At 50.1% G+C, this 70,745-nt stretch overlaps 2 protein-coding genes across 3 annotated transcripts; both read right to left on the bottom strand.

Moving 5' to 3' along the window:
* Positions 1-15,686: 15,686 nt before the first annotated feature.
* On the bottom strand, positions 15,687-39,648 carry ISG20 (interferon stimulated exonuclease gene 20). Of its 2 annotated transcripts, none has more exons than XM_054043063.1 (4): positions 39,607-39,648; positions 27,122-27,359; positions 25,091-25,291; positions 15,687-17,141 (listed from the first exon to the last, which is right to left on the bottom strand). In XM_054043063.1, exons 2-4 carry the CDS (start codon positions 27,350-27,352, stop codon positions 17,049-17,051), a joined length of 525 nt encoding a protein of 174 aa, XP_053899038.1. In that variant the 5' UTR covers positions 27,353-27,359; positions 39,607-39,648; the 3' UTR covers positions 15,687-17,048. The 2 variants fall into 2 exon arrangements, with proteins under 2 accessions (XP_053899038.1, XP_053899037.1); XM_054043062.1 differs by lacking the exon at positions 39,607-39,648 and adding an exon at positions 28,951-29,257.
* AEN (apoptosis enhancing nuclease) lies at positions 33,177-39,668 on the bottom strand. The gene is made up of 4 exons (XM_054043061.1): positions 39,607-39,668; positions 38,160-38,946; positions 37,023-37,223; positions 33,177-36,397 (listed from the first exon to the last, which is right to left on the bottom strand). The coding sequence occupies exons 1-4, from the start codon at positions 39,666-39,668 to the stop codon at positions 36,194-36,196; spliced, it is 1,254 nt and encodes a 417-aa protein (XP_053899036.1). The 3' UTR covers positions 33,177-36,193.
* Positions 39,669-70,745: the final 31,077 nt, after the last annotated feature.

Genomic DNA, 70,745 nt, shown 5'->3' with positions numbered 1-70,745 from the left:
CTGACCAGGTCACCTGTAATGTTCAGACAATGGTTGCACCTCAGTGTTTTAGATTAGTACAGAGCAATTCCACGACTGTCACAACATCACAGAGATGTCATATTTGGGGAGGGATTTCAATGGGGCCAGGAGCTTGACAAACCAGGGCAGGGAGCTCATACCATGCATAGGAAGCAGCATGGAGGTGGCAGCAGGAAAAGGAGAGAAAGATGCACTGAGGCTGGCATTGCTGGCAGAGTGGAGCGGGCTGGAGAGACACACTAAAAGTGCAGGGCCAAGATGTAGGCTGAGATGGAGGTGGGCAGAGCCTTGTAGGGGAGGACAAGAGATGTAACCTTGATTGGGTAGGGAAGGGGAGCCCACAGAAGGATGTGGGGGATGGGGAGAGGCATGGTCAGAGCCTTGAATGAGGATGATAATATTAGCAGCTACATTTTGGACAAACTGGAGAGGCAATGAGGGCTCAAGAGGACTGGAGAGGAGGTCACTGCAGTAACAGAGAGAAGATGATCAGGGTCCAGACAAACTTAGCCAAGGTGTTACTAGCAGCAGCCCTTCTGATCTGGGACTCCCACAAAGCTCTGCTAAAGCATCTCCATCCTAATCTGCAGCCCATCCCTGCCCCAGCAGTCCCAGTCCTGGGCTCTCACACAGCTCTGATAGTGCCCCTCAGCCCTGATTTGCAGCACCTCCTGCTTTTCCAGTCCTGGGCCCTTATTCAGCTCTGCACCCTCAAGCTTTCTGCCACATCCCATGCCCACCAATGAAGGGGTGAATTACCAAATGTCTCTGCTGCTGCTGCTGCTGTAGTCTCTTTGGGTGCTGTTAACTGTACCAAGGGTTGACCAGAAACACTGCTGAACAAGCCCTTCCCATTAAAATAGAAACCCCACCTGTGTGTGACTTTCAGCTCGAAGCAGACCTTGGCCAGACAAGCCTTCCTGTTGGCTATCCAGAGCATAGGTGTGTGGCAGCAGGCACGTAGGGTTGATGGCCAGAAGTGACGCATTTTCCTGTAAAATTGTTCAATCACTTTACATTCCAGGTATTTCATGGTGTAATAAAAGTCCCTGTGTCCTGGATGCCAGTGAGGCCTGGAGGGAGGGGCGGGGGACTGGGGAAAGTGAATTAAATGGGCCTTTTACATGCATAGAGAAGAACTTCTCTTTCAAGCTATTTAAGGCAAATGTTGCTAGACTTCTACCCATCATGGTGTCCTGCTCAGCCCTGTATGCACTGTCCTTTGCAAACACCGTGTAGTCCCAGAAGTGGGGCTGGTGCACATTGTTGGCAGAAAAGTTGAAAAGAAAAGGAAGATGGCTATTTGTTTTAGACACTGAGCAGAGGTGATTAGCGTGTTTGTGTGAAATGAATACAGGGCTTGTGTCTCTCCTCCCCTCCCACATTCTGCCAGCACTATCAGAGTCAGGTGGGAGTGGACAGACACCCAGGAGCTGCATGCACCTGGTTTCTGGGATGCAAATGCTGACAGAGGGCCTTTTTTTTTAGGTTTGATCTCAAAGGAGAAATAAATCAAACAGCTTGGAAGCTCCTGAGACATGTTCACTCTGTTGCCTGATAAAATCAACTCTAAGGCAGCTCCAGCATTTCTCACATAGGAAGAGTGAGGAGGAGGAGGGGTGATTTGCACACAAATAGCTACTCTGCAAATCAGAATCCAAGAGGCCTCATGTGCATGAAGCTATAGCAGAACCAGCCTGGAAGAGACAGAGACCTGCATAACTGTGGCAAGAACCAGATCCGCAAGGAATGGTCAGGACTCAAAGTGTAAATTAACAGAGGATTTATACACAGGGACCTGCTTCTATGAAGAAATGGATGGAATTTTGCCACTGGGAGTATGTTTAAGCCCAGTATGTGTTATCCTCCCAAACAGGGGCAAACTTATGGCTAATCAATCCCTTCTTTCTAGTTTGGAACAACCAACTAGACATTCCTTGATTTGTCTTTTGAAAATATTTGGTAAATGTTGAAACAAAAGTCTGGGGTAGAGGCAAGTTTTCCTGCTCCCCAGCTCTGTCAATGATGGTCACTCACTCATGGTCTGCGGACCCAGAGCCTTCCCGGCTATTCCAGTCCTGGGTTCCTCCCCATAGCTGAACCAGTACCCACACATCCTAATGTATATTACTCCTGTTATTCTAGTCCTTGATCTTTCTGCTTGTGATCTACACCAGATTTGAACTCAGGCCTCTGAGATCTCCAGGTGTAGCATTAACCAGCCACATCACCTAAACCCTATCAAGCTTTTCAGGGGGAAAATAGCGATCAGAAGTGAGTGTATGAGAGTTAAAACCTTTTCAATAAGGCAGTCTTTGTTGCCTTTGATTTCTTTTAAGTAATAGATGTTATGCTGCTGACAGTACTTATGGTCACCTAATGTACAGCACCCTCAGTGAAGCTGCTGCTCTTGGTAGACTTATCTCCTATATATATGTCTGCTCCCAATCAGCCTCAGGTATCAGTCACACCTGTTGGGCAAGAGAACGCCCCCATCTCACTGGAACATCAGTGCATGTGCAGCTGCATGGTATAGTCTGACCACATCTGTCAAACAGCCACAGCCACTTAGGAGCTCTTCCTTTCATTATAAATATTTAGGCAGTTTTGGAACCCACGCAAGTGAAGAAAGAATAGCACCAGCTAGGTCTAAGCTAGTGTAGGCCTCTCACATGGTCTGCCAAAACACCTCAACCCTGACCTGCAATACTCCCTGCACTGCCTGCCTTAAACCCAATGCAGCTCTCCTAAGGCACCTCAGTCCTGACTTGCCCTCCCCCATCTTGCATCTTTTTGAGCAGATGGGTCCCATATCTAGCACTGAGTGTTTATAATCCTGTCTCCCTCTTGGTACTGCCATTACAGCACCCAGTTGAGCTCATCTTCTGCTCCTGCTGCAGCACCAGCATTTGCGTCTCCTAATGCCAATCACAGAGGGAGGGCTTAGCTCAAGAATCTCTCCCTGCCTTTGACCTCCAGCCAATCTACCACCTTGCCTAAAATTTCATTTTTGGTAAAGAAAATGTGCCTACAACTAGCTGTCCCTCTTCCCCCCGCCCCTATGATTGGCAGCAGAGAAAAGAGAAAGCCAAAAGGAGCCGTACTTCGGTCAGAGGATCCAGCAAACATTATTGCTGCAGCAGGGAAGGGGTTAAAGAGGCAGCACCAAGAAAATGAAGACTTGAAGTGTGACCTCGCCTGACTACTACTGAAAAGCTGTTCACAACAGGAAGGTAACAGGATCGGAGAGCCTGGGGTAAGATTTAGCCAATATGGACTCTAGGGCAGTAGGGTCTGATTCTGACTTTCCTAGGCCAATCCCAGTTCTAATTAGATGAGTTTAGTGCACACCAGGCTCTGCAGGGAATGAAACAGCCCTTCCTGCTGTTTTTAATGTGGTACTATGCTGAGGTGGAGTCCTGGGTAGAGAAGAAGTTTGGTTGCTGATTTACTGACAATGGCCCCTACATTTAGCTCAGATAAGAGAGGAACCCCCAAAACTCAAACAAGGCTGCTAATCTGAGAACAGTGAACATGCCTCCCTTTAGGGGGAGGGGTGGTGCGGCTATTGATTTATATAGGAGAACAAATAGGGCGGGGCTGGAGAATCACCCACCCAGAACAAAGCTGAGCCCGTCTGTTCCTGGGGCAGAGGTATAAAAGGCCAGTTCAATAAGCCTAGCTTTTCCTTTTGCTATGGGGGCTGGAGTATAGGGGGATGGCTGTTGTAATACTGATAAGGCTGCTGTAGGGAAATGAGCTAGTGATATTTATGAAGCCTAGAACAAATTATACTTAGGTACTATGGAGATGGGTATATTAGAAATGGTTGAGAGAAACCTACCCACCATAATGGTTTAAAGGGAGGCTGGCTCTTAAGGGTAGGCCTACACAGGGATAAAAAACTCAGGTCAGCTGACTTTAGCACTGGCGCTTCAAAATGACTGTGTAGATATATGGGCTTCATCCTAGCTAGCTTTACTTCACGAGCCCCACAGCCTGAGTCCTGCAAGCTTATGTCAGCTGATCTTGGCTAGCTGTAGCTGTGCTGTGCATCTTTTATCTTTGTGTGGATGTACCTTAACTGTCTTGTGGTGTTGGTAACCGGGGTTCAGTAATGCTTCCCTTTTGAGGCTATTCAAGTGCTTTTTAAACATTAACTGAGTCTCCTGTGGTCACCCCTATCTCCAGGACTCCTGTCCCATTGGAAAAAATCAGGGCATCAAACATATTTTTAAATGCATAATAATAGGGTGGCTGCTTACTGCCACTATTAATCCCTTTGCTCTTTCCCTTCTTCCTCTCTTTATGTATGATGTCTCTCAAAGCTTGGTAGCCCTGGGGAGGTAGGGACCATGTCTTTGTATCTGTGTATAAAGTGCCAAGCAGGGCCAGCTCCAGGTTTTTCGCCACCTCAAGTGGCAAAGGAAAAAAAAATAAGAAAAACCTGATTGAGCTGCCGCCGAAGAGGAAGAGACAGAGTGAAGGACTTGCTGCTGAAGACTGAAGCGGAGCGCTTGAGCTGCTGCCGAAGACCCGGACATGCCGCCCCAGGCACCTGCTTCCTTTGCTGGTGCCTGGAGCCGGCCCTGGTGCCAAGTACACTGATGCTGTACAAATAAGTAATAGCAGGGCTCACACTAACCCGTGCTTGGGGGTAGGTAACTATTTTCTCCACTTACAGACAAGTGAAGTGAATTGTCTACCGTTAGAGTGAATTGGTGAGACCTGTGACTAGAACTGCCATTGCCTAACTTTGCTGTGTGTATGGAGCACGCTCCCTTCCTGGGATCTCTGGTTTATAAATGTTAATGATGGAGTTAGAACTCTCCTGTATCTAGCAAAACACATGCAGTGGATGGGCCCCAGGCATGGTCCTACACAAACACAACGCAGTGCTCCCTCTCCTAGCTTTGCAAGAGCCACTGAAAGTACAGCACTGACACTTATTAACACAGCTAGCACATGAACAAGAAAAGGACCATGCTACCTTCCAGCTCTGCTATAAACAGACTGGAGGCAACAAAGGCTACAATGAGAGGGAAATGGATTTAATTCTCAAGGGCCATGGGTTAATGGAGGAAACGGACATGAAAAATATATCTAAAGTGTACAGATAAAAGTACAGTGCTTGGATTGTCTCAGGAGCTTGGTGGAGTCTGAGGGCTGAGACAGAGTTCTGTCTTCTTTCCCCTTGACAGCATGTTCATTAATCCCACCTTCCACCCCTCCCAACATGCAGGAGCAGAGTCTGAGGGCACAATCAGCTGTGCATGCTCTCAAAGTGAGAAGGTGAGAATAACCAGGTCATAGATGATCCCATACAGGCAACCTGGTCACTTCCACTCACTGGTCACCCCTTGTTTCCTGGACCTAAACTGTATTCACACTTATTCTTCCTTGGGATGCCCCATATGATCTAAGCATAATTTCGTCCACCCGCTGCGTGGCTTTTACAATGTCTCCTAGAATGGTGTTTGCTTTTTTAATTCCCCTTCCCGATTGTGCCATTTTTAAATAAAGGCACCCACTGTTCCCTTTGGAAAGACAGTTTTTCCTGCCTCTGTTTGCTATTAAAAATTTGCTCTTCCAGTCATTTACCAGCTATAAAAACAATATGTGCTTTCTTCTTGGCATTTTTGTTTCTGTGAGAGGTTGATTTTCATATGCTAATATTTTAGCATATGAAACTGCGGGAGGCGGCGCAGGCCGAGGGACGTACTGGCCGCTGCTTCCCGCAGCTCCCGTTGGCCTGGAGCAGCGAACCGCGGCCAGTGGGAGCTGCGATCGGCTGGACCTGTGGACGCTGCAGGTAAACAAACTGGCCCAGCCCGCCAGGGCCTTTCCCTATACAAGCGTCATGCCAAGTTTGGGAAACACTGCATTAGGGCATCATCCTCAGTGGCCGGAGCCCCAGGCCCTTTAAATCTCTGCCCGAGCCCCGCTGCCAGAGCCCCTGGGGTAATGGCAGTGGCCCAGGGCTCCAGCGGTGATTTAAAGGGCCAGGGGCTCCCAGCCACAGCGGAGCCCTGGGCTCTTTAAATCGCTGATGGAGCCCTAGGGGCTCCCGGCTGCTGCCGCTCCTCGGGGCTCTGGTGGAGATTTAAAGGGCCCGGGGCAGTAGTGGCAGTCGGAGCCCCAGGCCCTTGAAATCACCGCTGGAGCCCTGGGCTGCCACCACTATCCTGGGGCTCTGGCAACGGGGCTCCAGTGGCTATTTAAAGGGTCCAGGGCTCCCCGCAGCGGCCGGAGTCCCAGGCCCTTTAAATCGCCGCCCAAGCCTCGCTGCTGGAGCCCCCGGGGTTGCGGCGGCAGCCGGGGGCTCCGGCGGTGATTTAAAGGGCCCTTTAAATCACTGCCTGAGCCGCTTCCGCCACCCAGGGGCTCTGGCAACAGGACTCTGGGTGGCAATTTAAAGGGCCCGGGGCTCCAGCCGCTGCCGGGAGCCCCAGGCCCTTTAAATCGCCAGCCTGGGGAGGCTGGTCCGGTCTGGCACGGCGTACTGGCTCTTGCGGTAGGCCGTACCGGACCATACCACCTTACTTTCACCTCTGGCCATATTAAAACACGTATTGCTTGCACAAAGCTTACCAAGCGATTCACTGATGTATCCTCTCCATTATTTACCACTCCCCCAAGTTGTGTCATCTGCAAACTTTATCAGTGAGGATTTTGTTTTCTTCCCGGTAATTGATAAAAATGCTAACTAGCATAGGGCCAAGACCCAATCCCAGCAGGACCCCACTAGAAACACACCTGCTCAATAATGATTCCCCATTTACAGATACATTTTGAGACCTATCAGCTAGTCAGTTTTCAGTCCATTTTATGTGTTCCATGTTAATTTTATATTCTAGTTTTTTAATCAAAATACAATACCAAGTCAAACACCTTACAGAAGTTCAGATATATTACATCAGTGCTATTACCTTTATCAACCACACTTGTAATCTCATCAAAACAGGATCTATTTTCCATAAACATATTTTAATTTACATTAACTATATTACCATTCTGTAATTCTTCATTAATTGAGTCCTGTATCAGCCGCTTCATTATCTTGCCCAGGATCAACCCGAAACTGATAGGCCTATGATTACCTGGGCCATTCCATTTACCCTTTTTAAACACTGGTACAATGTTAGCTTTCTTCCATCAGGAACTTCCCCAGTGTTCCAAGCCCTATTGAAAATCAACATTAATGGTCCAGCGAGCTCCTCAACTTGCATCAAAGAATTTTAAGAGAGCTGGCTATCTGAATCTGCTGATTTTAAAATTTCTAATTTTAGTAGCTGCTGTTCAATATCTTCCCAAAATACTAGTGGGATGGAAAGAGTGTTCTCATCATCATATGATATGATTACATCATCTTCCCCGCCTCACAAATATAGAACAAAAATATTTATTGAATACTTGTTTTTTCTGCATTGTTATTGATAATTCTACCATGTCCCTCTAGTAATGGACCAATACCTTTGTTAGGATTCTTTTTGTTACTAATATACATTAAAAAAATCCTCCTTATTGTCCTTAACTCTGCTGGCCATAGATTTCTCCTTGTGTCCCTCTGCTTCGCTTATCACTTTTCTACAGTTCCTCGCTTCTGATTTATATTCATTACTACCGACTTCCCTATAAGGTCCCTGCCTCATTGATTCCATTCCTAGCCACGTATTTGATTGTACATTTATTCTTCTTCCTCGTTGGAAACTCTGATCCCTCACCCCAGCCTTTTCTCCTCAGCTCTGTCTACCCTACCTAATGTTTACATGGTGTCCATCACCATAGTATCTAATGATTAAATTATCACCTTTCTATCTCACCTAACATCACTGCTTTCTGATACCTGCCTCTTTATTTGTCTTCCTCTCTTACTACCTGTGTTCTCCCTCCATTAGCTGCCTTTTCCCTTATAGAAAAACTTTTAGAACTTTGGATTTCAGTGCATTACAAACCTCTCCTATGAAGTAACTATTAATCTCTCTATTTTAAAGATTGGGAAACTGAGGCCCAGAGGTGAAGTGATCTTGTACAGGTGACAGACCAAGCCAATGTGGGGAATGTGCACCCAAGATTCCAGAATCCCTGTCCTGCCCACAAGACCCTCCTTCCTCCCATCTGCTTCATTTTCAGTGCCGTCCAACAGATCTCCCAATGCAGAAGAGGCTGTCCCTGGCACAACTGATATCACATTCAGGCAGAGTGGTGCCAACCCACCAGACACAGGCATCATTCAGGGTAGAGAGGTGGCTTAAAAAAGAGTTAGCCAGAGGGAGTTGGCAACTCATAACGAGAAGCAGGAGAGAAAAGGCTCTTTTCCAAAAGAGAAATTAAATAAAAATTAATAACTAAATCTAAAAAAGCAGACTCAGAGTGAAGCTGCTCGATTTTTCCGAGAAGGCTCCCCAGATGCACAATGGGAACATCTGTGCTGTGGCTCGCTCCTTGGAAGGGCCTCAGGCCGCAGAGCAATGCTGGCGTCAGCTGGTTACAGTGATGGCCTTGATGAGGTCCTCTCCCTGCTTCCCACAGGGCCGGGGCTGCTCAGAAAAACCTGCTTGAGTGCAGCTATGCCTGCTGCTGGGCTTGAATCGCAGCCCAGGGCTGGATCTCAGCAGCCGTAAATTCCTCTTTTCACTTTGTCTTGTTCTCTCCAGGCTCCATATATTTCAAACAGACAAGTGTCCCACATGGGGAGGTCGAAGGGGCCCAGAAACAACCATCCTTCTGTGAGGCCCATGAAAAGCGTTTTCATAAGGCCCTTGCTCAAAACGTTCTGTTATCAGGCACCCAGAAGCAGGTCGATACATGCCCTGCTCCTGGGAACAAGATGAAACTCTAAATAACACACACATACCCTCAGTGGCCACTTGCACAGACAGGCCTGGCCCATACTCAACGCGGCTGTCACATATAAACAAACAGCCTTTTCTGAATTGTTGCCAGCAGCACCTAAGAGCGAAAGGTTTGTTCCTATGTTCTTCCCACATAAGGTGAAGACATACATGCCATAAGGATGGAAATTCACAGATCAGGATTAAACCTTCCCGCACATATTTGCAAAAGGTGAATACAGAAGTGGTGCTCTGAATTGGTATAAATAACAATACCCTGCCTTTGTGTAGCATCTTTCATCTGACCCCTGCCTGGTAGGTATTCCGATGAGCTGGCTAGCATGCATGTGTCCTTTGCTGGATAGGGTTGGAACTGTTCAACCATGTGTCACAGTCCCTGCACTGCTATCCACTAATGAAGATTTCCTTCTAGTTCAGGTGCTAGCAGCCTTTGATATGGAAGCAGGAGGCTCTGAGTTCTAGTCCTTCTGTCACGTTCACTTTCCAGGTAACTCCTGTGTGCAGCACTGTTGTAAGGGGACTGTTGCCCCTTACTAACATTCAGTGGGGGTGTTTTGGTTGGCTAGCTCCCAGCACTAAAAGGGGAGGGATCGATGGGAAATCAGGACCCTGAGACTGACAGTCCCCGGGAACAATGGGGAGAGGCCAATGCTCCAGGTCAGCCTGATTGACAGGGCGGGCAGGCTAATCAGCATGACAGGAGGCCAGGGTGGGTCCCGTCCTCCATGTGAGTTGGATTTGCCTGTGTCAGACTGAGTGGGGCTGAGCTAAGGAGAAAGCAGGGGCCCAAGCTGAGCTGGAGAGCAGAACCGTGCCAGATCCAGAGGGGCCAGAGGTGCAGCCAGAGACGCAGCCCAGGGAGAGCAGATCCTGTGCTGGGAGTAGAGCTGCAGCCACAGAGCCAGGTGTGGTGAGCAAGTGGGGCCAGCCAAGGGGGGACCTTGGGCAAAGGGCCCAGCACAGAAAAGACACCCCTAGCCAAGGGCCCTTGCAGGTCCGACTGGGAGGGGGACCGTAACCTGACGGGGGGCTGACGCTGGGAAGAAGGGTCCCACCACTCAAAGCCCGGAGGTGTGTGGCCACCACCATTGCAAGTGTCCAACCTGCAGCATCCCTGCAGCACAGCCAGGGCCTGAGAAGGAAATCTGGGACCTACAAGGAACAGACTGCGAAGTGCCCTGATATCCAGAGACACTGTTTGTGATGTTCCCTGCCACAGAGTGGGGTGATGTGTTTTCCTTTAACCTTTCTAATTTTTCCTTATTCTTTTCTTTAGATTAATTGTTAATTAAACAACTTGTATTTGCTTTAAATTGTATGGAATAATCAGTGGGTCAGGGAGGTGCCCAGTGCAGAGAGGGTACCCCGGAATGGGGACACCCTACCCCCTGTCCTAGGTGACCACAGCAGGGTTGGGATTTGAGCCCCCCAGGAATCCTGGGCCCAGCCTTGTTGGGGTTACGAGGACTCTGCCAGACAGGAGAGTGGAAGGGGAGCCCTCAAGGGCAGGGAGGCCTCTGGGTAAAGGGAGTGGGAGCGAGGACTCAGATCCTTTCGCTAGCCCACTTCACCGGGGTAGTGCAGAAGCCAGGAAAGTTCCCCACAATAGCGGGACCATTCCCCGGCTTATACTGTGAAAGCCAGGACCTCCTAGAGAACCGCTGACTTTTACACTATAATTACCCCATTTTGGAGGTGGTGAAATGGAAGCACATGGAAGTGAAGTGACTTGCCCAAAGAAACACAACAAATCAATGGGAGTGGAACCCCATTTGGGAAGGAAGGAGTTTGTGGGGGGCAGTGGGAGCTTTAGGCAGCTGAGGGGGGGCAGGCAGGGTTGGTTGGGGTGGCAGTGGAGTTTGAGGGGGGGGAGGGAGCAGTGGAAGCCTAAAGCAGCCTGAGGGGATTGTGGCAGGAGGATGGGGTGCGTAGTAGCAGTTCAGGCATGATTCATACAATTCAGACACATACTTCCTAGGAGGGAGTCTTTGTGCCTTGATTTAATTCCCAGGAACTGGGGACACACCAATTGTGTGCTAATGTATCTTCTCGAGAACAATCCTCCAGTCTCTCATGTTGTGGGAGTAGGGTGATCAGATGTCCCGATTTTATAGGGACAGCCCTGATTTTTGGGTCTTTTTCTTATATAGGGTCATATTGCCCCCCATCTCCTGTTCCGATTTTTCACATTTGCTGTCTGGTCACCCTGTGTGGGAGAATCCAGCTCTTCCACTCAATGTGTGTTGATTGGGATAAGTGGGGGGCGAGGAGCTTTCTTTGAGCTTACAAAGCCCTTCAAATCTTTCATAAACATTTCCATGAGGGAATATATATTTTCCAAGGAGTATATGGTGCTCTGTGGAATGTTTTGCACATTTACAAAACCCATCTAAATACACAACACTGGTCAGTTTTCCTGACATTCAAAATATGAGGCCATCTTTAAAATGGTTTCACCATATAAAGATGCAAAATTCCCCTGTTTTAATAAAATTCCGCATAGGTTTTATGCCCTGATATATATTTAAAATGTATTGTGTTATCACAAGTATTTTAAATATTAGGAAGCAGCCAACTTTGGAATAATTTAAACTATGTTCCATGTATATTACTAAATACATGGCCAATATATTTTATAAATTGCGTCACCATCATACAGAAAACACATTGATACTAAATGCAGTACATACTGGAAAAGGTTTGATTGCATTTTTTATAAAGGTAAAAGAAATTATATGTTAGATGCTTCCAAATAGCCAAGCTACACGAAAATATACAATTGGGTATTTGAGGTACAATAGCATATGACCTGGCTGCAAGATTATCTATTAACCTGCACTTGTGGGATAAAAATGAGGTTCTCTGAGCCATTTTAATGCAGAAAGTTATTTGTAGGCCTCTTTGCGCTATGGAACAGTTCTGCCTTATATTCTGAGATGAATATGCTTTCAAGTGGGAGCGTCAGGGGGACAGAATGTACCCACTAGGAGACACAGGACTGGCGTGTATCTTTCCAAAGCTGGAGAATAATTTTAAGAGGTGTCTGAAATTTTATTTTGTAGTTTGGTTAATCGTATCTCTAATAGTGGTCGATTTAAAGGTTAACAAAGAGCCCCAGTGGCAATTGTCATTTTCTGTTTTTCACATGTAATTTACTATCTTGTCCTCAACATGACAAACTACATGGACAGTGGGAAGGGCAGAGACGAGTCCCAGAATCACTAAATTGAGCAGCAGGAGCCTCGGCTGGCTGGTACTTTCAGTGTGAGAAAATCTGCCTTGTGCATGACCCTACGTAAACTTTGTTCCCCTTCGGGGGCTGTAACTGACACCTGGCCTTTTTTGCATCTCTTTATTAGGGACAATGGTTTGATATGCCAAAGCTCATGGGTTTGGGTCCCACTGGGTTAGTAACATTTTATTTCCTTCAGGTTGTGAGGACTTCAGAAAGTGCCTAGTATGTTCTGGCTGCTACCAGAAACAAACGATTCATAAGTCAACCTCTGTGATTTCCAGCTTGAATTTGCCCACTGTACAAGTCAAAACAAGAACGCTAACAGCCAGCATGATCTAGTAAATGAAACTCATGCCGAGTTCTTTCTAATTCATACATCACACATCAAGAGGAATTGAGATTTTAGGATGGGGTGTAAGTCAGGACAACATATGGCTTTTCCATATCTCTATTGGGTGTACGGGGCCCAAAGTAGCTAAACCTCGTTTCTGTCAGCAGTTATGACTCAGAAATTGCTTCGAGGGGCAGATATATTCAGCAACATGGTGCCATTTTTAGAGTGACTTTTCTGACCATAACCACATATTAATGTCATCCTAAAAAGGTAACAAATGTTGCTCTATGTGGTGCTGGCTTTGATCTTTTCCACTTTTCTGTTATTTTAAGAGACACAAGGACCAAGTGGCACACTAACATGCCCTGATATGTCACAACAGAGCAACCTTGTATGACTCTCAGTGGAATTTGCCACTCAGTTTACTGTGGCTTTCCCTTTAAAAATGTGGAGAAGTTGGCTCTAGTAAAAATGAAAGGCTCTCAGTACTGGTTAGCTGGAGAGTGAATGGAAACAGTAACCATCCAAGCTTCTCCATACAGGATTGCAAACATACCCTACCTCTGACCTGCAACACTCCTTGCTGTTCTAGCCCTGGATCCCAACACAGCTCAGCTGATGTCCCACAACCCTGACTTGCATCATCCCTTGCTATTCCAATCCACAGCCCCTCCCTCACAGAGACTGGCAATCTTACCCTATTGTCAGGGCCGGTGCAACTCATTAGGCAACCTAGGTGGTCGCCTAGGGCACTACAATTTGCGGGGTGGCGACCTCGGCGGTATTTTGGCGGCAGGACCTTCTGCCACCTCTGTGGGGGGTGGCATTTCGGGGCGGGACCTTCCGCCACCTAGGGTGGCAGAAAAGCTGGCGGCGCTCCTGCCTATTGTTCATTAGATTTTTTAAGTGAACAATTATCGTCTTGGGCCAAGGCTAAAATTGCCACTTAGCTAGGGGTTTTTAACCTCCTGCGACAGTCCTCCCAAAGTTCAGCAATGTGGCGCCTGGGTTTTTAAAGTGATGGCGGTGGATGGCGTTTGCTTTTTGAGGTTGAGAATCCCGCTCCTTGTGTTCAGGACATCGTGTCTGCACCCTCACCCATGGGGCAATCCTGCTTCTTCTGCTCTGAGCAACTCAATGTCTGTCTGCATGAGCCAAATGGAGGCAAAGGTGCAGAATTCAAATGCTGAGACATTTGCAACATCAGGTGATGGTGCTGAAAGCACCTGCTGTCCTACCTGACTACTGGGGAAATGCAGGAAGAGTCACAGAAGTTACAAGATGGAAACCTCTGCTGAGCCCTATTTGCTCTATGAGATCCTCACCAGTCCAGTCTTTCACCAGTCAATGCAAGATTGTTCCCTCTTAACCTAGTTTTACAAGTCCCAAGTGATGCATCCCCAAGCTTCTCCCCTGGGAAACTGTCTGAGGGAGGGGTCAGGAGCTACTGAGCCAGGAGACAAGCAGGGGAATGAAGACTCTGGGACTCCAAGAGTGAAGCTTCCAAAACTGAAGTCACGTGCAGAGGACAGAGCCATGGACACTCTGCAGCATAAGGAATGGGTCTGGGATAGTGTCAGAAATCCGGGCAGGAGCTATAGAGGAGAGAGAGAGAGAGAGGAAGGCAGCTGGGAGGTCAGCATGGGAAGACACTGGAGAAGAACCAGCGCAGCAGGAAGCGGGAGAACCAACCTCCATGTGAAGACAGTGAGGAGCCCATCACCACTAGGAACTGACACAGGAGATCCCAGCTTAGAAAGATGGGGAAACACTTGCACCTTCACAGTGCGATTCCCTTCCGGGCTTTCCCTGCTGCCTTAGGCTCCTTTGGTTCCCCAGCATAAACTCTGATTTATTTTAATCTTGAATAAATGCAAAGAATTGGAAGAGAACAGGTTTGTGGTTTTAATTGGGCAGCAATCAAGTTTTGCGCTCTGTGTTGTGACACCCCTTTCGCTCTGGCTTCTAGGAAAGCCAATGTAAAAACTAAACTATGTCCCTCAGGAATAAACCAGAACGCGCTGCTAGTTTGCATAGGAGGGATGGACAAGTCTATACCTCAAAGCCAACCTCCCTCCCCCCATTGCCTCTGCATTTGTGCTTTGTGCCTCTCTTTGCAAATTATCCCCTGGGAATGAACAGTCCCCTGCCAGATGAGTATTTGTCCCCCTCCTGGTTGCATCTCATGCTAAATTAGGCATAATATTGCTGCTTCAGCATCTTCCAGCTGTGATCCCAGCACTGTTGTTACTTCCGTTCTAGTGTTATCACGGTTTTTAAACGAAGTGCTTGTGGCCAACATGTATGGAGTAGTTTGATTAGCCCAGTTGTAGGTACAAAAAGCATGGTTTGTAGCTGTGCTGGGGTGTGGCTTGGTGGTTGGGTCGTGCTCCCAAATTCCACTGGGCCCAGCTGAATGGGGCCAGCCTTGGACTAGGCTAAGAATGACCAAGTTTCATTTTGTTTGTGACCCAAGTCACGTGCAAATCTGGGTCTTCATAAAAGTGAAAGGCTGGTACCTTAACCCACTTCCCCTCCCCCCCGTGAACCACTGCCGCTCGCTTAGTTTCTCTCTCTGCTCAGACACATTTGTACCATCCTAAACATTCCCCGGCCAACTCAATCGCTGCCTGCCAGAGGTGTGTACGATATACCCATCTGTTAGCTGGGAGATAGGATATAGACAAAAATAAGCAGCCTAAGGGCACCACCTAGTGAACAACTCTACAAACATGACCCTAAATCCCTAAACTGGTAGAAATAAAACCGAAGACTGGGTAACTAAGGGCTGGGTATTCAGCAATGCACGTGGTGTAATAGTCACCTATTGCAGCTGCTCTTATCAGTAATCTATCATCATTAGTTATTTGTATTGCAGCGATGTTTAGCGGCCCCACCAGAAATCAAAGGTGCCTGGTGCTAGGCACTGTACAAACAGATGCTAAGAGACAGTCCCTGTCCCCATGAGTTTACAATCTAAATATATAAAAGACAGACAAAAGATGGGAGAAAGAAAGTAGTAATTTATGGGTCAGACCCTCCCCTGGTGCAAAACTGTCATCGTTCCATGGACTACAATGAAATTATGATCATTTGCACCTTTGGAGGCTCTGTCCCTATCCCTATGAACAATATACCAGATAATATCTATCAGTCTGGGTTCTTATACAGGGCCTGTCTGTACGCCCCTGCATCAATAAGGTCAAGAGGGGGACCAGTCAAAGGAGCAGAGAGGTTAAGATTTTGATTTTCACAGCATCTTTTATTTTTATTCAAAACATTGTGTTGCAATGCAAAGACCATGCGCTTCATTTATAGCAATAATCAGACTTCTATAGCACTTTGTGTCCAGAGACCTGAAAGCGCTTCACGAAGCTGGGCAAGCGGCATTATCACTCCCTACCTCCCCTTTTACAGATGGAGAAGCTCTCGCAGGTATTATTTGGGCCAACATGGAACACTGTTTCAGTGGCAGAGCTGGGGATGAGAACTCAGTCACCTGACTCCCAGCCTCAGACCACAGCTGCCCTGTTCTCAGGAGACATTTTTATACTTCTTTCAAAATACTCGCAAGACTCTTTAGCACTACATACTAGTCCCTATACCAGCCATTAAGGATCTCTAGCTTTTATTCCACATGGAGCCTAAGTTATGCATGTGGCCATATCAGAAGCTCTGGGGACCCATGGGATGGTTGCCTCAAGCCTAATGCGATGGGTTCATTATCCATACCGAGCTTGTATTTCTACATGTATATCCAAGATGAGAGGCCACCAGGGGGTGATCAAAACCCCTCTGATTCTTGAGCATTATTGTGGTTGTTTTATATTGCAGAAAAAGGGTCATATCCCTGCAAAAGGGCAGCCCTCCCACTCTCGGCTCTACTCCCAGCTGTAGAAACAGCTGACCCAAGGCAGGCTTTCATGGCCTCTGCTACAGGCCCGGCTGCAGTGTTGACAATTGTTGAATGGTTTCTCATTTTTAAAAATCATTTAGTAAATGAAATGCAGATCCCTTTTATGAGTGCCACCTAGCCTATGTTAAAGTGACCCCATGTGTAGGGTGACCATATGTTCTGTATTGGCCAGGACAGTCTCTTTTTTAAGCCATCCTGACTTTTTGGTTAAAGTGGGTATTTCTTCCATTTGCTCTTGCCAACTTGATCAGTTGGCAAGAGCAAATGGAACAAATGCCCACTTTTGTCAAAAAAGCGGAGTGTGGCAGAGAGGAACCTGCAGGGGGGAAGGGGAGAGATGGGGACGTGCACCAACGCTAGCTCGTGCGGCAGGGGAGCAGGCAGGGCTCAAGCGAGCAGCGACAGCCTCGTGTGGCAGACAGAGCTCAAATGAGCAGCAACCCCAGCCTTGAATGGGGACAGGGGCTCAAGCGACCACCTAGGGCCAGCCCCATAGGAGAGGGAGGCCCTTGGGCCAGCCCCGCGTGGTGTCCTGTTTTCCCCTTGGGAAATATGGTCACCCTACCCACATGGGACATTCGCTCGGCCCATAAGATCATCACTGGACACTTTACTAGGAGCCCGTCCCATAACCTTCAGCGCAGCTGCACGTGTGAACCGACGAGACCGAGAGAAGCAAGAAGTCCCTTAAATGGATCCATCCCCTTTTGACCTGGCAAACTGGAAGAGCTCCATGGCCGACCTGGCGTCTTCCACAGAGGAGTGGCCCTCTCTGTCAGTCTGTAAAACAAAAGAAGGGCCCCAAGAGTGATGTAGTGCAAGCAAAACCAGCCTGGAAAGATCAAGGTCTCCAGATGGCCATTCCAGGCTTTACTGAGACAACGCTGCTGACAATGAGGTGCCCCTCAGCTGTGTGTCGTCTTTGGCTGAGGGATCACCGTGGCATCCAGGCACATACACAACCCAAGGGCAGTATTATATTGGATTGGGAGGGATCCTCCTATCCTCTCTTCCCTTTGCACCAGGTACCTGCCCCCTGAATGGGAATTACACACATGCATCAAAGGGAGAGTAGAACTCATGGTGTCTAGCCGCTCCCCAAAGAGTGGAAAAATCCTGATATTCAGGACTGGGAGGGTGCTCGTTCTGATCACGAGGTGGGATAAAGGAAAGGGGCCTTCGATGCTGCAACATTCCCTGCAAGAACCCCGCACCCGTCTGAAACACCAACAGACCAGAGTGATTTTACTAAAGGAAAATACAGGGCGGGTGGAGGTAATAGCCAGAAAGTCTCCCAGTAGGAGTCTGTGTGCCCTTTAGTATGCAGAGTGTGGCCTTCTCGCCTGCTGGTCCCAGGCCCTCCCATCTGCTCGCCTTGGAGCCATCAGCTCCACACTTCTATTTTCCATGCTGGTTTCCAGGGAGGTTAATGCTGCCTGCACTGTATCATTTCTATAATGATACAATTCCAGGCAGAACCATTTCCAGGCAGAGATGCCTGAAGAGAAGGTGCCAGGCTGGGATTGCAAAATGGGGCTGGCTCTCAGCAAGCTCACGCCGGAGCTCAGCGCTCCAGCGTCTCCGCCACAATCTGTAGCGAGCACAGAAATGAGCTCCGTGATTAGCGCGTCAGCCCCATAATAACTCCTCTGCAGTCCCCAGAATGCATCACTCATTCGACAGCCAGGCCGAGTGACACTGTGATTATTTTATTACTGTGTTTAGAAAGGTGCCAGTCAGTGCAGAGTTGGCTGTTGTTTCTGCCAAGAGCAGACATCCTGATGAGGCAGGGCAGGATTCCCCCCAGCTGTCCCCACAATAGCTTGATGCTACCCATGGCACAGTAGACACTTGCCTAAGAGTTGTGATTCCTGGGCCTAATTCCAGGGCCCAGCCCGACGGTTCTCCCAGATGTTCATAAACTCCATGGAGCTCCTCCCCAATATTTAATGCTCTTCTTCAAAGCGGTGGTGCCAAAACATGAACGAGGGGTTCTTTCCACAGCGTTCCTCTGCCCTCAGTGAGATGTGAACAAAACATTCTCCTCCTTCCCAGCACCATCAGTCCCTGCCCTACGCTCTCCAGCCCTGCACCTCTTCCCCCGCCATGCTTCCCCTCCCTGCTACATCTAGGTGGCTGCCAACGTCCGTTTTCACAGTGACAGCAGGGGCAGGTGCATTGTCCTGCAGTCTCTGGCAGCGGGGCAGCTGGTGGGGAGTCAGGGGGACTGAGTCTCCCCCCACTCTGTACAGCAGCAGCTTGGCCCCTCTCCTCTCCTGCTCCTGAGTTGCATCCATGGTGCAGGACTACATGGGTCCCTCAGGACACAGGAGGGGAGTTCCCCTGGCAGCACTCAGGGAGCTGAACATCGTAATGAGCAGAGCTGGCCGAGGCATTTTGGGGCTGGTCAGAAACAATTTGTGATTGGCTGCCTCCGAACAGAACCAGTTTCTGCCTGTGACAATCACAGGCCAGTGCCCGGAGCCGGGCTGAGGACTGGGGGCGGTGTTTTGCAGGCAAAGGATTGTTAGATCCTTCTCCGGCTTAATGCTGCAGCGTGGAGCCGGCGTGTCTATTCCTTTCATTTGTAGTCATTGGTTTGCATCAGTTTAACATCAGTTGCATTTTCAAACCTCTGCACAAGGAAAAGGACTAGAAATTGTCGGTTTTAAGTTAAAACCGAGATTCTCCTGCACAGGGCCCAAAGGCAGCTCTATTAGCAAGGGTCGCCTGCCCCAGCTCATCCATGCGATTACTTCTCAGGAAGAGCGTCCCATACGATCACTTCCAGGGCCTGGGGACAGGAATGCCAAGCAATCATTTGCTTATCCAAAAGGTGGCCATGACCTCCAGTGCAACCCCCAGACTGTTGCTGGGTGTTCTAATATTTGGTCCAGTTCCCACGTACTCCCAGCTTGATTCCACAACCACCAAGGGCTGTGTCTTGGACATGCCCTGAGCTCCTACACCACCAAGGGCTGTGTCTTGGACATGCCCTGAGCTCCTACAGGCCTGTGAACTCTCTCTTTCTCTGGGCATTTTCTGCCATCACAGTGTCATGTGGGCCTCAGCCCCATCCATCAGGCTGCATGTGTTCTGATCGAGAGTGGGCCTTTGGCTCAGAGAGATGCGTTTCTCCCACAGGGCCACGCAAGTTTCAGTGTTGTACCAAGACAGCTGCCAACCAGCTTTTGCTTCTTTTCTACACTGCCTGGAGATTTCTTCCTGTGCTGAGAAGGATGCAGTGGTTCTGCCTTAGGGTTACCATATTCTGTGCCTCCAAATGGAGGACACTCCACGGCCCCCGGCCCCGCCCCCAACCCCGCCCATACCCCCGCCCCCTCCCCAAAGTCTCCGCCCCCTCCCCTGCTTCCCGCGAACATTTAATTCGCGGGAAGCCTGAAGCAGGTAAGGGGGATGTGAGGGGGAGGAGGCGCGGCCCAGGCTGGCCCCCCGGCGGCTCCAGCCTGGGTCGGCTCGGGTCCTGGGGTGCCGGCCCCGGCCCCCGGCCGACCACCCCCGGCCCGCCCAGCACTGCCGGCCCCCGGCGGCCCGGCGCACCCCCCAGCTCCCCGGCGGCCCGGCTCCCCGCGGGCTCGGCTCCCCGGCTGACCGGGCTCCCCGCGGGCCCGGCTCCCCGCCGGCCCGGCTGACCGGCTCCCCGGCCCCGCCGGCCCGGCTGACCGGCTCCCCGCGGGCTCGGCTGACCGGCTCCCTGGCCCCGCCGGCCCGGCTGACCGGCTCCCCGCGGGCCCGGCTGGCCCGGCTCCCCGCCGGCCCGGCTGACCGGGCTCCCCGCGGGCCCGGCTCCCCGCCGGCCCGGCTGACCGGCTCCCCGCCGGCCCGGCTCCCCGCGGGCCCGGCTGACCGGCTCCCCGGCCCCGCCGGCCCGGCTGACCGGCTCCCCGCGGGCTCGGCTCCCCGCGGGCCCGGCTGACCGGCTCCCCGGCCCCGCGGGCCCGGCTGACCGGCTCCCCGGCCCCGCGGGCCCGGCTGACCGGCTCCCCGCCGGCTCGGCTCCCCGCGGGCCCGGCTGACTGGCTCCCCGGCCCCGCGGGCCCGGCTGACCGGCTCCCCGCCGGCTCGGCTCCCCGCGGGCCCGGCTGACCGGCTCCCCGGCCCCGCGGGCCCGGCTGACCGGCTCCCCGCGGGCCCGGCTGACCGGCTCCCCGGCCCCGCGGGCCCGGCTGACCGGCTCCCCGCGGGCCCGGCTGACCGGCTCCCTGGCCCCGCCGGCCCGGCTGACCGGCTCCCCGCGGGCCCGGCTGGCCCGGCTCCCCGCCGGCCCGGCTCCCCGCCGGCCCGGCTGGCCCGGCTCCCCGCCGGCCCGGCTCCCCGCCGGCCCGGCTGACCGGGCTCCCCGCCGGCCCGGCTCCCCGCCGGCCCGGCTGACCGGCTCCCCGCCGGCCCGGCTGACCGGCTCCCCGCCGGCTCGGCTCCCCGCAGGCCCGGCTGACCGGCTCCCCAGCGCACCCCCCAGCTCCCCGGCTGACCGGCTCCCCGCGGGCTCGGCTCCCCGGCTGACCGGGCTCCCCGCCGGCCCGGCTCCCCGCCGGCCCGGCTGACCGGGCTCCCCGCGGGCCCGGCTCCCCGCCGGCCCGGCTGACCGGGCTCCCCGCCGGCCCGGCTGACCGGGCTCCCAGCCGGCCCGGCTGACCGGCTCCCTGCCGGCCCGGCTGACCGGCTCCCCGCCGGCTCGGCTCCCCGCGGGCCCGGCTGACCGGCTCCCCGGCCCCGCCGGCCCGGCTGACCGGCTCCCCGCGGGCTCGGCTCCCCGCGGGCCCGGCTGACCGGCTCCCCGGCCCCGCGGGCCCGGCTGACCGGCTCCCCGCGGGCTCGGCTGACCGGCTCCCTGGCCCCGCCGGCCCGGCTGACCGGCTCCCCGCCGGCCCGGCTCCCCGCCGGCCCGGCTGACCGGGCTCCCCGCGGGCCCGGCTCCCCGCCGGCCCGGCTGACCGGCTCCCCGCCGGCTCGGCTCCCCGCCGGCCCGGCTGACCGGCTCCCCGGCCCCGCCGGCCCGGCTGACCGGCTCCCCGGCCCCGCCGGCCCGGCTGACCGGCTCCCCGCGGGCTCGGCTCCCCGCGGGCCCGGCTGACCGGCTCCCCGGCCCCGCGGGCCCGGCTGACCGGCTCCCCGGCCCCGCGGGCCCGGCTGACCGGCTCCCTGCGGGCTCAGCTGACCGGCTCCCTGGCCCCGCCGGCCCGGCTCCCCGCCGGCCCGGCTGACCGGGCTCCCCGCCGGCCCGGCTGACCGGCTCCCCGCGGGCTCGGCTCCCCGCGGGCCCGGCTGACCGGCTCCCCGGCCCCGCCGGCCCGGCTGACCGGCTCCCTGCGGGCACGGCTCCCCGCGGGCCCGGCTGACCGGCTCCCTGGCCCCGCCGGCCCGGCTGACCGGGCTCCCCGCGGGCCGGGCTCCCCGCCGGCCCGGCTGACCGGGCTCCCCGCCGGCCCGGCTCCCCGCCAGCCCGGCTGACCGGGCTCCCCGCCGGCCCGGCTGACCGGCTCCCGGCCCGGCACCGCGCCCCCGGCTCTCCCTCCGGCCCCGCGCCCGGCTCTCCCTCCGGCCCCGCGCCCGGCCCGGCACTGTGACCCTGGTTCCCGGCCCGGCACCATGCCCCCGGACCCGCACCGCCGGCCCGGCCGAGCACCACCGAGCCCTCCCGATTTTCCCGGACATGCCCGGCTTTTGGGGATTTCCCCCCGGACGGGGATTTGAGCCCCCAAAAGCCGGACATGTCCGGGAAAATCCGGACGTATGGTAACCCTATTCTGCCTCCATTATCCTGCATCTGTGAAGTCCCAAGTGCTCCCATCGACTTCAGTTCCTGACGTCCAAGGGAGCTGAGGGCACTCACTGCCTCCCAGGATTGGGCACTTTCTGAGGGGATCTTGCCATTTTCTCTTATCTGCAGACAGTCACGATGTTTAAGTGGCTTGTTTTCATTAGGGAAAGGCTGTTGCTAGGCCACACCAATCCCTCTCGTTGGTGAAAATGGTTCCTCGCAACCAATCAGTGGGTCTTTGCTGGAGTTCACACACACCGGCAGCTGAAGCGCGAAGCAAGTGGCAGATGTGCCTATTCATTTTTAGCTCACACCTATTGCTCCTGCTGGCCAAGCAGGTTATTAAGGCCCCTGTGAGTTTAATTTTTAACTGACTGTAGGTTTGCAAATTTGCAATCCCAAGAGAAACAAGAAGGCGGCCGTTCACGTGGCAAAGGCAAAGGGATGAAACGCAGGACGCCTGGGTTCTAGCTCTGACTCTGCCACAGACTCCCTTTGTGGCCTTGGCCAAGCCACTTATTCTGTGCCTCTGTTCCCCATCTAGAAAGTGGGATTACAATCCTTTCTTCCTCGGTCTTATCTAAATAGACAGTAAACTCTTCAGGGAAGGAACTGTCCTTCACTATGTGTTTGTACCTATCACAATGGAGCCTCTTGAGCAGGGGTGGGCAAACTACGGCCCGCAGGCTGGATCTGGCCTGCAAGCCATTTTAAGATGGCCCTCAAGCTCCTGCTGGGGAGTGGAGTCTGGGGCTTGCCCTGCTCCAGCCGGGGAGCAGAGTCGAGGGCCGCTCCACGCGGCTCCCAAAAGCAGTGGCATGGCCCCGCTCCAGCTCCTATATGTAGGGGCAGTCAGGGGGCTCTGCTCTGCATGCTGCCCCTGCCCTAAGCGCCGCCTCCGCAGCTCCCATTGGCCAGGCCGCAGTTCTGTGTAGGAGCTGGAGTGGGGACATGGCCACTGCTTCCAGGAGCTGCTTGAGGTAAGCGCCGCACGGAGCCTGCACCCCTGAGCCTCTCCCTGCACCCCAACCCCAACCCCCTGCCCCACCCCTGATCCCCTCCCGCCCTCCGAACCCCTCGATCCCAGCCCAGAGCACCCTCCTGCACCCCAAACCCCTTGATCCCAGCCCTGAGCACCCTCCTGCACCCCAAACCCCTCATCCCCAGCCCCACCCCAGAGCCCACACCCCCAGCCGGAGACCTTAACTCCCCCCTCCCCCCGCACCCTGAACTCCTCATTTCTGGCCCCACCCTGGAGCCCACACCCCCTCCTGCACCCCAGCCCCAATTTTGTGAGCATTCGTGGCCCGCCACACAATTTCTATTCCCAGATGTGGCCATCAGGCCAAAAAGTTTGCCCACCCCTGCTCTAGGGGCTATTGTAATAGAAATAGCTCCCATTTCTAGTCTCGGGAATCTGGGGTTACCGCAAGGAGAGGTTTTCTTTGTCCAGCCTTTTAAAGTTAGAACTGTGATAAAAAGAAAATCATATTGCGCATTGTGAAATACTCCAGATTTTCTCCTCACCATCTCCTACTGGAGGCCCCATACAAATAAAACTTTAACAGCTCCACAAGAGCTAGCGTTTACTTGGGTGCATCAGGAAATCCATAGCCCAGCACTTCCATCAGAGGACCAGGAGAGCCAGGGAATCAGAAGCAACAGGTGACTAGTGACAAATCCCGTGAGATGGGTTTTCCAGCTCAGAGTCAGCACTTGTCTCCCTCAGCTGCTGCTGATGTTTCAGCGCCCCAAAGAATGATCTAGACACCTTGCAAAACAAGCAGAGACCTTGTCCCTGCCCCAGACAGGGTGCAGTCAGACATGCACAATGAGCGAAAGATGCAAACAGACAGAGGAGGTAAAAGGGAAAGGAAGCACAAGGGGAACAATAAAATCATGCAGTTACTCAGCAAGGCTCTGATCCTGCAGTGAGCTCTGCACAGACAGACCCCTGCACCAACCTGCAGCCTCACTGACTCTAATAATGGGCAAGTCCATAGACACAAGAGTGTGCAGGTGTAATAATGGAGCACCGCATAGGAGCGGAGGTGATTGCAGGATGGGGACGGAGGCACATGCATATCTTGATGGTTCCATTAACTTCCCCCACATCCAAGCGCCTGTGGGAGAGGGAAGGCTGCCAGGAATGTACATAAGGTCAGGGGGACAATCCATTATAGGATTCAAATTGCAAAGTGCCCCTCTATGAAAAATGGCTTTTAACAGAATTAAAGGGAAAAAAGCTTAATAAGAAAGATGTGAAAGCAGAGCTCAGCTGGAATTGTCACATGTGGCTCCGGGAATGGCTGTTGCTACACAGAAGTAAATGTCTTTGTGCCACCTCACCTTCTCTCGTTGGTTAAAATTCACTCCAATGACAGGCTTGTCAGTTACCTGCTACTGCCGCTGATTGAAAAGCTAATTTGACAAAAAAAAATTTATAAGAGCCTTGAGTTCACATTGCTAGGATTCCTGGGCTCCTATTAGTCATTATTCAGGAGTATTTGGATGAAAGCCACTTATTTGCAAACCTTAAAAGTGACATGAAATTTAGCATAATGGATATTGGTCCAGACATTCACTACCTGTCATCCTCTTGCTTAAAAGTGTTCAGTCATCCAGTCAGGGAGCAGAAACACCACCATGTGACTTAGGTGATAGAACGATGCAGATAATAGCTAGTTGACGCAAACAGCGATTCACTGAAACTTAGGTGAATGTTCACGAACATTCTGAGAAACTCCACACTAGCTCTTGAATGATTTGCTAAGCAGCAAAAGGGGCTACATTTGTAATGCTGTTCATAGCAAATACTCCAGCCTGCCATTCTGCTCCATCAGCCAGACTGGGTCCTCGGGAAACCACACCCCTTTCACCAGCTACAGCAGGGTCATCAGTAACAGCCCTCTCGACCCACTAGCCCTGGCATGATTTTCCTCCTTACCTGAATGCTTTTCTTGAGCAGCTTTTCACAAAGGACCTTGAGGGAGACCCGCCTGGAGTTTCCCAGCCCGCTTTCCTTTCTCAGCAGCCGGTCATTGCACGTGTCATAGACTCGGTAGCGCCACATGTTTTCTTTCAGTGCTTCAAAGTCATGACGTAAATCGTGGCCAACCACCAGCTTGCGTCTCAAGATCTGTAAAATCTGGAAAAGGCGGCAGAGAAGCAACACTCACACCACGCAAAAGCCCCAAAGGCCAAGAGAAGCGTTGACAGTTGAGCCTTAGCTGTGTCATTATAGTCAAGATTTTCCCAAAGTCCAGGGACTGTTCAGAACCGGGGCTTTGGGCTTGTTAGAGACGAGGATAGGTGCAGCATGCACCCATCTCAAAGACTCGTGCTTGCCAAAGGCTTCTGACATTTTCTGTTTGCCTCACACAGAAACACATGCATTTAAGTGATATTTTCAGAAGCTCTCATCACCCACAATTGGGCCCCGATTACCAAAAAGTGCTCAGCATTCGACAGCAACGAATGAGCGAAAACCCGGGCCCAGTTGTGGGTGCTGGGCCCTTTGGAAAATCTGTGCCTTCTAGTAGACATGATACTCAAGACAATTGTAAATCTGAACATCACCTACGCTGAGGTATTTTAATGTGCAGCACTTTAGAAATGTTCTTTCAATTCCATTTCTTTAGCGTGTGGTATTTTATCATTATTTCTGCATTACTTATTTTGCTTAATGTTTTCCCTTTCTTGTTGGCATCTTATTTAAATGCAGCATCAGTCAGAGGATCTGTAAGTGCTCATATCCATAAGACTCTTTGTAGCTTCCTCTATTCTCAACTTTGGCTTCCACACTATTGGGTGAAAATAATTTCCATGACCAGCGTGGGTCTAGAGTAGTGGTTTTCAACGTGGGGTCTGCAGACTATGTCTGAGATTTCCAAAGGGGTTGCAACTTCATTCAAATTTTTTTTTAAGAGATCCACAATGAAAAAAGGTTGAAAATCACTGGTCTAGAGTCTTACTTCAATGTCAACCAGCATTAGGAACTGTCTTTTTGTTCTCTGTTTGTACAGAGCCTAGCACACACTTCATCCATGACTAGGGCTCCTAGGTGCTACTAGAATACAAATTTATAATCGTCATCATCAACAGGTAGGATAAGGATAACCAATCGGATCACGGGTTTACTCTGTGAGGGAGGAGCTCTAATTTTGATAAAAATACCTTGTATGCATTAAACATTGAAAATCAAAATCTTTCCATGAAAAATATCAATGCCTTAGTGATGGAAAGTCATTACGGGCTGATGGCAGTTTGGTAACCCACATGCAATGAGTCTGGTGGTGTATGACTTGCGGTCTCTGTTCCAGGGTGAGCCAAGACTGGAATGTAGGGAGAGGATTGGCAATTGAGGAAGGCTGGTTGCCTAGCCTGGAGTTCTACAGAGTGTTATCAGTCCCTCATCCACAAAGACAGCACATTCACCTACCTTCGTTTACTGGGAGCATTTTCTTTCACGTGCTCTCTGTTCCTTTGCTCCATTTATCTATTTTTAATCTCTTTTGGATCAGGATCCCATTTTAACTGAACTAATGGAAACACAAGCCACCTTGCTGGCAGCTTTGGCCGTGACCCTAGACAAGTAAATAACCCACAAGTCACTGCCACCACGATTATTCTCTCATTAGCTTTTCTACAGCAGCGACAAGAGAGTATGTGGCAGCCAGCATCAGATCCCATTGACATAGTTACTGTACAAACTGGATAAACATGCGCTCAAACTGGTCGGTCTGCCTCACCACCCCACCAGCTAGGCCCAACCTTTTAGTTTTCTAGCTGAAATCTATATCTCTGGGGGGTGGGGGGGGTGTGCTCAGTGACGCATTGACACATGCACCGGTCGATGAATCTAGAGCCAGGCCGTGGTGCCAGTTCAGGGGCAGAACTCAGAGAGGAAGGCCACTCTCTGCCCAACAAAAAGGCCAAGTGTTTAATTTGGACAAGGCTGGATTGTGATTCCTCTTACCTGTTCCCGGGCTATCCTGAATGGTGTGGCTCCTTCCATGTCCACTGGGCGAACTCCACTCACAGAGGTCCTGAAAGCGGTTATAACACCCTCTGGTCGGATGAATTGGTCATAGACCACGTTGCCATAGTAATCTACAATGCTGCAACGGGCCAATCCATTTTCCGTTCCGAATGGTCCCATGCCCACCATCTCACAGTCCAGGGCCACGATGTCAGAAGGCTCCACCATCTTCAGCCTGGTTTAAAGATTACACAAAACAGCAAGTGCAATAAATGTAAGCAGACTGGGTGTGGATGTGTGTGTGTGTTACAGTGAGTGTGAGAGACTGTGAATGTGCTTCAATCCCTTAGACAACACCCAAGGCATTGCAGGAGCTCTTTGTAAAACCACAGTGATGGTTCCACACCCCTCTAGAATGACGTGCAGCAAAAATCATCATTTCACTCTGCCAGAAAGACCCTGTCTCTCCCCCAGGTCGGAAACACCAGCACTTTTCAGACAAGACACTCCCCGCTATATAACCCTTTTTCAGCAGCAAGGTAACTGTCTGAGGGAGAATCTTTTTCTATGGGGTCACCCCAAATGAACACTGTCCCCACCACCCACACAGTTGCAGCACATTCCCTGACCCCCATGCAGATCATTTATATCAGTGGTCCCCAAACTGTGAGGGATGCCCCCCAAAGGGGTGCAGAGGAATGTTTGGGGGGGGGAGGGCACACGGCAGGACCCGGGCCAGCACCATAAGGGGCAGGGAGGAAGTGCCACCCAGCCCTGCTCCGCCCACAGCTCCCCTCTGCCCAAAGCCCAGCTCTGCTCCCAGCCCTGCCTTCATTCCCTCTCCGTGCTCAGGCCAGCTCTGCTTCTTGTCCCAGTTCCTCCCCCATCCCCAGTTCGGCCCCCTCTCTCACCACCAGCGGTTGGTCCAATAAAAAACGGTTACTCACCTTTGTAACTGTTGTTCTTCGAGATGTGTTGCTCATATCCATTCCAATTAGGTGTGCGCACGCCGCATGCACGATCGTCGGTGATCGTGCACGCGGCGCGCGCACACCTAATAGGAATCGATATGAGCAAGCACTCGAAGAAGAACAGACATTACCTCACCCACCTTGTTTCTAACATCCTGGGACTGACACAGCTACACCGGCACTGCCAATGCACTAATCCCAGTTTGTAACCCTGCCTCAGCCCATCCCAGCCTGTGGAGGGTGCCTGAGCTTTGCGGGGGAGCGGAGACTCCTTTGCTAGAGGGCCCTTGGCAGAGGAGGGTGGAGGCTGAGTGAGGGAAAGAATGGCACGCTAAAGGCAGCCCGCTGCCATCGGGAGTGAGGACCTTTGGCACGGTGGGAATGCTGCGGGGTTTCAGCGGGAGGCTGCATGGTACCATCGCCCGCCTGGCAGGCCTTGTGCCCCCAACAGGTTGCTCACACTGCCCACTCCTCCACTATATCACACTGTGACATCCCTCCACCGCTTTCTCTTATGGACAGACCTTAAACAGCCTCCTTCCCTCCTAAATTAGTTGTATTATAGTAGCACCGAGGAGCCCTAGTCATGAGGACCCCATTGTGCTAGGCTCTGTACACAGAACAAAAAGACAGTCCCTAATGCTGATTGACCTTGAAATCCTGTCCACATGAAAAATGGCCCTGCTGTCCCGGAGTTGAGCAAAGTGTCCCATGGTCTCTCAGAGCAGCTGGGAGTCTAGGCACAGCTTAGTTCTAACCAATGCATGTTTAGCATTTTTAGGGTAAGCAAAGTTTCTGCTTAAAAAGAGTTAAATATATGCAAACTGGATAGGAACAAATGCAAAAAGGCCCCACCTGTGAGAGTCGGTGCAGCCAGTCTCCCAGGAAACAAAGGTTTCAATCAGCTAAAGTGTCAGACACACTTGTTTCTAGTTGACTCCTTCCCACTCCACTACTCTGCTGCACTGCAGACACTGGTTGCTTGGGGATTTTTACAAGAGCAAAGATCGTACAGGTTAGAAATGGGAACACCCTGTTAGCTGATCTTATCTATACCCAAGCAGGGGCCAGGGCAGAATTATTTGCCACAGGCGGTTCCCCCGGGTGTTATTCAGTTCAGACAACAACCTTGTGAGTGGAGCATTCAAAAGACCAGCAGATTGTTTATTGAACCTTGTACAAACAGAGGGAGACACACTGCCTGCCCCAAGGAGTTTATAACCTACATAGGGCCAGCCTTATCTATGCTACTTTAAGCATTGTTGCCAGCTCTCTCAATTATTGGTACTTAAAGCTCCCGCTCCTGGAAGCAAGTGAGTATGTGAAAATCTCAGCTTTCACTACAAAAAGTTATTAGCTTTCCTGGTTGTGGAGAAGGGTCTCCTTTTGAAGCCGAAGCACGCCCCGAAGGCTCAAAACCACAAGGCAAACAAAAATTACCCCCATTTCAAAAAATTGTAACATTTTTAAAGCTAGTTCCATGATCTGGGGGGGCCTGACTCCTGGTTTTTGAATTTGGGGAGCTGGCAGTGCCACCGATGAGTTAATACTCTCTAGCTCGGGCCAGCCCAGAGGCTCGTTATCTCAAGGTGAAGCACGTCATGCTGGCACTTTTTATCTGTGTGCTGTGCCTCTTTATTGAAAGAGGGAGGCACAGCTGCAAGCCTCACTGTAGAGCTCCATGGGGTGCTGGCCATGACTTAAATCTCCCCCAATTGAAACTCTGCTATCTGTTGCCAGATGAATTAGAGACCCTGTAATTTCCCAGAGAATCTCTCTCTTCCAGCCCTGGTCTAATTATGCCCAGGTGGAGCCAAGAGCAAGTTGCTAGGGAGACTATGTGCTCGCCAACTTGTTACCTGGCTACCTGCCTGCACTCTCTCCTGCAGCAGCTACTCTCTGCCTGCAATCTCTCTCTCACGCACACAGCGATCCTGTAATCCGCATAAGCAAACAGTTTGGGTGAGACCCTGGCCATAGTGAAGTTCATGGCAAGACTCCCATTGACTTCAATGGGGCCAGGACTTCACGGGTAGTCACTTTCTTCAGAAGATGGGACTCTTTTCTGCTTTACTCACAAGATAACGCAATTTCCAATCAGCCTACTCTGCCCACCGCATCTGTTGTACCCTCCATTCCCCCTCCCCAACCTCATTTATTGTGAATTTGCACTTGAGGAGGTGAAATCAGAACAGGTTTAAAGATAAATCCTCTCCACAGTTCCTCTTGGAAAAGAACACAAATATAAGTGATGAGCAAATCACCGAGTTTGAAACTAGCTGCATCTCTCCTGCATGCACCTGGTTGATAACATGGCACCTTTTAGTGCATCAACAGGACAGCCTGTTGGTTGAGGCTCTTAACACCCTTGGAGCCCTGCGGTTAATGGTCATTGATTTAACTGACACACTAAACTTCCACGTCAAACCAAAGGCAGACACCTACTCAGTGTATTAACTTTGGCAACAGTGGTTACCTTAGCATGCCAAAAACATTGAAACTGAAGTTTGAGTTAACAAATTTTAAAGGAAAACCGCAATGGAGCATTAACTATTTTCCATCCCCATGATGCAATGTAAAATATAGTTAAATCACTAGGATGTCTTTAAAACATCCGAGCTGTTTATTAAAAAGTGAAATAATGGAGGTAGCAGCACCAGCTCAAGGCTGGTGACCTGTACTAAGAAAGGAACTCAAGAACCACAGCCAGAGCAGCAGATCTTCACAGCTCTTTTTAGACAAATTCTGTAAGATTTTCGAGGGTTTTCTGAGTCTCCAGGCTCCCTCTGAATCTTCTGTAGCCAGAGAAGAAAAGTTGGAGGTCGGTGCAGGGTGCATGGCACTGCAGCTCAGATCTTTCTGTCTTGAGAGATCCGTGTTGTAGGGATTTTTAAGGCATCTAACACCATGTGCCAGGTAAAGTACTCCAAAAAATGTCTGAAAGTAGCCCTCTTTTTCCTGATGCTGAGTTGTCTGCAAACAGTTTGGTAAATGTATACATGCTAGTCTGTCATGTTACAGACGATTTCAGTTTGTGAATAACCTGCTGCAGGCTATTTCTTTCAACTATCTCCGATTAGTCACAATTAGTGATGGGTAACTGGTCACCTCAATCATATGGCAGTGTTTGCACTCTCTGATTGGAGCAAGCACTTCTGGCTTGAACAGTGAATTCTTGTATTGACATACACATCCCTTTGTTGATGTGCAAACACAGGTATTTGCACAAAGACAGCTGTTTCCCTCCCGTTTCTGTGAACAAAAATCTATTTGCACAAGTGTTTGTGGCAAAGTGAACAAAACCCCCATAACCTGTCACTCCACACCACTGTTCAGAGAGTCACAAATCCTGTTTTGCAACATTACCCCCCCCCCCTGCTCTCATTTTTGTGTTTTTCATAGTGGAATTATCATTTTGATAGCATCCTCCAGGACTCATAATGGTTCCCAATTCATATAAATAGAGATCTTGAAATATTTGCAGGTATTTATAGCTGAAGCACTGAGCCTGCCTCGTTCACCTTCCATATTCTGATTTAAGTTCAGTTTTCTGCACTAATCTAATGCTGTCATCAAAATGACTTCAGTTTTCCTTTAAGCAAAGCATTTTTCTGGTAGATGGGAAGGGCAGGCAAAGATGCAGCTTCATTCAGAACACCAACCATAGTGTATTTTAAGTAAAATTATCCTACCAAATATGTATGACTCACATAATGATTAGCTTCGGGGAAATAAGGCTGAGCAAGCCTCCTGCCCCTTGCAAAACTCACTTCATTCTTATGACATGCAATCAAGGCAGTTTGTTTTGTTTTATGAGCATCAATGGCAGTGATTCTGGCAAGATGCTCCTTCTCTTTAAAGCACAAGTGTGATTTGTGAAAGCCAGCTTCAGTCTGCAAGGTGAAGAAGGCCAGGCTAGGGTGTGGGAAGCACTTCCTCCCAGAATAGGTGTGGATGGAGTCTCTTTAAACACCTTTTATTGGTTTGTCCTGTCCTTGAGGTAGAACAGCTGAAAATACTTAGCACTTCTTGGGCCCTTCTCATCTTCAGAACATGCAATAGCTCGGAAACCGGAGGCCACCAGACATTGCAAAGGCTGGGATATTTCTACTATAGATGCTCCCCGGGTTACGCAAACCTGACTTATGGAAATCCGCAAAAAGGGTTAGGGTTTTGTTTGGTTTTTTTGCATAATTGACATTCCCAACTTACGCAAGGTGTTCCGGAATGGAACGCTTGCGTAAGTCAGGGAGTGTCTGTATACACGCACGCTCCTGTAGCTCGGGGGTGAGGGTGTCACACCGCACCAAGGAGTGGAAAGCCATAGTAAACACAGGAATGTGCGACTGTAAAACCAAGTGTAGGATCTGAACCTAAATTGATTCATTTGTTCTGACCCGACTCGATGTCAAGGTGCTGGTGTTCCTTTAACAAGCGGAAGCACCAAGCTTTAGATGTCACCATCTTTAACTAACAGGAGTCACCACTGCTGCTTCTCAGTAATTGAGAAGTACCAGATATAGGGCAACTTTCCCTATTGTGGCCCAATCAGAAGATCCTTCAACAGCTGATACTACTGCTCATGGTCTCTCTCTCCCTCCCCCTTATAATGTCTGAGGCAGAGGAATATACCAGGAACTACTTGTATTGCATCTTTTATGGCTGTGGCCAAGAAACTGGTGGACAATGGGATCCTCCCCCAAGAAAGCTTTAGAAAATACATTTATTTGGTGTATTCTTACCTTCTAAAAGGGGGGAAATCCATTGTAAAGTTGTCTTGAGGATAGTCAGGTCCTAGGTGTTTGGGGCATACACCAAGCAGCACTCAGAGCAGATGAGCTCAGAGGCAGGGAATTCCCTCCCCCGAGGCCCCCCTTTGAATAGCATTTTAAATTAAGGTTTCTATTGATTTGGTCCCTACATAGAAAGTGATGTGTTTTAAGAGAACTGTTTGCAGTCAGTTTTTACATTCTATGCACATCAGACAGTGCCTGGATTGGTGACTGTCAAATGCTCTGAAATCTCACTCCTTACCCCAGCCTGGCCCAATCAAGACAAAACACAGGTTTTCACCAGTAAGTTTCAGTTTGACAAATATATTATATAAATATTTCATTTTAAACCTCTAGCATTAAACTACACACTTTACGCTCTTTCTAGAGAGAGATACAGAGTTGAGACTCTGGGTTTTGTTTGTTCACCACAACCCTGGTGCCGGGAGCTCCTCACTCAAGGGGCTATGAAGTTGGGTTCTGAATTTCTCCCAGTTTTATTGTTTCAGTGGGACCACTTTAAACCACCATGGTGTGAAGTGAATGAGGGAAACCTCACACGGTCTCAGCCTGTGAGACTGCACATCAGGAAGACCATAGTGCAGCACTTTCATTAGGAGCATCCTCAAAGCCAAGGCTAGAATCTTTTTTCCTACTGGTCAGCGTAGACTGTGGGGACAAGCATGAAACTGGCAGGAAGACCCCACAGCTGGACCATCTGTTTTCTCCTTGGCCTGTTACTACAGAAAGTATATACAGGCACGCTTCTCTTCAAACACAGCATCGCTGAGCAGAAAGGAGTGTGAGCCGAGGCAAGGTGGCTGGTTCCCACCCTATATATTCACACTGCCCCAGAAGGAGACAAAACCAGTGACAGAAGAACAAAGGAAGCCATCAGCCACAGAGCAATATACCACAGCTGAATGGTTAAAAGTAAGATCTATGGTCATCGTGGTACCCCTTCCTCTTCCCACAAATTCTATCTCCCCCGAAACAATTAAACATTTAGGGGGAGGAGAACAAAAGTCAAGTTCTCTTAGCATAGCGCAGTCTCAACACCATGGCTGTCACTGGCCCCCACAGGTTATGGTATGAACTGGCCTTAGGCTATTGCATATAGACAGAGCTTTCTGACTGGCAATGGCTCACTAAAAGCCAATTAACTACACAACGCTGGCTTATTTCTATGCGTGAGTTTCATCTGTAACAGTCATAGAGCACCAGGCAGAGCAGTTCCATAATCATTGCACTTGGAGATAGTTAAAAGTTACTCAGCCTTGTGCATAACACAACCACCTGAGGCAGGTTAGAATGGAGGTAAATGCATTGCCTGGGATTTCCTGGTGGTTAATTCGGAGTCCTCACCAGGGAGACTCTAGTTCGGCCAGAAAAACAGTTAGCCTTTTAAACCGTACAGCTGATTGCGATCACAGAAATCAGATTTGAAGCATTTCCCACTCCTTTGATCCTTTCACTCAACCCATGAAGAGGCAGTGATGCAGGCTCAAAGCTCAGTGGTATGCATACAAAGGTCATATAAAACTTAAAAACCTAGGCACATGAAGGAAGGTTGGGGCAGAGGGGAGTGCATGTCACAATTCTATATAGCAGCATGGCATTAACCTTTGTTAGAACCTACTGGGTGGATATCCCACTGCATCATTTCAAAGCGCAGTTGTCCATTAACTCAGAATCAAAATTGATTAGCAGGCAGGGTCAGCCCTGCCCTGCATGGTCCCAGCTCTGCATGATGTACGTATTCTGCAAGGAGTGGAACATTTCCCCCTGGAAAAGGGAGTTTGCAGCTTTCCCCCTCTGTGGGAGGACATAAGGAGAGCTTCCCCTCTCCCAGCTCCAAATCTATTAGATGCCCCCTAGCCAAGGAAGATCCCAAATACAGACCCCAGGAGCAACACACACAGACTGTGGTGGAGCCCCATAATTGCTCTGAATTTAAAGTCCCAGAGTTTCAAACAGAGCAGAAGGATGGGACAAGACAACATTGCAATCACACATCCATCCTGTTAAAGTGCAGTGGGACATAAGGGACAGCCTAGAGAAATTATCCTTATATCTGTCCAGGTGATTTACATCTGATATAACCAGCACAGGACCATGGGTGGCAAGTACTGAAAGGAGCCAGGCATGTCACAGATTTTAATCCAGGAGCCCCAAGCTGTGCAAAGAGGGGCCAAGTCTTGCTTTCTGTCAAGTCAAACCCGCTGCCTAAAAAGCAGGACATTGCATTTCATCTCAACTTGGATCTCCAGGCCCCATTATTTGTTGCTTTACAGCCCTGGGTAGCCCGTGTAAATGACAGCAGCCCTGTGCGCTAATCGAGAGTCAGGCAGCCCATGCCGTCCCAGGAGTCTGGGGAGCATAAAAATGGTTTAGAGCCACCTTCGTCTCCTTCCAGTCTTGCACTCGGGACTGAAATGGAACAACTGGGAAAAAGGGCCTAAAGGTCATGGGCCCAAACCCAAACAGCTGCACTGACATTTTCTAGTCCCCTGGGCCTGAGTAGACTAACACAGGCCAGCCACATGGGTTTTATTGCAGTGTAGAAACACCTCGTGTCATCTCTGTTGCAGAACTGGGAGCTCCCACAGCCCAGCGTCAGCCACATTTTGACCCGGACGTTGAGAAACAAGTGTAATCACATTTCCTTTGCCTTAGGTGTAAGGGCCTTTTGGCAGGGCTCTAAAGAGAAACAGCTGCCTGCAACCTTCCAGACAAATTAATCTGTGGTGGGAAGTAGGGAGCAAAGTCCCACAACTTCTCTTTAGTTAACAGCACTCCATGCCATTGGAGGGTCTGCACCTGCTGCTCTCCTACCCCTCCCTCTTTCTGTATCTACTACACAACCAAGACTCCCCAGGTCATGCTCTGCAGTGTAACTGATGGCCACCAGGGCACCAATGCAGGCTCCATAGCAGCCAAAGAAAGGCACATTTCATCTTAGTTCTCTCTAGTGTTCAAACAAGGGAAGGGTATCATAGGGAACTGGCAAGTGAGAATGTGGGGGTGGTGGGGGGAAGGGAGGTTAATTTCCCTCTCTTACGAACACTCAAGTTAATGAAACTGAAAGTCTTATTTTCTCATCCTACATTTGCTTTTTGTGCAGCTTGGGCCACGCAGTTGGATTGACCAGTGTCGTTGTCAGGCTCTCATGCACCACCACCAAGCTGCAATGTTGGGGGAGCAAACCCTGAGGGGGAAAAAGATTAAATAGGAACGAACAGCTGATCTCAGTTTAAAAGCTGAAGGCGTGAAAATGTCTCTATTGGGAGGGGAAACCCTCAAAGAGAAGATGGAGACTGAGCATTTCATTTGCAGTCTATATTCAGGTCCTTAGGCCAGTACTGGTCCTCCATGTAGTGGTCACTGTCTGTGCAGCTGTCCGTAGGAGTGCGAGGGGGACTGGAGGGGTGGCTGCTGGCAAGCTCCTGCTCCCACTGGACCTCCACCAGTCTGTAAAGCTCCATGGAAGTCCGAGCATCCTCCACCGACGAGTGTCCCTTCTGGCCAACCTGAGGGCAAAGAGAAAAGGCCACGCTAGAGCGGAGGGCTAGTGAAGGCCCCAGAGCCAAGCTCCCAACAAAACTTGCTGTTGCTCCAGTGGATAAACGGTGTTGGAATCAGTTCCTGTTGGGCTTCGAACACACCAAGGCTTCCATCTTGCAATCAGATCCGCACATCGGTCTGTTTGAAGTAATTTCTGGGCCCCCCATCACCGCAGTATCTGTGGCCCAGAGGTATTGAAGTCAAGGGGAGCTAGATGCCTAAATACCTCTGAGCATTTGGGCCTGAACACCTCAAAATCTTTAATGGATTTACCCTCCCACCACAGTGGTGCAGGGCAGTGCTATCACCCCCTTTGTACAGATGGGGAACAGAGGTTCTCAGAGACTAAATGACTTGCCCAAGGTCACATAAGAAGTCTGTGATGAAGCAGTGAGAGACCTGGGTTCAAGTCACTTCCCAGCTTGTACCCTAACCACTAGACCATCCTGCCTCTCACATGCAGACTCTTATGCCCACATGGTCTCCCATCGGGTCTGCCCACACAGATCCAATTGCAGCCTTAGCCATCTCAGCAGTGAAGGCGTTAAGAACTCCCCAGATCCTGTTTTCCATTCCCAGGAGGCCCCTTACCTGAATCCTTTTGTGGAGCAACTGCCTTGCCAGGCTCTTGAGAGAGGCACTGACTTTCACAGGGAGTCCTGCCTTCCGGTTCAGCAAAGGGATTCGACTGGTGTCTCGAGTCCGGCTTCTGGGGTGAAAATATTTCAGGGCTCGGAAGTCATTGTGGATGGCATGTCCCACCACAATCTTGTCTTTCAAGATCTTCAGGATCTGGAAGTGTCAGAGGTGGTTAGTTGGGCATCACAGCAGGAGTAAAAGAGGGATTTAGAAGTCCTTCCTTGCACCGATTTTGGTTTCTCCCGCTCTATCTAACCCCACAACTAGTCATACCTCTCTGATGTCACAGATCCCAGCTGCCCAGTGAGAGCTATCTAATCACAATCAAGGAAGAAGCAGGGCTACATTTCCCAGAGAAGGCCAGTTCCAAAGCATCCTCTGGTTTCAGGGCACGCTGGAAATTTGGGGAAGGGGGAGAAAAGTTGGGGGGAAAGATGCACAGAATCGCTCACCTCAAAGCTGACACACAGCAAGCCAGCTTCAGAGCAAGGATTAGAAACAAGGAGTTCCTGGCTCCTAGTCCTACATTCATGTCTATAGACCAGGGGTCGGCAACCTTTGGCACGCGGCTCGCCAGGGTAAGCACCCTGGCAGGCCGGGCCAGTGTGTTTACCTGCCACGTCCGCAGGTTCAGCCGATCGTGGCTCCCACTGGACGCGGTTCGCCGCTCCAGGCCAATGGGGGCATCGGGAAGTGGCGCAGGCCGAGGGATGTGCTGGCCATGCTTCCTGCAGCCCCCATTGGCCTGGGACGGCGAATCGTGGCCAGTTGGAGCCGCGATCGGCCAAACCTACGGACGCGGCAGGTAAACAAACCAGCCCAGCCCGCCAGGGTGCTTACCCTGGTGAGCCGCGTGCCAAAGGTTGCCGACCCCTGCTCTTAGACCATGCTGCTTTTCTAATATCTCCTGGGAAAGCCTGGAAGGAAGGGGGGGGGGGGGGGGGCAGCTGACAGACTCTGGTTGTTCTAAGACCCACTGGCTGTTCTAACAGCGACAGCAGAGCAGTGCATAGACAGCTGCCCAAAGAGGGGATAAAATCTAGCCCTTGTTCAGACTGTACAGATACACACACCACACCTCTTGTTTACCTCTCTCTGTGCAGCACTGAACGGGGTAGCGTTCTGCATGTGTTGCCTGGTGATCCCACTCCAGCGAGTCCTGTAGTCCACGATGGGAAGCTCTGGCCGGATATATTTGTCATAGATTACATCTCCGTTGTAGTTCACCACCGTGCATCGCGCCAGCTCACTCAGCTTCCCGCCAGGGCCTGTGCCCACCATCTCACAGTCAATGGCCACGCATTTCCCAGGTCTCTGCAGTGAGCGGGACAAGGAAGCTCTGCCTGAGTTGGAACTGCCAGGCAAAGGTAACCTGCTCTCTGAGTCTTGGGAAAGTGAAAAGGAGCATTGCCCAGCTGTGTCCTCCGGAGAGACTGGCAGAGCCTGCAACAGAGCCCGCTTGAGCTTTACATGGACTTTCCCCACAGACTGATTATTCATGAGAGATACATCCTCACTGGCTGGCTGGCCACATCTGCTGGCTTCTCTGTTTAACAGGCCCTCTTTGGATGGCGTGAATGCCATTGGCTCAGTCCTGTGTCCCAATTTGGGTCTCAACAGCCCCCTTTGCTCCAGCAGAGCCCTGCGCTCCATAAACCGCTGGTGCTTCCGGCTTTTCTTTTTATTCTGGCTCTGCAGAAAGCCACGATCTTCCACATCTGCTCTGCGAGCCAGGTGGGCTTTGGGGCGAGGACAGCACAGATCCCATCTGGTGTTGGAGTACCCGAGAAACCGGCCATCGGCCCCCTTCTGCCTCACCTCACAGGCCTTCACTGTGCTCACAACACCTGGCGTTAGACCCTGGCCAGAAGGCATCCTGCCAAAGATACCCACAACGCAGGGTTAGTCAGTGCCTGGTAAGTAGAGATGCTCCTCGCCTGGATTCGAGAGGGCTTATCCCATTCCCACAGGTGAGTGGAGACAGCACATGATGTGCCCACCTGGGGTTTATCACATGCAGCCCTGTTGTAGCCATGTCAGTCCCAGGGTATCAGAGAGACAAGGTAGGTGAGGTAATATCTTTTACTGTACCAACCTCTGTGGGTGACAGAGATAAGCTTACGAGCTACGCAGAGTTCTCCTTCGGGTCACAGGGTTTACCATAGCTGGTCACTCAGTCAGGCCTTGTTAGGACAGGGCGGGTCCCGTGATTCAGAGCCTGCAGCAGTCATAAAGCGGGCCGGGGGGCGGGGGGAGCGCCAGCACCACCCCAGGCATAGTGGAGTGATACGGACACAAGACGGTAAGGGGGGGAAAGAAGTTAGCACGACCATGGCTGACGCTTATCCTAAGCCCACTAGCTTGGCTCTGCGGTGCCAGCTCTACCTTGGGCAGGGGCCTGGGACGGAAGGACTAAAACAGGAATAGCAGGAGAGATCATTTGCTTACAAGCCCCTCGGCCCCCTCCTTCTGCCCAGTCCTCCCGACTGGGGCGCCCCCCGCTCCCTGTCCCCGGCCGGACCCCCGCGTCTCTTACCCAGCGAGCCGGCTCCCCACACGTGGCTTTCCCGGAAGCAGCTGCTGCAATGGCTCCCACATGCCCGGGCAAGTCCTGCCGCCACGCTCCGCCCCCCCGCCGCCTATTGGCTCAGCGGGCACGGGGCAGGATGCGATTTGCATGAAGGGGCGGGGCCGGCCTATTTGCGCCTTCCCAAGTTGTTTCCCAGTGCGTGGACAGGTTCCCCGAGCGCCTTTCCCCGGGGTTCCGGGCGCCTGTTTCGGGCAAGGGCTCCAGTTGGATCGGAGCGTTCGGGACCCTGCAGAGGCGGCAGCCCCTTGGGCCTGGGGTCCCTGCCCACCTGCAGGCAAGGTCCTGGCCGGGAGAGGGGGTGGCCGGCCGGGTTATATTGCCCCATACACACTGCTGCACCTCCGGTAGGGTGACCAGACAGCAAGTGTGAAAAATCAGGACAGGGCGTGGGGGGTAATAGGATCTTATATAAGAAAAAGACCCAAAAATCGGGACTGTCCCTATAAAATCGGGACATCGGGTCACCCTAACCTCCGGGAATAGGAGAGACCTCGATTCTCCTGCAAATTCTCCCGCACGCAGCAGCCTGGGCTCACTTGGGGCGCACTGATTTTAGGGCTCTCATTGATCCTTGTGGCATAGTGAAGCTGTGGGGAGAGCAGAAAGCAGATGTTTTAGCCCAGCAGAGGCATGATGCTCAGGGTGTATTGTATTACTGTACTATTCCCGAGTGTGGCCGTAACACCCAGAACCACGGCTGCTGTATTCTAGGTAGGGTGCTGCACCACCTCTGAGGTACAAAAAACTGGGCCCCCCGGGGTTAATCGGGAGCCCATACAGCTGGCAGCAAGTACTGAGTACCCTCACAGAATTCCCAGGACAGCCACCTCTAAAAATGGATGATCCTGGGAAACCCTGGACAGGTGGCAATCCTAGTGCTTCCTGCACAAACACAGAATAAAATGTGGGACCCTGGCCCAACGAGCTTGCACTTTTGTCTCTACATGAGGTATAAAATTAATGTGGATTTAAACTGATGTCGTTCTACTGGTGTAACACACACATGCAAACTCTTAGTCCAGTAATCCAGCACATTTTTCAAACTGTTTTTTTGTCACTTGGGCAGGAGTTTAAGTTGAACTAAAAAAGCCACTCTTATACTGGAATAAGAGTATAACATATAAGGATATAATCATAAGAATAACAGGGAGGTTATACTGGTATAACTATACCATTTTAACTACACCAGTATAATTATACCAGTGTAACTGGTCAAACTTCCTTGTGTAGACAAGCCCATTCTGCTCTATTTTGTTTTTATACTGTGCCCATCACCATGGGATTTGGGTTCCTGGTAGCATCTCCTTCAGAAAGAGACCTAGAGATCACCTAAAATGAATGCAGACCTTAGTCTCCCCTGTGTGTACTGGACCAAACCTTGTTCTAGCAGCTGCCCCAAGGTAGTCACATTCTTAGAGTATATGGGGCCTTAGTCCTTCCATCCTGCCCTGCATGCCGAGCGCTGCTCAGGACTGTCAGATTAGTCCAGGGGTCGGCAACCTTTGGCACGCAGCTCGCCAGGGTAAGCACCCTGGCAGGCCGGGCCGGTTTGTTTACCTGCCGTGTCCGCAGGTTCGGCCGATCGCGGCTCCCACTGGCTGCGGTTCGCTGCTCTGGGCCAATGGGGGCAGTGGGAAGCGGCGTGGGCCAAGGGATGTGCACTGGCCACCGCTTCCCGCCACCCCTATTGGCCTGGGACGGCCAGTGGGAGCTGCGATCAGCCGAACCTGTGGACGCGGCAGGTAAACAAACCGGCCTGGCCCGCCAGGGTGCTTAGCCTGGTGAGCTGCATGCAAAAGGTTGCCAACCCCTGGATTAGTCCAAAACAGACCTGGGCAAAGTTGAGCCCGGCTCGTAGTCTGATCCCACGTTGTTTGGAGCACAGAGCTTTCGGAGCAGGCTAGCATTCTCCTGAAACACAAAACCTGCTTGCTCCAAAGGAACAGGCCCCAGTGTACCATGTGGACAGTGAACTTCACTCTCATATTTGTCAATAAGGCTGGTATCTGTTCTAACACGTAGGCCCGTGGGAGTCACAGACAGGTCCAAGCCAGTAGCTTGCATCATTTATTTTGTAATACAATTGAAGACAATGCTCATTTACTGGTACAACAAGCCATAACAAGTGTCACCAATTGTTACAGGGACAGAAACATCTATGGGTCACTGAGACTGTGAGTGCTTTCTCCACCTTGTCACCATGTGGGTGGATTTCACGGATACCCCAGGGTCATTAGAGAAACAATGATTTCATTTCACATCCAGCTTTTCTGATTGTTTTATCATTTCCCCCCTCATTCATTTGGCCTTTTATGTACTTATGCAGTGATCTTTCATGCCCAGGAGAGGGCGCTTCATCAAACTCCTCTCCTTCATCAGTTTCTTCCTCTGCTGTCTCATTTCTGTCCCCAGGAAAGGTCGGCTCCGAGTCACAAGCAGGTTCTTGTCTTTGCAGGGATTCTGCTTTTCACTCCCACTTTACGGTGGCTGAGCTGGATTTACCCCAGTGGTAACAAAGAACTGAACTTTCACCACAGGGAAGGACTTTAGGCATCAAAGGACTATAATGAAACCACCCACCAAGCACAGAGAATGGGTCACGCTAATCGTATTAGCCTTTGGCTGCTAGCCATGAGGGTGGGGGTGTCAGATGCTCATTGGTATGCACCTCAACAGGCCACCCAAATCCCACTGTTGCATTAGACACGGTACACAGGTAATTTAGAACGCCTTCAACTAGGCCCAGATGTTTTCTCCTGCCCTCACCTGACTGACTGCCTTAGGCCACATGAGGGGATTCGACAGGCTGTTGAATTGGGCCCACAATATTGCTGGATTGGTTTGTCAGGATTGAAATAGTGGGGAAACTGTGGGTTGGGGTTGAGGGGCAGTGGTGGAGGAGAGGGTGGCGATGGGAATAGCAGGGGGTGCTGCAGGTCAGGACTGGGCTGCATCAGCAGAGCTGTGTGGCATCTTCCCCTGTGGACAGGCAGTGGTTCAGGTAAGAAATAATAAAATGCCCCACAGCCCCAAAGGCCTTTAGCCAACACACCTTTAGACATACCCAGACCTTTGCCATTGGCTTGTTCTTTGCTAACTGATGGCCTGAAAGTAGAGCCAGCTTAGTGAGTTAACAGAGCCCCCAGTGCTGAAGGCAGGCTTACTTGATGTGCATCTGAGGCCAGCCCTGGGGTACTCCTGTTCTGAAGATAGGTCTACCAGCTGGAAAAGAACCCTGGGTAGGAGCTGTCACTGCCACAAGCCCTCTTTGCATGCTTTGCAGCACACCAAAATCTTAGCCACGCCCAAAAGGGCAGGAGTGACCCTTTAACAGGAAGTGTGTGGATTTAGAAAAGGACTTGGTGCTTCACTCAGACGCCAAGGACCAGGGTCTGGGCCAGCTGTGCTCTCAACATGCTGTCTCGCCACCAGGAGGACTTTCATTAACAGCTCTGCCTGTTTCTGATTAATTGGAAATCGGCTTGCATTGTGTGTTAATCCCCCTCCTCACTCCCTGTCTTCCATGCACAGGGCAGAGGGCAGCTCTGTGCCCTGGCCATGTATGGTGAGTTTGCATTAGAGTCTACACACATCTTGTGTAGCAGGTGTGAGGGACACGAAGAGAGACAGCACAGGTGCTTGCAAAGGTCAGATAGGAAATCCTGAGTGGGAATTGCTGGGAACCCTTCAACTGAAGAACCCTGAACAGCTCCTCCACACACTTTCAGCTAACCACCCTGAACCCGCTGAGGCTGCGTCTTTCTCTGCTGCAGTATCTGTTTCTTCTAGCCGCACTGCAGTATCTGTCCATCTACAGTATCTGTCAAACAGCAGCATCTCCCACTCGATCGCTGCCTTATGAATCAAGACAAAAGGGAGCGAGCCCAGCATCATGCGACAGCCTGTTGCATTGCTTATGTTGTTCCTGCGCTGTTGGGGCTCTCAGACGCTGCTTCGGAGTGCTCGAAAGGCCACAGCTCCTGCCTTAGCTACATCAGACAGTTACTGTATTCCTTTATTTGCCACCCCTACCATTTGGGCTCCCTACCTCCCCGCCCGCTCACCCCTTATTAACAATGGCAGCTTCTGCTCTCAGCCTCTCCCCGCATTGCAATCCATGTCTAAGAGAGAGACCGTAATTTGCACTCTCCTCCGGTGCAAATAAGATTTCTAATAGGGACAGATGCCTGCTGGGGGCTCTCAGAAAGGAACAGCTATTGAAATGGAATTGTTTGCTGTGGGATGCCAGGTCTTGGTGTGAGGCAGACAGGCCCAGGGGCCGGAGGGGGGGTGGGCAGGGCTGTGTACACATACTGGTGAATTTGGGGCTATTTTTGGTGGGGGTTGGGGTTGCCAGTTATTTAACTATAGAATCTGGAGGAGCCGGCAGGGCTAGTAGAACAAGGACTCCAAATAGCCACCTCTTCCCACAAGTGTAAAGAACAAGGGTGACGGCCAGGAAAGCAGGCAAGGAAAGGCACCTGAATTCAGTGCAGCTGGCTGGAAATTGCTCCATTCTTGCCGTGAAACATTCTGAACCAAACGAGAAAAATGGGTGTTTTGTTCTGAAATACTTTGTGGAATTTTTCTGACTAATTGAAAACAAAAATCAACCGGGCCCCCTCCCCCTCCACCCACATGCCTGTTTCTTTCCTTTTTCCCCCACTGGAAAAGGTGTGTGGGAAGGGACCAAAAATAATTGGGGGTTTTGACTACAAAAAGTTTTCAGTGAAAATGTTCATTGCAGGCAAACAAACACCACGACCATTTTTTGGTTGGGAAAAAGGTTTAGCCAGAAAACGCTAATCAGCTCTGCCACGGACCCCAGAGTGTTTGTGTGTTTCCTTGATCCCACCTGGCCTCCTGCCACTTCTTTATTCCCTTCTCTACTCCTTCCACCCCCTGCTTGTTCTCTCCCTCCCAGCTAATGCTCCCTTTCTGTCTCCTCCCCATTCTTCTCTGGAAAGTAACATCCCTTTTCCTCTCCTTCCTCCGTGCCCCCTTGTCAGTGTCTTCCCCCCCCCGCTCCCCCGCTCCCCCCCCCCCCCCGGCTGACCTAGCTCTGGTTTCCTTGCTCCCCTCTGTTTTCACTGCTCTCTGTTAACTTTTCCCCCACTCCTCCCATATTCTCCCTCTCACCTTGGTCTTTCCCTCCATTTTCCCCAAAGAAACAAAGGGGCAGCCCCATCCTATTACAGTAAAGGGCAGCATTTTGCCCATGACTCAGACTGTGAGCTCCTTGGGGCAAGGATCATGCTTCTGTGTTGGGAAAGTGTAGGGTACATTGGGGGTGCTACCAGTAATAAACAGAGTAGTAATACCACCTCCACGCCCCGCACACACACACACACACACACTGTGATCAGCACCGAGCTGTGGCTGGGGAAGCATCTGTTCCATGTTTAGCCTAACAAAACAAAAGCTGCAGGGAGATATGGATTGTTCTCTATAAATACACCAGAGGGATAAACACCAGGGTGTGAGCGGAATTAAGGCCAATGTTGGCACAAGAACAAATGGCTATAAAGTGGCCATAATAAGTTTAGACTTGAAATTAGGTGAAGGTTTCTAACCAGCAGAGGAGTGAAGTTCTGGAACAGCCTTCCCGGGGCAGTAATGGGAGCAAAAAACCTAACCTGTTCATAGGTGCTGGAGGCTTCATGTGGTTTCCATTCTATACAGGGTTTACAGTTTTATTCAGTGGCTCTCAGCACCCCCACTATAAAAAGTAATCCAGCACCCCTGAACCTGTTTTAAGACCGAGCGTGATACTTTTATGTAGGGGATGGTACAATGAGATTGCTGACAATGGCATATGGCTCATCCATGACTGCTATTAGCAAATCTCTCCAACTGTTGGGAGACAGGACACTAGATGCAGAGAGCTCTGAGTTACTACAGAGAATTCTTTCCCAGGTGTCTGCCTGGTGGGTCTTGCCCACATGCTCAGGATCTAACTCGGGTCAGCAACCTTTGGCACGCGGCTCGCCAGGGTAAGCACCCCGGCAGGCCGGGCCAGTTTATTTACCCGCTGACGCGGCAGGTTCGGCTGATCGCAGTCCCCACTGGCCGCAGTTCACCGTCCCGGGCCAATGGGGGCGGCGGGAAGCCGCGGCCAGCACATCGCTCGCCCGCGCCGCTTCTCGCCGCCCCCATTGGCCCGGGACGGCAAACCACAGCCAGTGGGGGCCGCGATCGGCCAAACCTGCCGCATCAGCAGGTAAATAAACTGGCCCGTCCCGTCAGTGTGCTTATCCTGGCAAGCCGCGTGCCAAAGGTTGCCGACCCCTGGTCTAACAGATCACCAGATTTGGGGTCAGGAAGGAATTTTTACCCCAGACAGATTGGCAGAGACCCTGGGTGATTTTCACCTTCCTGTGCAGCATGGAGTACAGGCATGTTGCTGGTTTGAACTAGAGTAAATGGTGGAACCCTGTAACTTGAAGTCTTCGGATCAAGATTCGAGGACTTCAGTAACTCAGGCAGAAGTTACGGGCCTATTACAGGAGTGGGTGGGTGAGGTTCTGTGGCCTGCAATGTGCAGGATAGACTAGATGCTCATGATGGTCCCTTCTGGTCTTAGAGTCTATGAGTCTATGTTCATACACAGAAGTGCTGCAATTCAATGAGCTGGGTCAGAAGCCACCTGGCCACAGATCTTTCAGCAGGGCCAATTTGCCATTGGTTAGCATGTTGGTAGACGAACCTGTCTGCCTCTCTTGTCCTGGGAGCAGCGTGGCGGAGGGAGCGGGGGACCTTTCTTTCCCCTATTTCTAAGTCATAAAGGCTTTGTCTCACCTAGAGGAGGATGGTAGATTCTCCATCGCTTAAAGCCTTTACAGACTGGATGTCTTTCAAAAAGCTCACCCAGAAGCGATGGGCTTGATGCAGGGATCACTGATGAGGAGTTATGGCCTGTATGGTGCAGGAGATCAGACTAGACGATCTAAAGGTCCATTGTGGCTTTAAAATCTACTAATACAACCCTCTCTGTGGGCACGTGGATCATTGTAACCAATTCCAAGGTAGTGGTGCCTATTCAGGAGGCAATGGCATGCCTATGTCCTGCTCCACTGATTGGCTGCCCAAGCAATGCCTGGCCCCGTGGCCCTGACGTGCTTTTGAAAATGGAAAAAGAGACAAAACATGGACGTTTAAGATGAAAACAATGTACAAGGGAGTGAAACCAGGCTCCTGAAAAGCCAAGAGATGCTGAGTCCTCCAATAGCTAGTGAGCAGAGGGCATCAGCTCACCACATACCTGCTGTGTTGACCGGTGACAGAGCACTGACGAACTCGGGTTGCTTTTCTGCCTCCCTCTGCATGTCATTGCAGCCGTGGTTATTCACGCCATTACTGCAATGTTTGTGATTCAACTACCCTGCCTAGCTATAGCAAATGTACATGATCCATTTATGTCACCATACAGTACCTTGTATCTCTGATGCACATGGAAGTCCCAAAGCATCTCTCTCTCTGTGTGTGTGTGTGTGTGTGTGTGTGTGTGTGTGTGTGTGTGTGTGTGTGTGAGTGAGAGCGAGAGAGTGAGAGCGAGGTGGTTCCAAAAACTATGGTAACTGCAAAACTGCAGGTTCTGCCTTTGATAAAAGTAGGAGCTAAGTGAATAGCGGGTGTGGCTCATTAGAGGGTCTGTGTGGGGTTGGAGAAGTGGATTGGTTACGTTCATTTGCTTCTCCTTGGAGACACTTGAAGTGCATCACAAGGGATTCTGAAGCCACTCGAACATTGTGAGTCTGAGCGTTGGTAGTAGAACTCCACTGAACTTTTTTGAGGTTTGAGTTCTGGAGAAGAACAGCTTCTTTAAGGCTTGCTGCAGGGCGAAAGTGTGAATGGCATTTCCTTCAGCCCCCTGCACTTAACCAATCAAATCACATAGGGGAATAGAGCAGGAGGTGAATGAAAAGCAGAGCATCAGTGAAAGGCAGGAGTGGAGTGAGAGTAGGATGGGGAGCAGCAGACAGGAGAGCGGATGAGTGAGCAAGTGCACAGAGCTCCACATGCAAGCCTGGGGAGACGCAGACAGACTGTCCAGATACTCAGAGCTGGAGATGTGCACAATCCCGGGAAGCTGCCTGATCTCTCTCTGACACGCAATGCTGGGAAGCTCTCTCTCTCACACATACACACACAAACCCTCAAGGACGCACATACACAGACCCCACTATGAGACAGTCTGAAGGTCTGCTCAGAATCACTGAAGCCCAGAACTCCAGGTTCTCTCCCTCCGACCTGGGCTGAGGCCCAGGTACTAACTAACCTTGATCGGACTCCTGGAAGGAGTGCAGGTTCCGTGGGATGACCGTGCTGGGATGCTGGATGCTGCTTGCTCTGGCAGATGTAAGTATGGGTTTCAGACCCACCCTCTCATTGCTTTCTCTTGAGATCCTCACAAAAGCAACAACTGAGGTGATCAGAAACGGAGAGGTGGCATCTGGTTGCCCCAGGGTATCCATGCATCGCACCCTTAATGCACTCTATTCACCTTGCTGTAGCCCAGAGAGAGCACAACGGTGGGGAGCTGGAGGGAACGCAGACAGTGTTCAACAGCTTCAGGAAGTGCGGGGCACGGTGTCGACGAGGAGGCCATGCACCATAAGGCAGACTGTGACTTGTTGTCGTGAGATGAGCTATAGAACAACAAAATCACTAGTCTTCCATAAGGGACGGGGCCAGTGAGCTCAGCAACCAATCCACGCCTCGCCCACCCAATGTCCATCCCCCAGGGGCTGGGCGAGGGAGCCCAGGCAGGCCCAGAGCACCCATTCCACATCTCGCCCAGCCATGTCAGTCCCTAAGGGGTTGGAGAGTGCCCCCTTGGCATACTGCAACAGAGAGGGCAATTTTCTACAATGTCCTGGACAAACCTTATTGAATTAAATGTATGTAGCGTTGTGAGCCAGGGATTGTATGTTATTCCATGGGGGAGGGTAACCACGGCTCCTCCAGGTACTAAAACCAGTGGGGGATTATTAGGCAAATTCACTCTGGCTGCCTGTTCTGAGTGAGATCTGTTAGGGCCTTGTGACCACAGAAGAACCCCTGTGTGGGGCTTGCCGAACTGTTCACCAGCCAGAGCCTGGCTGGAGTTGGGGTGATCTCTGGTAAACTTATTAGCACGTGTGGGGGTTCTTTTGTTGCTTTAATCTGTTTTCTCTGTACTGCATTCACCTTAAGAATAAACGTGCTTGCTTAGAAAGAGCTGTGTAGCAGCTTAACCGTGGCAATCACACTCAGTGCCGTCTTTGAAGTGGTGTGGGGATATCACAGGATAGTTGGGGAACTGGGCAGCCTGGAAATACCCTGGTGAGGAGGGAGAGAGTAGCATGTCTCCACCCAAGAGAGGTGATGGCTGAGGAACCTGGAGCCTACAGTGGATGCCCTTACTGGACCATGAGAGGGAAATACAGGTGCAGTTACCCTGACCTCTGACATGTCATGTACAGTGAAGTCTGCCCCTCATGCCCACCTCCAGTGGATGAAGTGTGTATCTGATATGCCTATTACACATGCTGGAAGCCTGGCAATCAGCAAGCAGGCTCTCACGCCCAGGTTGTCAAGAGGGCCAGATAGATTACTGGAGTTAGGACTCCTTTGAGCTGTTTCTGTCTCCGGGCGGGAGCATGCTGGTCAGAGCAGGGAACGTGGAGTCACACTCCTGGTTCTTTGGCCAGCTGCACCATCGACTGACCACATGATCTTGGCTAAGTCACTCCCCCTCTGTGCCTGAGTTTCCCCATCTGCCCTCTGGGACTGGTGCCCTTTCTCTGCTCAGCCAGGAGGCTGTGAGAGTGACTGGATCAATGCAGTGAAGCTCTCTGAAGACGGGAGCAGATGGGAGTGTCTAATGTTGTTATTGAATATGACATTCCAATGGGCTTATATTGATAACAGCCCAGCCATAAACTGGGAAAGTTATTGCCCGTGGCAGTGCTCAGAGCAGTTAGCGTCCATGGAGATCCCAGCTGAGACCTTTGTCGTAGCAGTAAAATTATCCATAGATCACGGTGCTTTCAAGTGCATGTCACCTGATCGTCTCTGGTACTGACTGGGCACTGTCAGACATCCTGCTCATTTCAACTTTAGTTCTCTGTAGAGAGTGAACCTGGAAAGTTGACCTAGGCCCAAGGAGAACCAGCTCTGTTGTGAGACAATTCGCCTCCTCTGGCTGGCCATCATGGCCCTGCATGCACTCACCTACCATGGGAAACTCAAAAGCCTTCTTCTTAGCCCATCCCCCCTCCCGGCAGAGAAGGAACAGAAACCAGCAAAGCAGACGAGCTGGAATTCCACTCCCCTCGCTCCTTCATAATTCAGTGTCCTGCCCCCCCAGCGTGGAAGCTGGCAGCAGAAATCCAGACCCTTCTCATTTCTTTGTTTAAAGAAGGTGGCTTGCGTTGTCTGGGCCTGATTCTCCTCTCTCTGACCCCAGGGGCACTCCATTGAGGTCAGTGGCGGGACTCCAGAGGTAACCGCGCGTGGGGGAGAATGAGAACCAATATCTTTTGGGAGATGATGCTGTGGCTCTGTAGCACGTCTCCCTTTGCAGCCTCATTGCTGTAGCCATTTGTTTCCCCGTCTTTGCCCTAAGCTTGTCGGCTGAGCAATTCGATGTTGCTTTCCCCCTTTCACCACCCGAGGGCTTGTTCTGTCTTTTCAGAAATTAAAAGGTTTAAATTGACTTCAGACTGTAATTTAATTTTTATGTTCCTCTCCCCTTATGTATTTCTGCTAGTTATTAAACCTCTTCCCTAAATCTGCAGCCGTCTATTTCAAACATTTCCCCCCCTCCCTGCTGCTAAGCTAATTAATTCCCCCCTAATGACAGTCCCACAATAACTTCCTAGGAGGGCCCTGGAAGGTCATTTGGTTTTGTAGCCATTTCTAATCTTGTTTATTATATTCTGTAAGACCATGGGATACTACTGCTGTAGGTAATTCTTAATTTTCTATTCTTTAGGAATTGCTGGCCCTGCTTTATCCTGCCAAGTCATTGTTAGTGGGGAGCAATCAGAGCATAACACGATGCCCATAGCCGTTGAAACAAAAGTGAACTTGCACGCAGAGATACAAAAACCATAATCAGTGCAGGTATACACACGCCAAGTACTTGAGTAGGAGGTGTTAGCACAGGCTAATGGAGACAGCCTTCTCCGTGCGTCAAAGGATTAGTTCTGTGAGGGTTTTTTTTTTATTACCTGAACTGCAGTTGCTATTTTGCTTAGCTTCACTAGCTTTTTCCATAGTCAATTATGCAATTAAAATCCCCTCTTGTTATTTCCTTTCCTACTGCAAAAGTCCTCAGGACCTAAAACACGCTGGGGAGCCGGCTGCACAGGAACCCCAATATGGTGGTATTTAGATAATCTGGGATAAGCGAGAATCTCTAATTGTTTTTCGGTGGAGTTACTCATGGTTTGCACCACTGTAAATCAGAGCAGAATTCGGTCCTTGATTTTCAAATCAAGCCCCCTTTGTGGTCACTTTCCATGACCATGACCATGAATGCAGCTGACTTTTCCTGGTGCAGGCGTTCGTGGAAAGCATGCACAGACCTTTCCAGAAACTGATTTCTTCATTTACCACTCGCGGAATTGCAAAGGAAGTGCTTTCGGGCTCACCCTATCAGAGGAGAGAAACAAGCCCGAGATCATGTGACTTACCTGGCCAATCATAGCTAGCCCTCACCACCTGAATAGTGCATACTGAACCCTCACAGGGGACTGTTGCAGACCAATCTGTATGGGGAAATAAATTTGAAAAAAGTCGAGGTATTTAGAAGAATGACTCCATTTGGGAAACCTCATCAGGGCACGGATATTATATGAGCAGAAGAACTGACCACATTTATTCTATAAATAATATTGTGGCAAATACAGGCTCAGTTCGTTTTTCCAGGGCAGAGCTATTTACAGGGCTGAGATCATGTGAGAACTATTGCTCTGGGTCTCTTTCTCCCTCCACCACCTCCTTTTGTTCCAGCTCAGAAGCAGCCAGCAGGTTGGTAGCATTTTGTGACCTTTACATAATGCCGCCATGTCTTCCTCAGTGGCCTGGAAAGTGCAGTTAATGTACCTGAGAGGATTCTTTCCGCAGGAGACAGCAGCCTCGTCCTTCAACACTCCGCCTGCAGAAATACCAGGTGCACCAAGACAGTTGAGAAAAATTGCACGGGGTTACCAGCAGCTGCCATTGGAAATGAGATGGGTAGAAAGTACGGCAGGAAGAAATTACATGTACACAGCAGCTAGCAGAAACGGGCTGTTGTTCCTTGGTTCCCACACACAGCTGGGAGGTTTGTAAATGGGAGGTGCAGAGTGATATGTATCCTGGCTTCTCCAAGCAGCAAAGCTGTGCAAACTCTTGGAAATGTTCAAAGCTAGACAGCCAGCTTACCTGCACTGTAATCGCACCTTCATTTGGGGTATAGACATACCCTAATTTAATGATCCCCGAATCCGTCCAGGATAGGTAACTGCTGGTAACTTGGTGCAAACTCTTGTTAAGATCAAGTTGATGTTAACGAGCATATTGGCATTCTCTGCATTATACGCAGCACATTCACAGTGTTGCCTGACTAAGAAATTAGGCTCAATCCCATGGTAAATCAGTAGTTCACACAGCGTGAAATCCTGGCCTTATTGAAGTCAATGGCAAACCCATAGACTCTGAGACTCCCTCTTTCTATGGCTCTAGTGCAGGGGTGGCCAACCTGAGCCTGAGAAGGAGCCAGAATTTACCAATGTACATTGCCAAAGAGCCACAGTAACACGGCAGCAGTCCCCCATCAGCTCCCCACTGCCCCTAGCACCTCCCACCCACCGGCAGCCCCGCCAATCAGCACTTCCCCCTCCCTCCCCGTACCTCCCGATCAGCTGTTTCATGGCATGCAGGAGGCTCTGGGGGGATGGTGAAGGAGTGTGGGCACAGCAGGCTCAGGGGAGGGCACAGGAAGGAGTGGAGTGGGGGCAGGGCCTGTGGCAGAGCCAGGGGTTGAACAGTGAGCATCCCCCGGCACATTGGAAAGTTGGTGCCTGTAGCTCCAGCCCCGGAGTCGGTACCTATACAAGGAGCCGCATGTTCACTTCTGAAGAGCCGCATGTGGCTCCGGAGCCACAGGTTGGCCTCCCCTGCTCTAGTGAGTGTCTCTCTCCTCTGTAAGAGGTCGCCTCTTCACTCAGGGGAAGCGGCACGGGCTGAGGGTTGTGCTGGCCACCCCTTCCCGCAGCCCCCATTGGCCTGGCACGGCGAACTGCGGCCAGTGGGAGCTGCAATCGGCCGAACCGGCAGACGCTGCAGATAAACGAACTGTCCCGGCCCACCAGCGGCTTTCCCTGGCAGGCTATGTACCAAAGGTTGCCGATCCCTGGCTTACAAGCTGCTATAATCTTTGACTGGGTTGGGGCCAGTGTAGAACTAACCCCAGGATCAGGCAGCCATAACCAACTTTCTCAGCTGCACCCAGTCATAGAGGTTTTCCTAAAAATGTAACCCAAAGTTTCCCTACTGCAGTTTAAGCCCATCACTGTTGTTCTGTGCTGATCGACTAACAAGACTAATGGATTCTTCTCCTCTAACACATCCCTTTCTGAATTTATAAGACCTTATCAGTCAGCGTTTGCAAGATCAAACACATCCATTTCTCTTCATCTTTGCTCAGAGGTCTTGTTTTGCAAACCCTATATATTAAAAGGGCATGCAATTTTCCCAAGTTCATGCAAAGTTATAACACTTCCTTTTAATTGCAAAGAACCCCATGCACAAGCAGTTGTGAAAACAGCCTTTTGCAGTTTTACAAGCCTGTTATCTATTGCTTAGATTGAGGGAACATGGAGGTCAGAGGCCCCCCAAACAATCTGCAGCCCAGCTGTCCACTTGCTCACAGGCATGGAAACAGACAAGTCAAAATATAGTGGATTCAGTTATTTGACTAACCACAATTTTTATTCTGCATTTCCTGTATTATGTCATTATTAACAAGAGCTCGGAGCTCATTTGAAGCTGCAGTCGCTCACTGAGCAGATCTTCCCTGGTTTTATGTTTCAGAAAGGATACAGGAAAGCAGTTGCACAGCTGTCACTTCGCATCCACCAGCAAGACTAGAGCTGGGTGAACTATGCAAAAACCCTTTGTTCAGATTATGGCCCTGATCCCGCAATTAGACCAGTGCATGTGGCCCTCAAACTGACTTCATTGTCCGCTGTGTGAGCGCAGTCGTCTACCTGTAATTATCTGACTGCACATTAAATTTGTGTCCCCGTTTTGTTTTCAGCAGCATTCAGACAAGTGAGCTCCCTTTGTTCCCAAGCATGTTTGTGGAAAGTGAAAGTTCATGATTCCTCATGTCAGTGGGAAAGTTGGTGCAGGATAGATATGTTCCCTCACCCTCTTGAAATCTTTCATTTCCCTTCCTCTTGTCCGGGAAAGTTTACATGATCCCATCAGAAATCAAAGCCCAAGGCATGTGAATGAAGTGAGTAATCAGATAGCACAAAGAAGCAAAGGTGAATTGTTTACATCAAACCCAGAGGCTGAGATATATTTGCGTAAAGCATCTGAACCAGCTTGAATAATGAACAAAACTGGAAAACTTGACTAGATAGTGAATAGAATAAAAAGCTAAATTTGTAGAATGAATAATTCACTACGAATAGTTGGCCTGGCTCAGAGTGAGAAAGAAGCAAGTGTGATCTTAGAAGGCTAGATGAGTTTGGATGGCTTGGCTGTTGATTGCTAGCCATTTCCTGTCCCGCAATATTTTAATTGTTACACAATAATCCTTGCTATTGAGACAGAAGCTATTCACACTGTGTACATGACTCACCACAGCTGGATCCTGTAGAATATTGGTCTGTAAAGCTCTTGGGCTTGAGGGCAAAGGAAAGTTCATCAGTGGTTATTAGACCAATATTCCCAACATGCTCTGTCACTGGGCCAAATTCAGGCCTGGTGTAAGCCGGTGCAACTCCACTGACGTTAATGGAGATGCACTGGCTTATACCAGGTCACAGTTTAGTCCATTGTCCTTGTCGGTTTCTGCTGTCCCTGCATTTCTCTCTTTCTGTCTCACTCTCTCTAGCCTCCTCCTGTCCCCTTTAATCAAAGTGGGCTGTGGAATAAAGACATCTTGACATTTGGATTGGGAACGGAAATGAATACATGCGATGTCCCAGCACAGGGAGGAGGCAGCGACGGGCGAGAGCGGCTGCTGTGGCAGACAATTAGCATGATCATGTTTATGAATGTGGATCAGTAATTCCAGGTAAAGGCCCTGAGAGCGCTAATGGCAGATAACAATGCCTCCTCTCTGCCCAGGGAGCCAGGCAACGGGCAGAGGGCTCCAACAACAGCAGCACGTTCCTGCTGTGACTCCAAAATGCTTCATTTCTCAGTCCCAGTCTGGACGAGTCTCATTTTGTCTCCTAAAGAAGCTATTATCGAGAAGCTGGAGCGCTGCCTATGGAGTCCAAGCAGAGCTGCTGCAGATTGTACCATTACATATTCATCTCTCACTGGCTTTCGCTGTGTTAGGCAGTCACAGACTTGTGTATGTGCATGACCTGACTTTGCCATTTCCAGTAGCCCACCACCCTAGGGGTCATTCTGGAGGGGTCTGCAGTGCCAGGAGTGCAGGGGGAAGTGCACTTCATGCGGACAGACAGGCGTTCTTAAAGTGAAATGTCAATAACAATGTTTTGTCCTTGTTGACCCACATTCACGGAAGGATCTCAGCTATTTTACAAACATTAACTAATCAAGCTTCATGCAACCCCGCCGTTAGGGCTGCCTTCACTGGGAAAAGAGGTGATTTTTAACCACATGTTAGCTAACAGGTGGTAACATCCAGTGTTCAGTTTTAATACATTAGCAGGTTGACCGGGAGCATGGTGTAGCTCTGCCTGTTTCCCAGCCTGCAAAGGCAAGGCCTGGCTATTGGCACTAGCCAGCGGGGAGGGAAGGTGGTTAGGATGAGGGTGAGACAGCTCAGCAAAGATGCCCTGACCCCTGCTTCCTGTTAGCTTAGTGTCGGAGGGAAAAAAAAAAAAAAGAGGGGCCCAGTTCACAGCTTGGAGGGGAAAGTCCTGGGGCTTGGTGAAGGCCCTGTGCTCCACACCTACACAAAGTTCTTGGACCTACTGGATGAGGGCTTCTGTAGGGACCCAGAATGTCCCTGGGGTCTGTAGAGCACCAAGACATCTTCCAGTCACCTGTGGCTCAGCAGACTTACAGAACCCAAGAGCAGGGCTTTCTTCCAGCAGCCCCCGCAGTTACCCATCACATCGACAGGCAAGTAGAGTTAAGGAGGCCATTCTGTGTCCCACAGGGGCTACAAATGAAAACAGAGGGAGAGAGAGGATGTGGAGGGGTTTCAGTGATTTGAAGGGGGCAGTAGCAGAGGAACATAAGGGAAAGTTGAGATCAAGCTGAAGAATGAGCCTGGAGGCAGGTGTGACTTGAGCAACAGGAGGACTCCATCAGAGCGAGGTTTTTTCAGAAAGGCCAGTCCAGACAAATGAAAGCCCCAAGAAGCGATACAAGGATTCCTAGTTTGGAGGTAACAGACTGTTAAGCATGAAGTGGCAACTACAAAGGGTGATAAGTCCTGCCCTCCTGCTACCCCCAGCGTCTCTGCCACTCGCTGACTACTTGATTCTTTTCAGATGGCACCTGTCCTCTCCCGCCCAGGCCTACACCACCAGCTCTCTCCCTAATTAAATGCTCCAGTCCCATTCCCTGAGCCTCCATCTTTCCCTATGCTCGCTCTCCTTCAACACAGCTGTCACATGCCCTCCCTGTGCCCCGCCGTACCTGCTGGGTGCACTGAGCACACACTGATTGCCTTGAGATGTAGAGCTAACCAGCTGGGACACACATCTGTGGGAGGGAGGCAAGATTATTGAGCAAGCAGTGATCCAAAGAACAGGGCTCAGCAATTTAAAGAGAGAAGCATCCCCCTTTCAGCCTCCCGCTGTGATAAATGGACTGGTTGCCGCTCAGGGAGCTGCCTTGGAAGCTGGGCCATCGGTCAGTTGCTCATGGGTGACCAGAAGGGTTTCCCACTTATACCCATCATTGTTATTATTACCATCACTGTCAGCGCTGGATTGACAGCAATGTCAATCACAGATGGACAAAGATGGGACGTCTTTCTAGAAGATCTGCTCTAGCTCAACCATACATTATGGGCTCGATGCAGTGATTACTGTGGGGAGCTCCATTGCATGTGTTATGCAGGAGGCCAGACTAGATGAGATAACAGTCCCTTCTGCTCTTAAAAACCTATGAATCTATGATGAGTGCTGGAGACTGAATTCTCCTGTTACTCCATAGGAGAGGTTCAGCACAGGAGGTGATACTAGGAGCTCTCCTTCTCCCCACATTGCCCCTCGGAGCATCTGCCTCCATCCCTGACCTGGAGGGGCCACTTCTGCAGATGGCAGGAGAGTTCAGTCTCCATGGCCCCTCTGCTGAGATGGCCAGCAAAGGTGCCAGTGGTGTGTGGTGAGGTGGACACATGCCTACGAGGAGCTGGACTCAGGCTGGCAGCTTGTCTCACATTGTCAGTCAACCACAACAAGCTCAAGAGCAGGAAGGCAAGAAGTCCGGCCAAGAGGTCACTGCTGTATACGGACAGCTAATGGCAGATGTGGGGAGAAGCCATAAATACTAACTGAATAGAGACATCAACCATGGAAGCCAACAGTTTACGCCTAGGTAAGCCTCTCTAGCGGATGATGACCTCAGCAAGGAGCAGGGGTATGCTGATGGGTCAGTAGTTGCCAGGGCCTAGCACTCTTCCCATCTCTTTTTCCCATCTCCATCCAACTGCCTCACATCCTTGATAATCCCGCTGTGGCTGCAGCCTGAATCTTTTCACCGTGCAGAGGAAGAGACAAGTGCAAGGGAGATTGCGTTCCTTCTGATGGAGGCAGAAGAAACCCTATTGGGCAGCACATATAGCAGCCATGAAGATGGCTGATGCTGGTCAGCTGTGGACTCTCTGCACAGGGCAGTGCCCTACAGAGAGAGATCCTGCTGCTTCCTTTCACTCACCCACAGCAATAACCTCCTCTCTCTCCCTGGCACCATCCCTCCTTGCCCTTAGATATCCAGACACCGAGTGCAGCCTTCCTGGTGTGCTGAATGCAGTGGAGGAGGCCACAAAGCCAGGAGCAAGCACAGGCCATCTCCTCTGACCAGGTCTGAGGGAGGAGAGGACACCTTGCAGGGTGTCACGGCATTGCAGTGCTGGGGGAGAGGTTGCCAAGAGATATTAGATTTCAGACAGAGCAGAGCGCTGGTATTGGGCACGTGGGGGCAAGGGAGAGGGAGACAATACCACGAACACCACAGAGGAGGAGGAACAATCCTGCCTTTGCCCCCAAGGAACAGGGTGACTGGATTAACATAGTCTTAGGAATTAGGGGTGGAAGTGCCCTACTACTGCTGGGGCAGCCCACATGGGGCGGAAAGCAGGTGACCCTCCCAATCGCCCCACTTTGCTGGCTTAGCCCTGGGAGAACAGTGCGCAATTATGGGCCCTGCGGAAGCTTCATTATCGCGCTGTCTCAGCCTCGTTTGACAAGACGCTTTATTGCCAAAGTTATTAAAAGTGAAACGTGCAGCTCTGCGCTGTAATTTCCTGTCTGCAGCGATAAGCCAGGCTGCGCCTGCTGTGTAATAAACAGTTATTTTTATGTATGGCTCTGTCTGGGGTGGGTAGGGGGACGTGGCCCAGCTCCCATTAATTGCATTTGTTAATGAGATTTATTCTGGGACTTCTGAACAAGGCCATGCGCACTGTCCCCCCTCCCCCACTGTTGTTGCTTTGCAGCAGAGGTGGCCAATGGATAGCTGTGTTGCTGAGCCGTAGACGATAGGAAGCAAGTAGGCGTGTGTGTGTGTGTATGTGTGTGTGCGCGCGCAGCAGCCACAGCCAATCGAGTCCCGTACTCCACACAAGGGGAAGGGCACTAAAGTTCCCCCTTCAACCTCACCCTATGCAGCCTGTGCCTGACAGTCATGTCACTGCCCAGGTCCCAAGAGGCCAGCAGCTCACTCTCTTCCTGTACTACATCCCTTGTGGAAGGGAGAGCAGTGATACAGCTCAGCAGGGCCACATGACTGAGCCGGTCTCAGCTGGAATGGGGTAATTGAGGAGAGAGGGTTTGGCATGCAGAGGGAGGGAAGTGCATTGGGATAATTGCACTATTGCAGCAAAGGCCCCGGTTCAGCTGCGCATTCATTCGAGGAATGAGTCATGCAGCCTAGCGGGGATGAAAATGCCAGGCTCTGATTGTGATGGGATTTTTCCATCCCCCAGTGGATGTTTGTGCCGAATTGTTCTAGACACATGCTACGCGACAGGCACTAAAGGAAGTCATTTGACCACAGACCCCATCTATCCCTACCCCTTTAGATCCCAGATGGACAGACCATAGAACCAAAGTCACTTGAATGGCTAGGGAGGGTGGCAGGGGGAGTTAGCAATAGGTAGGCAGGGCTGGCTCCAGACACTATCTGAGCAAGCTGGTGCTTGGGGCGGCAGATTGCCACCTCGAACATTCTGCCCAATCCTAGGGTGGCACGGCCGCTTTTTGTGTGTGTGTGTGTTCTGCTCCAGCCATCCTGTAGGGGGCGGCGGTGCGGAGAACCAGAGCGCCCTGCAGGGCAGTCCTCTTCCTTCCCTCCCCGCCGACTGGAGCGGAGCCCTCGCGGCAGGCGGCGGCGCAGCGGGAGGGGCCGCATGGCAGCACCCCTGCTGTAGCCCTAGCTGCCCCCTTCTCTCTCTCTCTCTCTCCTGCCCGCTCCCTCCCCAGCACTCCGGCCGCGCTGCAGGTGGGGTTTTTTTTTTTTTTTTTGCTTTGCCGTTCTGGCCGCCCCGTTTTTTTTTTTGTTTTTTTTTTTTGCTTGGGGCAGCCAAAAAGCCAGAGCCGGCCCTGTAGGTGGGAGGTTGCTGGAGGTCTGGTCTCATTTTGGAAAGGAAGGCAAGCTCAGGCCAAAGATCTAGGCAAGGATGGGGAGAGAAAAACACAAGGGAACAGCCAGCTGGGTAGGGGAATCAAGTGGGGCCCTTTGTCTTGCAAGGGTGAGAGAGAGGAGGGGCAGTAACCAGCAGCTGCAGACAGAGGGTGGGTTTGGGGCACTCAGAGATCCTGAGTCACATGCTTGTTAGAGTGGAAGAAGTTCAGCAACTGGGGAAGTGTGCACTATAGGTTAAATCCTTTTACCACGTGGCACTCACCGGACCTTCCATTCCACCCCGTCCCAACAGAATGCATAGTCCTGCCCCACTCTCTTCCAGGCCTCTGCATACGGCCCGAGCAGAACATCCCGAGCCGCAACAGAACGGAGCCATGATTGCTGCGGGACAAATACCTTCCAAGGCCCTTCCAGCCTCCTCCTCTCCTCCACTCTTCTCCTGCTGCCTTGATGGGGTTTCTTTGCAGAGCTGAACAGCAGCTGAATAACATGTCCTCCGAGGCAGCAACTTCTTTTATTCAGGGGACAGAGCAGAGAATCCTTTTCCTTTGTCAGATGCCAGATGCTTGCAGGCCTGATGGATGCTCTGCTGGCTGTTTGCAAATCTCATTTGCTGGAGCTCAGCTGGAGCAGAGGGTTACATATATTTTGTGTTATTGTTGAATTAAATGAAATATGTCCTTAGCCTCTTAGCTAGAGGCTCAGTGAAGCAGCAGCAGAAAGAGCCTGTCTACTTAACCTGCCTTTGAAACCTGAGTTTAGTTCAGTCTGGTGCAATTCTGGTTGTGGACAGGACCTGCAATCCACTCTCCCAAATGGGTCTCTAGCACTATGGTGCCAGAATCATGACTCAAGGCAGCTTTCCAGCGTGGCTATTGCTGGCAGGGCTGGATCATGAGTTTTCTGCCCATTGTGGACAGACAGATTGGCACTGTACGCAGATAAATGCTAAATAACAACGCTGCCAAGAATCAGGCTGTTGGCTTCCTCCAAGTAACCAGTCACATGGTTTCCGAATACTGTAGTCTTATTGGGCGTGGACCCAAAACTTGCCATACTTTAATGGTGTGAAATCATTTTTCCAATACGGATAAAAGCGGTATGGATGGGCTGCGTGCGATGCTCATTCCAGTGTTATATCCCAGGTACTGAGACCAGGTAACAAGGTACATAGCTCTGAGCTGTATTGAACTGTCTGCATTGTTCGAACATCCACGTGGCATGGGCAGAACTCCCAGGCTGGATTCTCCTCTCCTTTACGCTGGTATAACTACAATGCCTTCAATGGAATTACTCCACAGACACACTTAAAGGAGAGAGGAATCAAAGTCCCACATGCCTGTCCCAGCCTGAAATGCTGTCACAGGAAAACTTGGGATGGATTTTCTAGAGGCTGGTCTTTGCTTTTACATTCTACTGGTAAGGGCCATTAAATATTGTCCTTCCTCTTCAGCTGAAGAGCTTCATGTTCACGTCAACCTTCACCAGATTTTCACCAGAATCAAGATCTCAACCTAACCCCCCAAACTCCCTGACCCAAGGAGATCTGACTCCTTTCCTGGAAGTACTGCGTCCAGCAGGTGGCACTTCCTTTAAAACAGTGTTTCCCAAATTTGGGATGCTGCTTGTGTAGGGAAAGCCCCTGGTGGGCCGGGCTGGTTTGTTTACCTGCCGCATCGGCAGGTCCGGCCAATCGCGACTCCCACTGGCCGTGGTTCGCTGCTGCAGGCCAATGGGAGCTGCGGGAAGTGGCGCGGGCCGAGGGACATACTGGCTGCCACTTCCCGCAGCTCCCATTGGCCTGGAACAGCAATCTGCGGCCAATGGGAGCTGCAATCGGCCAGACCTGTGGACGTGGCAGGTAAACAAACCGGCCCGGCCTGCCAGGGGCTTTCCCTACACAAGCGGTGTCCCAAGTTTGGGAACCACTGCTCTAAAAAATAAAATAAAAATAAAGAGGTCAGTGAGGGTGAAAGCCTATCAGCATTTCTTCTGCAGGTAGCAGCACCCAGGCAAGAGCACCATCAGTATGGAAGCTCCAACTTTACAGTGTACAACTTCACAGTGTCCAGCAGGCACACCCCACTCTGAACATCGCAGGTGGGATTTAAAAATCATAGACTCATAGACTTTAAGGTCAGAAGGGACTATTATGATAGTCTAGTCTGACCTCCTGCACAACGCAGGCCACAGAATCTCAACCACCCACTCCTGTATTAAACCCCTAACCTATGTCTGAGCTATAGAAGTCCTCAAATCGTGGTTTAAAGACTTCAAAGTGCAGAGAATGAATCCTCCAGCAAGTGACCCGTGCCCAACGCTGCAGGGGAAGGCCAAAAAAAGCCCAGGGCCTCTGCCAATCTGTCCGACCCCAAATATGGCGATCAGCTAAACCCTGAGCATGTGGGCAAGACTCACCAGCCAGATGGCCAGGAAAGAATTCTCTGTAGTAACTCAGATCCCACCCCATCTAACATCCATCACAGGTCAATGGGCATATTATGATCAATTAATTGCCAAAATTAGGCTATCCCATCATACCATCCCCTCCATAAACTTATCAAGCTTAGTCTTGAAGCCAGATATGTCTTTTGCCCCCACTGCTCCCCTTGGAAGGCTGTTCCAGAACTTCACTCCTCTGGAGGTTGGAAACCTTTGTCTAATTTCAAGTGTAAACTTCCTGATGGCCCGTTTATATCCATTTGTTCTTGTATCCACATTGGTACTGAGCTTAAATAATTCCTCTCCCTCCCTGGTATTTATCTCTCTGATATATTTATAGTTAGCAATCTATCTCCCTTCAGCCTTCTTTTGGTTAGGCTAAACAAGCCCAGTGCTTTGAGTCGCCTTTCATAAGACAGGTTTTCTATTCCTCACATCATCCTAGTAGCCCTTCTCTGTACCTGTTCCAGCTTGAATTCATCCTTCTTAAACATGGCAGACCAGAACTGCACACAGTATTCCAGATGAGATCTCACCAGTGCCTTGTATAACGGTACTAACACCTCCTTATCTCTACTGGAAATACCTCGCCTGATGCATCCCAAGACCAAATTACCTTTTTTTCACGGCCATATCACATTGGCGGCTCATAGTCATCCTGTGATCAACCAATACTCCGAGGTCCTTCTCCTCCTCTGTTACTTCCAACTGATGTGTCCGCAGCTTATAATAAAAATTCTTGTTATTAATCCCTAAATGTATGACCTTACACTTTTCACTATTACATTTTATCCTATTACTATTTAAAATATAAAACTTGCTCTACAAATACCTTGTAAGAAAAATAACCCCATCCTGGAGCCAAGGCCAGCTATATATTTCAGTCGCTAGAGTGGTTTGGTCCATGGTTTCACTCCACCAGACAAGTTGCTAAAGGCCCTTCCAGACATGAGGAATCATTCTCATATCCCACTGGCCGTCAACATGTATTCTACACAAGTGCTGTATATGTCCAGCGAATGGGAGAGACACAGCATTTAGCCCCATCTTATTTATTCCTCTGACTCACTCGAATATCATGGATTAGTAATTTTGGCTTTGAAAATCCAAACCCACAAATACTGTGGGGGTGGGGTGGGGGGGAAATCACAACAATGAGGCTGACAATGCTCCGATGAAATCCTGCTCTAAACTCAGCCTCCAATAGAGCCCAGGTATTCTCCCTGCCTCAGCTCTGGGTCAGAGTCTGCGTCAGCTGTTGTGAAGCTCTATGCCCCTTCCCTGACTGCCATAGCTTGTTGGCTGGCAGTAATCACTTGCTAGGTAAGCTCCCTTTAATGCCAGCCAGGGCCCCTTGTTAATTTGTATTGCAGCGTGTGTCGCAGACTGATGTGTAATTAGAACTCCTGAAGCCTGTCTCGTGCTATAATTGCCCTGACAGGGGCCACAGCATATCCGCTTGTTAATTAGTAAACCACAATATCCCGGGGGCTCACGGAGAGCTGCCTTAATTGTATTTCAGCTGGAACAGAGGGATAATTACCCTTCACTACCACTGCCACTTTTTAATTCCTTTAAAAAAAAAAAAAAAAAAATCAGCTCTTTCTTTTTGGCTTCTCTTTCTCTTCCTTTCCCCCCGCTTCCCACCAGCAATGCAACACGCTGATTTTCCTAAATTACAAAACAAAGCTACCAAAAACAAACAAAAAACCAGGCTCAGAAGCCACAGAATACATAGCTCAGGGAGTGTGGTGGGGGACTTGGAGGAGTCTAATGCAACCACGACTTTACGGGTAGAGATCCAGAGTTTGCCAAAGGAGGCAGCACAGTTCCCTCTGTGAACTAAAGGGTGTCTTGATTTCTCTTTATATATGAGAGAGAGATGAGTTTGCTAACAGCCAGTTGGCTTTTAGCTCATGCTGTAGAGGCTCATGCACTAAACTCCAGAGGTCCCAGATTCAATCCCGCCCGCCGACGACCATTATAAGTGCTCCAATTTGCCGTTGAAATGCAGCTGAAGTATAAGGTACAAGTTGTATCCACAAAAGAGAAAATACCCTTTCGAAAATAAATGTCCCCCTGTATCTAGATGTGTATATGACTATCCAACTTATGGCTGTTTGTATACTGCTCCTTTAAATTTTTAATAAGTACATTCCTTGTGTGCAGTGTCCTGCAGCCATTTTGTTCCCAGAACTCAATACAGACTGTTATAGCAGAGTCTCTCTCTCACACACTGTGCTCTCAGACTCTCTCTCCTGAAGACTTTACTTCTTTCTTGTTTTCTTGTTCTCTTGATCTGAAAGAATCAGACAGAATTGTTCTCATTCTGTCTGAAAGTATCTGTCTGGAGATACAACAGGTTCTTTTACAGCCTTTGATGACAAGTTCAATTTCCAAAAATCCAAAAGACATTTGATAAATGCACTGTTATTATTTATATTACCATAGCCCCAGTCATGGACAAGGAACGCACTGAGGTAGGGCACTGTACAAATACAGCCCCCGCCCCAAAGAGCCGACTACAATAGCAAGAAATTGTTGGGGTTGCTCAGAGATCTCTTCCACTCGGTTCCCCAAGAACTTAGTTTGACTCCAATCTTGTCACTCTGATTTTTTTTTTTTACTTGGCATACAGCAAAAGTATGCGGAGTTGATCATGGGGGGGGGTATATAATACAAGAATGGGGGGGGGGGCAGTATATAACACATCCAAAGTTGTTCAGCAAAAAACTTTTCATTATATACATTTTTACCAATAGTAATAACACATGCATCCTAACCATATATTGCATTACATCAGTTTCTCTCAAACGGGAGCCGCCGCTTATGTAGGGAAAGCCCCTGGCGGGCCGGGCCGCGTCCGCAGGTCCGGCCGATCGCGGCTCCCACTGGCCGCGGTTCGCCGCTCCAGGGCAATGGGAGCTGCTGGAAGTGGTGCAGGCCGAGGGACGTACTGGCCGCCGCTTCCAGCGGCTCCCATTGGCCTGGAGCAGCGAACCGCGATTGGCCAGACCTGCGGACGGGGCAGGTAAACAAACCGGCCCAGCCCGCCAGGGGCTTTCCCTACACAAGTGGCGGCCCCAGTTTGAGAAACACTGCATTACATGCTTCGGGATTGGCTTGGTTACTTTGCAGGAACCAATTCCTGTGCAGCATACTCTGTTCATGCATGTCACATGCTTTACCTCATTTTACATTCAATGATTATTTTGTCTATTGTAAATGGCAGCAGGGTATTCCCACTTATCTCAGCTAGTACAGACACCCTGTCTCTAGCCTACTGATCCATTTACCTTCCCAATCATGCCCACTGAGAAATGAGGCAAGTCACCTATGGCAATTTACTTATGCCCAGGCTTACAGAAATGTAGGAAGCAGGACTCCTGGTTTCTGCCTCAGTTCTGCCACTGGCTTGCTATGCACCTTTGAGGCAAGTCACTTCATTTCAGGTTTCCCTTTCTGCAAATCTACCTGTTGGGGGGAGGGGGCGACAGTGGTCTTGTGAGACTTCCTAATCTTAAAGTGCTTTGAGATCCTTGGATGCAAAAGGCCATAGAAATGCAAAGCAGGATTATGGCAGGTGTAAGTGTGATGGCTGCCATCTCGGCATCCACCAGGGATTGAGCCTGACCCTGAGCTAAAGAACCATTTCCTCTACCTGGAAGCTGTAGAAGACGCTCATCCTCAGAGGATCAGGGCAACATACAAAGAACAGTGGCTTACAAATGCAGCCGCCATCACCATGTGAATCAAGGCTTTTGCTCCATCAAGAACTAGGAGGGATGAACCCATGCTCACTACCTTGAAATGATTGTGGTGCAGAACAAAACTGCCACACCTATGGCACAATGCATCATCCAAAATCATAGTCTGAGAATGTCATGCTCATGACATGTCAGGAGGCTTGTTATGTCCTATACCTACCCTAGTTTGCAGAAGGGTGGAAACATCCTACTGAAAAAAAGGAGCCTGTGTTAACCCTGGATTTCCCTTTGGATTTGGTGCAGTGCAGTTCACCTTGGCAACTCCTCCCCTGTGGTTAACTTGCAAAGAAGGGTCTGGATGATGTACAACACAGCAATGGTAGGACTACTGCAGCCAGAGAAGAAGTCCGGCTTTGCAGCTGTCACTCTGAAGTAGAAGTTGGTTGGAAAATTTTGTTGAAAACATTTCAAATTAAAAACAAAATGTTTCAATCGTTGTTAGGTTTCTTTATAGCATTTTCCAACCAACTCTTCCCCAGAATCTCCACCAAGATTGACTGGGATGGGAAAAGGAGGCTGTTGAGGTTGGGGGTTCAAGACCCAACTGATTAGCCCAAAGACATCATTCCCTCTCCAGAGAGAGGAACTCAGCGCTCCAGAACACAACCGACAGGGGAAGGGCCTTGTGTTACACAATTGCAGTGTTGCCAATTGGTCCAGGACCTGAAAAGAAGGTTTTAGCTGGGAACACTGTACAGTTATCTCCTTCACATTCAATTGTAGTCCACCCTGCACTCATTCTGCATCACTCCAATAAGACCATGCAGCTATCTTCCCATCCATCAACACTGCTTACTCCTGAAGTTCAGAAGCCACTATATAGGACACTTGGTTAACAAAAGAACAGCTATACTAGGTCAGACCAATGTTCCATCTAGCCCAGTATCCTGTCTTCCAACAGTGGCTGGTGCCAAATGCTTCAGAGGAAATAACAGGACAATTTTGAGAAATCCATCCCGTCATCCAGTCCCAACTTCTGACAGTCAGCAGTTTAGGGACACCCAGAGCATGGGTTGTGACCCTGACCATCTTGGCTAATAACCATTGATGGACCTATCCTCCAGGAGCTTAGGCAACTCTTTTTGAACGCAGTTATACTTTTGGCCCTCTCAACATCCCCTGGCAATGAGTTCCATAGATTGACTACGTGTTGAGCGAAGAAGTACTTCCTTTTGTTTGTTTTAAACCTGCCACCTATTAATTTCATTGACTGACCCCTGGTTCTTGTGTTATGTGAAGGGGTAAATAACACTTTCTTATTCACTTTCTCCACAATTTGTGATTTTATAGACCTACATCGTATCCCCCCCTTAATCATCTCTTTTCTAAGATAAACAGTTCCCATCTTTTTAGTCTCTCCTAATATGGAAGCTGTTCCATAACCCTAATAATTTTTGTTTCCCTTCTCTGTACTTTTCCCAATTCTAATATATCTTTTTTGAGGTGGGATGACCAGAACTGCATGCAGTATTAAAGGTGTGGGAGTATTCTGGATTTATAGATTGGCATTATGATATTTTCTGTTTTATTATCTATCCCTTTCCTAATGGTTCCTAACAGCCTGTTAGCTTTTTTGACTGCTAATTTACAGCTAAATTTAGACACCATCTTTTTCATGTATAATTGGGATTATGTTTTCCAATGTGAATTATTTTGCATTTATTGGATTTCATCTGCCATTTTGTTGCCCAGTCACCCAGTTTTGTGAGATTTCTTTGTAACTCTTCACAATCAGCTTTGTATTTAACTGTCTTGAGGAATTTTGTATCTTCTGCAAACTTTGCCATTGTAAATATTTGTGATTATGTTGAACAGCACTGGTCCCAGTACAGATCCTTGGGAGACCCTGCTATTTAGCTCTCTCCACTGTGAAAATGGACCATTAATTCCCATCCTTTGTTTCCTATCTTTTAGGCACTTCCTGAGCCATGAGACAATCTTCTCACTTATCTTATGACTGCTTATTTTGCTGAAGAGTCTTTGGTGAGGATGTTGTCAGAGGCTTTCTGAAAGTCCAAGTACACTATATCCACTGGATCACCCTTGTCTACTTGTTTGTTGACCCCCTCAAATAATTCTAATAGATTGGTGAGGCATGATTTCCTTTTACAAATGCCATGTTGACTCTTCAGCAACATATCATGTTAATCTATGTGTCTGAAAATTCTGTTCTTTACTATAGTTTCAATCAATTTGCCTGGTACTGATGTTAGGTTCATCAACCTGCAGTTCTAAAAATCACTTCTGGAGCCATTTTTAAAAAAAAATTGGTTTTACATTAGCTATCCTCCAGTCATTTAAACAATAGGTTACATGCCACAGTTAGTAATTCTATTTCATATTTGAGTTCCTTCAGAACTCTTGGGTGATTTATTGCTGTTTAAATTATCAATTTGTTCCAAAACCTCCTCTACTGACACTTCTCTCTTGGACAGTTCCTCAAATTTGCCACCTAAAAAGAGTGGGTCAAGAGTGGGACTCTCCCTCACATCCTCTGCTGTGAAGACCCATGCAGAAAATGTATTTAGCTTCTCCACAACTCCCTTGTCTTCATTGACTGCTGCTTCAGCACCTTGATCATCCAGTGGCCCCACTGATTGTTTGGCAGGCTTTCTGCTTCTGATGCACTTAAAAAAAATTGCTGTTAGTTTTTGTCTTTTGCTAGTTGCTCTTCAAATTCTTTTGTGGCCTGCCTAATTATACTTTTACACTTGACTCAGAGTTGTGCTCCTTTCTAGTTTGCTCAGTAGGATTTGACTTGCAATTTTTAAAGGCTCTTGGGGGGACCAATGGGTCTCGTGAGGATAGTTTTTGAATTTTTTTTTACTAATGAGCCTTGCTCTCAACTGGGATGGGTTATGGGATGTCACAGGGAGGCCACTCCTGGGAACAGCCTGAATGAAATGGTTCCAAGTGTTAGCAAGAGCAAAGAAATTAACAAAAAGCTTTCAACATGAAATAGGGCCCAACACCTCTGATGGAAATTTGAAAAGCTCAGAGGCGCCTCCCACCAGTTATTGCATGGATGGGCTGAAACAACAAATTGACATTGAAGGTCCTGGACCACATGATAACTGGCTTTAATGTCAAAGTAGCCCATGGAATCAGAGGACGTAACTATGTTCCAAAGGTTGGAGCTAGCATAGCATCTCAACAGCCATGAAAGCACCAGATGGAGGTAGTCACTGAAACCGTCTGTGTGAAATTGAGGGCACCTGGGAAGTGAGGAAAAGGTGGTTGGACACAACCAGGATGCTAACAATTAATGCCACAGTGCCACTCACTGTAATTAGAATCCGGGATGGAGTTTATAGCTGAATAACCACAACAACTTTGCACAAATTAGACATACTGCAGGTTAATTAGATTTGTTACTGCTGACTTGATTAGCCCAGCTCTGTGATCTGCTGTGAGAAGTGGATGGGGGCCCCTTGAAGCTAACAGGTTCTATCACTTGTAGATTTGGATAGTTAAACATCTGACTGGGAAAATGCTGCAATGCATCTGCACGTGAGGAAAATGGCTGCGTGAACATCCTGGGAAGGGCCCACACTCCAGTGCTCAGAGGGAGGTGGGCAATGCAGGCTTTCCTCTTACAGCCCAGAGTGTCAGCCTGGATTCACACTGTGGATATTTCATGTGATCACCTCTTAATGATGTTTTTTAAAAGGGAAATGTAACATTTAATTGACCTGCGTGGAGCTGGGTGAACACAGAAGGAAAAAAAAACATCTGAAAATGTCTGTTCATATTTTTAAACCAATTTACTTTGACTGTGTCAGGGCCTGTTTTGTGTTTGCTAGACAATTATGTGGCTAATGAGAACATTCTCAGTTACATTAGACAGGATTAGAAAAGTAGAGATACAGACCGTCATGCTTCAATGCATAAGCCAGGCACTATCTAATGGGGTTAGGAAGCCATGTTATTCCATGCTTGTCCACCGTGGGGTTTCTTGCATCTTCCTCTGAAGTAGCTGGGCTGGCAACGGTTAGACCAGCTGCTAGGCTAGATGGACCCTTGGTTTGGCAATTCCTGTGCTCATGGTAAATGAATGAGGTTACTGGCAAGAAGAGCCAATTTTAAGCCTATATTAGAGAATAGTTGTGGGAAGTGAGTTTTGAATTTGTGATCACAAACATTCTCACAGGAAACCTGGCTCCATGAATCTCATTCATCCAATCAAGAAATAGAAACAAACCATATGACCAAGCATGTCCTATTGGAACCACGCAACACAGCTCAGATTCTGAACACTCACTATGAACAGCTGGCACAAAAGTTACAGACTTAGAACTACACATCCCAGTTGTTCAGCAGATCATCTGAAATAACGAATACATTTGAGAAAACTAGGTTGCTCACAGACCATTCGCAAACAAAAGGAGAGATGGTGAAATCTGAATCAGCTACTCACTGAGAATTATAAACTAAACTCGTCTCATGCTACACTAGTTTATATGTAAGAGATTAAATTCAGGATGGTCCAGTCCTATGGAACAGTTGTGAAAAGAGAAGTTCCTAACCTGACAAGTATAATCAAATAAAGAGGATGTACAATTAATAAGAACCCTAATCTACATCTTCTTCTGTATTTCATACCTTACTCTCTTTGTACCCTACCTCACACCCCCACACCCTAACCTACCGCAACGCCCAATATAACCCTATCCCCTCCCATCCTTACCAACCCAACCTCACTAGATGGTTCATAGATGGAAGGTTAGCCTTCATTAACATTGTACCAGTGTGTAATCTAGGCTCTCTAGTCAAAGGGTACGTCTACACTGCAACTTGAGGTGTAATTTCCAGCTTAGGTAGACATACCTGCTCTAGCTTTGATGGAGCTAGTGCACTAAAAATAGCAGTGTAGCT

This window comes from Malaclemys terrapin, chromosome 10 (assembly GCF_027887155.1).
Source record: "Malaclemys terrapin pileata isolate rMalTer1 chromosome 10, rMalTer1.hap1, whole genome shotgun sequence".
Taxonomy (NCBI): domain Eukaryota; kingdom Metazoa; phylum Chordata; order Testudines; family Emydidae; genus Malaclemys; species Malaclemys terrapin.
The sequence above is the reverse complement of the archived record's forward strand: the minus strand, read 5'-3'. Positions and strand labels throughout refer to the sequence as shown.

Coding starts and splice junctions, on each gene's coding strand:
- ISG20 (XM_054043063.1), bottom strand. CDS start 27,352: ATGGTGGAGCCTTCTGACATCGTGGCCCTGGACTGTGAGATGGTGGGC. Junction 25,292..27,121: donor TCAGGATAGCCCGGGAACAG/GTAAGAGGAATC, acceptor CGCCTTTTCCAG/ATTTTACAGATCTTGAGACG. Junction 17,142..25,090: donor TGCTCAAGAAAAGCATTCAG/GTAAGGAGGAAA, acceptor TTTGTTTTACAG/ACTGACAGAGAGGGCCACTC.
- AEN (XM_054043061.1), bottom strand. CDS start 39,668: ATGTGGGAGCCATTGCAGCAGCTGCTTCCGGGAAAGCCACGTGTGGGG. Junction 38,947..39,606: donor GTGGGGAGCCGGCTCGCTGG/GTAAGAGACGCG, acceptor TATCTTTGGCAG/GATGCCTTCTGGCCAGGGTC. Junction 37,224..38,159: donor TCAGTGCTGCACAGAGAGAG/GTAAACAAGAGG, acceptor TGACACTTCCAG/ATCCTGAAGATCTTGAAAGA.